Below are 72,089 nucleotides of genomic sequence, written 5' to 3' on the forward strand. Positions count from 1 at the left end.
ACCACAGGAGCGGGAGCTGTTCCAGCTCCATGGATGCTCAGGCCGTCCAGATTGACATCTCTTTGTGTGCATCTGTCTGTCTCAAGTGTTAATTCAAGAAAACACGTGCAGACTTAAGTACAGCCAACATCAAAATCTTAAATAAAAGTACTGAAAAGGAGAGTTTAGAGATGATCCATGAGAGAGGAAAGGTGCTGTGGGTATAAGTCCTTACATTAACTTCTTTCAGTGGTTTCTCAAAGGCAGTGCTTCATTTCTTTCCTATTTTTAGGTTGACATGCTCCATCCAATGCCTAGGACACCCCTGGGGCACCACTGACCTCCTGGAAAAATAACCATTTAAAACTGCACCAATATCTAAGTTTGGAGTTTCTCTGCATGGTGAGGAGGAATGAAGGAAAGAGAAGAGCGTGATTAAGCTTGTTCCTCTGGAGACTTTATCTTCCTGTAATTTGTTATCCCAACATTCTCCAGAAACAATGAGAAAGTGGAATGTAATGCTAAAATTTAATTGCCTTGACACTGGTCACCAGTCCCTGTAACAAGCAACAACTGACACTATATTGTACAAGACACACGTTCAGCTCCAAGAGCATCGTACTGTGGGAGCAGTGAAGGATAAAGGGAAAGTAAATCTCCAGAAACATTGAAATGTGTGTGCAAGAAAGCCACTAACTCACTGCTATAATTAGTGTCACAAATTGTGTCAAAATAACAAATTAGTGAAGGTTAAAATGTTCGGTAATGCTTGATATGACCTGCCTGTAGCTTCCAGTTAACCCTCAGCTCGTGGCATTGCTTCCTGCTGTAACAGCACCCTTTTTCTATGTCAGGATGCTGAACATGGAGTCATGTTTTTTTTCACTGATAGTAAGCAAGCAACAGAAGTGCTTGGCTTTTTAAAATTATCTTCATGGATAAGCTAGGCTGCATTTGTGTTCTTGGTTGCCTTTTTTTTGAAAGTTAAAATTTAAGAATTAAAAAAAAAAAAAGTAAAAGGAGTTCACAGAGAAAACCACAACAGAGGGAAAAGGTAAATAAATAAGATTCCTGCTTCATTTAAGGCCCTGACTTGGTAAAATTGTGACATAGCACACCCAGTATTCCACATCAGAGAACTTTCTTGTGTATCTTTTTGAGGTAGCTGTTCCAGTGGATATAGCATGGAGCAAAAGTAAGGTTTTAAACAGTAATTATTTCTTTTTTTTTTTTGGTAGTTTGATTTTGAAATTTTATTTGATTTTAATGTAGTTTTCCTGCTTAGATTTTTTTTCTGGTTTGTTTTTCCAGCAACTAGCATGAGACACCTTCATGTCGCAATAAAGACACTGAATGTATTTCCTTTTCTAAGCATAAAAAAAGAAAGAAGCATGTAGAATTGAATTATAATCAAACAACATCCTTTTATTTCACATGTTAGGTCATAATACAGATATTATTTTAAGTAATTAAAATTCCTGTCATTTCCAACGTCAGATTCAATTAAACTCAGAGGTACAGACAAAATACAAGTTTGTTATGCTATAGTACAGACATTTGCATTACAAATTTTGCTTTATAGTTAAACACACACGACAAAAATTATTACCCTTGTTTATATATGCTATGAAAAACAGTAATCCTCTTTTTCAAACACTTTTGAATTGTTTCTGCCCTTAAAGGAACACAATGAAGTCTTAGTGCTCTGTATTTAAGAAAGCCCAGGCAAAATAAGACCTTGTTCTTATAAACTCATGAATGTTTAACTTCATGTACATGATCATACCCATAGGGTCTGAATGAACTACTCATGAATGTAAAACTAACCATGGATAGATGAGTTTATAGGACAGGTCCTTGCCATTAAGACAAATTAAGTAATAAAAAAGATTGGTCAAAGAAGTTCTTGTTAAAATCTCCTCAATCTTAACCAAGGCAGCAGGAATGAAATTAAAAATAGATGATGTTTTTAAAGAAGAACAAAGAATTGACTGTTATACTCATCAAAATGTATGTGAGTACACGTATATATATATAGATATAATTCTACCCTACGTCAAGTAAATGACTCTATGGTAAAAAGCATAATCCTAAAAAAAAGCTCAGAATTATTATTGACTATATATCTGCTATCAAAACACTAAAACTAGAGTGGAATTAATTCTCTCTGCATAGTTAAGAAGGAAAAATATAGTTTGTCTTCCTAGGTGCTGAAGCAGCAGTCTGTTTTATATACCAATACAAAGCAAATTGATAGGAGGAGGGGGAAGCATTACTTTTATATCACAATAATTTTCAATAATTGCTGTAATTTTCTGGCTGCCTTGCAAATGCCGACTGAAATCTGTACAGCACATGAAACATAATGGAAGATAATTTAAAATGCACTGCATATCATAATCATTGTTCAAGTTACAGAATTACACGGACAAGTATATATTTCATTGTACCATGTAATCTATCAAATGGCAGACAAGCTGTATAATGCAGGTGACTGCGATTCTTTTCAAGGAATTGTTAAATAACTGAGTGTTTTTATAATAATGTCTCCAGGGTTTTATGCATTGCAAAAAATTTGCTGAGTAGTTTAAATTCCAGAGAGCTCAAGGTGGACCTGAATGACCCTGATGAACAGGTTAAAATGTGTCTTATATCCAACTCTTATATGGACACAAGCTCTTATTTGAGCAAATTCCCAGAATAAACTGGCATTTATTTTCTGAACCAGGCAATGAACTATATCTTACTCATCACTTTAGTGTAGCCATTGGTATTTCCCCTTTGCTTAAATGTCTTACTGGCCTCAATAAATAAAACTCTGCCATGTTCAGTTTCCCATAAAATATAGAATATATATAAAAATATAGAATGAATTCTACATTCTTTATTCTACATTGCCTATTCTATATTCTAATCCTTTATTGTTAAGTAACTGTGAAACTTGGTATATAGTAGATTCAAGCACCTCCACATGATGTGGAAAGCCAAGGTATGAATGTCCAACAGGAGACTGCTATTTTTGGCACTCACTGTTATTTTTGATGCTCATATCAAAATTAAGATGACAAATAAGACTAAATTCCCATAATCACATGCAAAAATATTCAGCTGTGTCACACGAAATGTCATTCTTTGAGCTGTTCCCAAACACAAGCTTGTAAAAAATTCTTGTCAGGTAGTTTAAAGTTACTGTGCAGAAGTGGTTTCTGAAAAAAAAAAAAGATTTTTAATGTTCCAAAGAGCAGAATTTGCCGAGTCATTTTCTCTAAAAGGGGTAGATTTTTCCAATTGTCATTTTTGGCAGCCTGTTTTTGCTACAGACATCATAATTGCCTGAAATGGAGTGCCTGAAAGAGACTGATGGGAGAGTCTCAAGACAGAGATAATTAGCTCAGAAAAAGACAAGAGTTCCCACACCAATAAAAATTGCTCATTCTGTTGGAATTACAGAAAACCGTATCAATTTTTTTGTTAGTGAATCAATGGCGCTATTAATTGTTGGGCTGTTAATTGAACAATTGTGATTATGCAGTTATTGCTGCAGTTTCTTCCATACAAAATAGTTTTAAAACAGTTTACTTTGAGGTGGACTCACTGGTACCACTTAAATTTTTCACTTGGACATGGGAACTATACTTTTGGTTCATACCTGGTGAAATTTGAAGCCTCTATGGTTTCATTAGTTTTTAAAAATATAAAACTAATGACAAGCATATCCCTGTCACTCCAAACTGGGTAAGAAATTAGCAGAGAACAAATATTATTGGGAGAGTTGCCTTTTCACATTTTAGAAGCTAAAAAATGCCCTTGACTGTAAAACCAAACAGGATTTGTTTCTGGATGAGCTTATGGATCTGGCTCTCCTAATTGCATCAAGCAGAAACGAAAAGCATCTAAAAGGGCAGGTTTGGATTGACTTGTCTGTAATTTCAGAACATCAGCCTGAAATGAAAGTCCTCACTGACGTGCTGGCTCTGTGTGGATGTGGCACTTAGGGACGTGCTTTAGTGGTAGACTTGGCAGTGCTGGGTTAACAGTTGGACTCAATCCTAGAGGTCTTTTCCAACCTAAATGATTTGGTGATGCTATATCAGGCATAGACAAGAGCATTTTTCTCCCAATTTCCCTGTTGCAGTTTCCCCACATGTACTGGATTGATGTCCAATGGTTGCTCTGCTGCCAGACACCCCAAAACATCTCCTGAAATGAAAGACAGCAAGACAATTCCAAAACTCCTGGGATGGAGAAATTAATTTGGACTCATTGAATCGTCTCTAGCCTGAACATTTGTCTCTCCAGGACTGTGAAGTGCTGAGTCTTACCTCTTCCACAGTCTCTAATGCCAAAACACAAGCTGTCTATGGATTTCAGCTAGGGACAAAAGACATGTTCATTTTAACAATCCCCCCTTAATACAAGGACTGCGGCTGGCATCAAATCAGAGGGAGTGCTGTTTATAGAGCAGCTTTCTCCCACTGACTGACAATGGATAGACCTGCCTAAAGTATGATCTTAGCCTGATGCTCTGAGGAATTCCTAATGCAGCAGCCAGCAATTAATTCCTCTCGAAAAAAAGCAGACATTGAGTAAAATATTTCATGGAAAGGCTTGTTTTATCATAAGCTACTTTAGAGACCCAGAGGCGAAGGTCTTTGATAGGAGAGCTAGTGCTCTTTCAGTATATTGGAACAGGATCTTTAAAATCCACTGGTGTAAATAGTCTTTGTGAAAGGTGCCAGGCTGATACAATTTAATCTATATGACTTTATAAAATTAGTACAGACTGAGAAATTCCTTCAGCACTGCACCTCAATCCTGAACCAAACAGGCATCTTCAGGGTGAGAAAACTGCTTAGTGTCTGCCCTTTATTTCTCCCCTGGAAAAGTTCATTACTAACATTTTTCCAATTTCTGGGTGGATTTTTTTATTTATTATGCTATTTTGGATATATAGAGACACCTTTTTTGGATGCATAACAACAGAAGACTAAGCCAAATGGAATATATGAGAGCAGAATGTCATTAGATGTGATAAAGCAGTGGCACACAACCATTTTGCAGACAACATTAAAATTTCAGTCATGTCCTGTGACTGAAGAAAAGAGAGAAGAATTTTAAACAGATGAGAAATGAGCATGATTAAAGACACAGGGGTCTTCTATGTTAGAAGCAATTTAAAATATTAATATTAATTACATTTGGAGAGGAGGAGAAATATAAACTAAAGGATGATATCAAAAAAATGAGTCATGAACTCCTATTTTGCTTAATGGAAAACTATTAAATTTAAGCAATTAATTTGAAAGAGATATGGGAAATATTTCTTTATATAGCATATCACACTATAATGTATCACTCTAATGTATGTAAACTGGGCAAATATCTTAGCAGAGTTAATTTAATTATAGTTGATTTGATGAAGAATGAATGTTGTTTTTACATTAGTTGGGTTAAAACAATATTACAGAAGTCACCAATCCCCACCTTTCACCTATAGAGAATGTTTTCCAAAGAAAAAAAAAACAACAGCCCACCAAAAACACCACCGAAAAGACCTAAAGCAAACATAAAATAGCCTAAGCAAACCTCTAACTCCCTCCTCACCGAGTTCTACTATTTTTATGGCTTGGGATAACACTGGGGAGTTAATATTCCACATACCTTCATACTGAGCTGGATGAGAAAAATTAGTGTATTGATATTAGTACCTTAACCTTGCAGTGAAACCTGTATTCTAGGGAACCAGTTGTGACCAGGAGGATATGAATGGGAGTTTTACCTTTCCATAATGAAGAGGGAGTAAGAAACTGCAGAACAATCCCCATATATTCCCTCTTGTTGCCAGCTCAGGTCAAGGGGAAAACAAGAGAAGGGGAATTGGTGATGCTGACAGGGAGTTCCTTTTTCAGTCAGTTGAAGTATTGAGTCAGAAAATACACTGGCATACCATTTGTAGGAATTTAGTTCAATAATATGTTCAATAATAAAATAAGATTTTTTTCTCACTTGGATTTAAAATCAGATGCAGAAACTGAATAAAATTTGTAGCAATGCCTCTAAGGAATGTCTTCCTAACTGCATGTAGGCCATGCAAAACTTAGTGTGGAACACTCCACATAGTGCAGCAGAATATATTTATGGCTAACAAACTGAATTTTGCCAAAATTGACTGTGCAGAATTAAGCATTTCCTATTAGGAAACTTTAACTGATCATAGGAAGACTTGCAAGAGAAGTACTGGAAGAGATTGTGCCTCAGGGTGACTTAAAATACACAAAAACTGAAAGAAATGCACTAAGAGAACAACAGTCCCAGCCCTCCACTACTGGGATATGGAGCTAACAGTTCTGCTCTGCCTCACATTGCCTTCAATTATTCTCTGCAATGGCTTTGTGTTGGCAATGATTGTGTTGAGCTTCATTCTCATCAGTCGCCTTCCCTGACAGGAATTTTTGACTATGAAGTACTGGAGTTGTTGTGGGATTTTCTCCCTTTTAGGGAGCTATTAGTGTCAAGTTCAGCTTCATGACATTTTGAAATTACCAACTTATTCATCACCCTGAACCCTCTCTTTAAGTTTCTTTTTTCAAATCTCATTCATTTCATCATCTCTTATGACCTCATTACTATTTATATTTCAAAGCATATTAAATCTAGATTCCACATAAGAGACAAGAATTAGTAAAGAGAAGCCACTCTCAAATCTCTCTGTATGAAGAAATTCACAGAAACTAATACTGAATAGAAACAGTTTATTGCTTAGAAATTAGTGCTCTGTTCTTATTGATTTCTTTGATGTTATTTATAGCCTTTTTAGGAATAGGTGTTTTAAAAAAACCCCATAGTTATGGTTTATTTTCACTTGGTGTTTCCTGTTTACAGGATTAATACTTCAGAACTTAGAATAATTACATAGGTATAATTACTCTCCACATGAGCAAAAAGGAAAAAGTGTCTGGTTTCCACCTCTTTGCTTTTCTCATATCAGGAGTGTCTGGAGTCGAGGATGGCCACTGTGATAATTATGGATTGCCTTGGAGCTATTGTAAATTGGGTTTACCTGCCTGATTCCTCAGGGACTGTGCACACAGCAAGAAGCCACGAAGAATAGTTAGAGGTTGAGCTATAATCCCTTTCTCTCTGTCTGGTACCCTCTACTAGAGCCAAGCTGAAATGATGTAGGAGAGCTCATCTGTCCAGGGAATTCCCCCATGTTGGGCATATCCTTAGAAAACTGGAGTGTGCCGGAGTTTCAGGGCAAAAAAGCTACAGAAGAAAAAAATACCAGCTATTGAAATCTGAGCATATTTTGGCTGAAAAAAACCCCCTCTCATCTGCAAGAACAGATTTAGGAAGCTTTGTTTTCTTTCAGAATCAAAATCAAAAACTTTCTTCCTTTCAAGTAGGTGGGAAGGCGCTTTTCAGGAGACTGAAGTGGAATGCCATTACCCTGGAGAAATGAAGATATTCCTTAAAATCCATTCCGAAAGTTTGTTTGTCTTGTCAGTGTTTTTAATCCAAATCAGTTTCCTAATCCAATTGAGTGGCCACCACAAATGATTATCCTAATAAATGCTAATTCATCTCCAAAATGAGAGCCTGGGGGAGGGACTACTTAATTTATTTGTTTTCTTATTATTTTAAAAGTGCTGTATTCATAATTTATTGCAGTTTTCATGCTGCACAAGGCACACCATCCGTTGATAATTTTTGTGGAGGAGTGGACTGAAATTAAAAAGTTTTCTGTAAAACTGTTTTGTTTGACAGTAAGAATAGGAATTACTAGAGATAAGTAAGTCATCCAAGAGATAAGCATCTTTAATTAGTCTTGTCTGTGTGTTCACAGATAGCCTATAAATTAATATTCACAGTTGACTATCATGAGCTTTTAATCAATAGATCATTCATGAACAAATGTACTGTGAATATTTGCCTCTTTACAGCCAAACTAATGCTTGAGTTATGTAATTGTGATTATCTGACAGGATACTGCATTTTTCCTGTAGTCTAGAGATATTAATTAAATTTATTATCACAAGTGTTTGGAAAAAAAAAGCACATTGGGAATTAATCTCTCAGGAAAGGTAGCAGGAAAGAAAGGGATAGCAGATGCTTCTGTTATCAAAAGCTGTTTTATGATAGATGGAAAGGTAGATGACTAAGTTAATTGATCGATTTTGATTGATCTTCGAGAAATACACAGCTTCTAGTGGAGGTCCAGCTCTTTTTAGGAAATACTTACACCGCCAGTAAAGCCCATTGCCTTGTGAATTTTGCTTTGTTTTAACCATTTCAACAAGAAGTTGTTAAATTGCATAATAAAAAGTACACAAAGCAGGGAAGGCAACACCATTTTCATGTTAACTTTTCTGGGGAAAATGTTTACCAGGCTCCACTTGGTAACATTTGCGGGGACATCTGGGGCTTTTGAATTCTGTTCGGATGACATGATCCTAGTTACGGTTTTCGTCTCTCCACGCTCACAGAAAGCAAACATTTGCAGGTGGTTTTGATGCCATTTATTCAAATTAGCATCTGATTTTTTGAACACCCTCTTTATCAGAGCTCAGAGATGATGGGAAATCATGTTCTCTTTTTATTCTTTGCAGTCAAACATTTCATAAAGCGTCTTTGATACTGCAAGTTATCATCCCAATCAGCAACATGAAGTAAATGAGTCTGTTTTGGGGATCCAAGCTGAGAAATAAATGCTCAGCATCTTGTCGTGCTTAGTAAAACACCTCTACTTCTTGGAAACCTTTATGCTCTTGTACAACTAAAGGACTGAAATGTGAAGTAAAAGAATATCTGTTATTCATATTAAATCAAGATTTTATTCAGAATCTCAAAATAATATTTTTTTTATATAATTGGTGCTGCGGTTTCCTTAAAAAGATATCTGGTTTTGCCTTCATTTTGTGTTATTCTTGATATGACATATCTCATTAGATACTATTTTACTGCCATTAAAGAGAACACTACTCTGAATTCTGAAGCTGTTCCCTTTTTCTCAGTTCCTCTTGTAATATTAATAGCAGTAAAAAATAACTAGTTCTGTTTTCTCTGTTTCTTCTGCATCACCTCCTGTGTGTGCTGGCTGCATTTTTATTTGTGTCTGTGACAGACTGTATAGGTCTCCTACAGTGATGGGTTCACCGACTGAATATTCTCTTTCAGATAAAAACAGTTCACTGCTGAGTGGAGATTTTCCTTTCATTATTTATGAAAACAATCACATTGCTGTTTTCCACTCTCTTATCTCTGGTAATGGGGTAATTTTGTTCTTACAAGTCCAGAATAAGCTTTAGTAAATTGAGGTTGGCTTAAGCAGAACTGAGTCTTCTTTGCTTTGTTAGGAAATCTGGGCTGCAGAGATTTTCCAGCACTAAGGTGGCCAGAGAATGATGTCACAGACTATCTACACAAACATTTCTAGACCTCAAACTGGACATGGGATGTGTCAGAAATGCTTGTGCTCCTGTCCATATTGGGATCAGGGTCAGAATCTGCTGTCATCCTCTGTCATGGGTCGGGAACCATATAAAATTTCATAGCCAGGGGCATCTTCTGAGCAGTCAGAGTCCAGCAGAGATTGCTGGAGACAAGCATTTTTCTCTGTTATCTCCAGAAACACTTCCATAACTGTCAGGGTGCTGTTTGGTGACAGATAAATAAACTGACAACAAGACTCTCTTCGCCACCCAGATCTTACAGTTCACAGAATCCTATCAGTCATCACAAGGGGTGTATGAAATACACGTAGATGAGTGATGTGAGGGTGGTGAGGCACTGGCACAAATTGCCCAGAGATGGGGGATGCCCCATCCCTGGCAGTGTTCAAGGCCAGGTTGGATGGGGCTGTGAGCAACCTGGTTTAGTGGAAGGTGTCCCTGCCTATGGCAGGAGGGTTGGAATGAGATGGTCTTTCAGGTCCCTCCTAACCCAACCCATTCTCTGATTCTGTAATAACCTATTTATGCATGCAGAATTGAAATGTTAAAATAGATGTTGCAAGCCTAGCTATAATATACCACTCTCTAGGAATTTTTGGGAAGCAGGACTTATATCAGCTATGAAGAGAGGTGTGTTGTGACAAGACTGATGTAGTTTATCAGCTTTCTTCATTTTAGGCCTGCTTTAGTGCCAGAGCAGCTCAAATAATAGCCAGAGAATTCACCGTTCTAAATTGCACAATGCACTTCAAGTCTTTCTGTAGTTCTTATTTCAAAACCCTCCTGATTTTTATTTTTTGTGGGTATGCATTACTGTTGAAAGATAATATATTTAGTAACCATGCCTACTTTATTTTGCTGCTTCAGCCAGAAGCACACCGGATGGCCTCGGCACACATCCCTAATCGACAGCTGTAGATGTCTGCAAAATGACTTGAATATTTCATTTTGCTCTTCCAGACCAAAGCCTGAAGTCATATAATCCCCTCATACATTTCCTTTCCTCACTTAAAAACCCCTTCCTATAATTTTTCTGCAACAGGAATGTTTTAATTGATCTACTGGAGTCTTTGCTTCCTGCCGCGGCACAGGAAGCCCTCAGTGGCACGGGCAGTTCATTAAGCCCTTTAATTCTGTCTGCTATCATGCTGCACACAGCTTCACATTGCCATTTGTAATGGCAACAATCAGCACTGGAGCAAACTAAAAGGGGAGGGGCAAGGGCAGGCTAAAGTCTGACACTGGTGACAGAAGACAAGTCTGAATATAAATAGATGTGAATCACCATTGTGGCAGCACTACTGGAGAGACATGTCATTATTTTGTTGCAGAAGAAGCTGCAGCTGCACACAGGGATACTCATGGAGTGAATTCATCGCAGGTACAAATCCCTTTCTGGACAAAGAAAAAAGAAGAAAAAAAAAAAGGATTGTTTCTCTATTGTCTAGGTGTGGTCTTCATAATAGCTATAAAGAATATTTTTATTTATATTACATACATACATATGTGTGTGTGTATGTAGCTATAAATGCAAATATATATATAAACTCATATAATACATACACACATATATTGTGTAAATTCATTAATATATATAAACTCCTTAATATATATAAGCTCCCTAATCCCATGCACTACAGAAAATATTTATCAGTTGAAGGTGGAAATACCCAAACCATTTTAGTGACACAGACTAAAGCTGATAAAGAACATGATACAATTAAAATGGGGGTGGTCTCCAAAAAGAAAACTGTATTCACCTTCCACAGAGACCAAATGTATAAACATTAGACACAGAGAGGAAAAATGCTCTGCATGCTGAAGGAGCTCAAGTTTATATGAGAAATTTTAATTAGAGAGCAAATTCAATGTTTCAGTAGACTGCAATTGCAATTTTAGATTTTTCTTGCTTCAGCAATTCCAAATTTAGCCCTCAAGACATCCAGTTTCTCTATAATAAGCTGATGTTGACAGTTAACAATGAATACATATAGTAAAGCCACAGAGTATCTAGGAATAGAGCTAATAGCATTTCACCAAGGCACTCCAAATCCCTCTTGTATTCTCCTTAACTTTCTCCATCTCCATGGGATAGCATCAGAGCCATCATTTGGGCAATTCCCAGATAAATGATGCTGTACAAGGGGGAAGGAATCTGGTGGGGGAGGATGGGGTGGTATTTGAGGGGTGGCTGGACAGTGCTGCCTGCACAGCAAGGCAAGGCAAGGGAGCACCTGGACCTGGTTTTATTCCAGTGAGGAAGTGGACAGCAAGTACCTTGATGGTGATGTTACTGAGCCGCTGAAAGCTTCCCTGGAACGGCGTATTACAGAGTTGAGAGTCCTTCAGTAAGGGCATTCTCCTCTGAGTGTTTTAACATATAGGTTTTAATGCACTGCTATAAATTCTTGTGCCTTGAACTCAGAAGAGTCCTTGTTACCATGCACTTAAAATAAGCCCAAGTGTCCGCATAGTCACAAAATGACATTTTTTCTGTTAAAAGCAAAAGTTCAGGTCTGTGTGAGCACATATCCAGCCTGATTTGCAGTTCCATGAAGCCTGCTCTGCACACCTTGGCAGCACCAAGACCCTGCAGGAGCTCTGCTAGGGCCAGCTGAGTCTCTCTTTGACAAGGGGATGAATCCACAGGATGCTTTGGGCAGCCTCTGCATCCATCCTCCCTTCTTCATGGAAAGGTGCAGACAGCAAGAGACATAGGTGAAACTTCTGTGCAGCCCTGTAAGACTCTGTCATATTTTTTGTCTCTGGGAACTGGTGTTTTTTGACATTATTTAAGGCAGCCCATCTATATTTGGAAGGGCTATAAAGTGCTAAGCCAGCTCACAGCCTGCTCCTGTCTCTGCATCCCGAGATATTGATGCTGGGGGGACCAGGCAGTAGTACGGGGGGAAATGTTCTCATTCCTGGCTTTCCCAAAAGATCTGTTCAAAAAAGGACCATATTTTCCAAAAGGTGGGTTATGCAAAATTGACAATTTATTTTTGGTTTTACAGAGTGAAGTTGCTGTTAGGAAAGCAAATGTGATTAATAGCTTATTTTTGTAAGAGTTGATTTGCAGCAAAGACATGATGTTATATCAAAAATCTTTGAAGGCTTCACTTTTTTGCATTTCTAAAAATGTGCACTTGTGTCTGATGAAACCACTTTTCAAAACCTGGTGACAAGAGAGCACTTTAGCAGCAAAGCTTATGTTTAAATGTTGTTTTTTTTTGGTCTGGTCATAATAAGCGTTAATCCTTCATGTCCCTCACTTCAGCCAGGGTCATGCCCAGTTGTCTGTGTTAGAGGGAATAACTGCTACACATCTGCACCTACCAGGAGCTGGAGAAGAAAAACAGTGTACCAAGGAGCCGATATCTGTCATGCAGCTATCATACTGTCATGCTATTGCACCTTTCTGCCTCATTTCAGGACAATAAATGTTGCTACAAAAGTATTCTGCCTTTTTCCGTATCCGCAACCAGCACACCAACACCGTATTTGATTTACATTGCTCTGAATGTAGCGTTTTATCTTAACGAGTTCTTTTCCCTCCTAGTGTCTCTCTTTATACTTTGGGGGAGAAATGATTTTGAACCATTCCCATTTTCTCTCTGTGACTGCAGGCTGTCAGTGTCTGTTGTAGCATAAATGGTGTGGGACAAGGTAAATTTAAATCCAGCCCAGCAAATGGCTGTCATCAACACATTACAGCCTCAAAGTCATTTGGAGGATTCAGAGCAGCGGAACGACATGTGCTGTTTAGAAGAGGAATCAAGGAGAAACCAAGTCAAAAATAGCACGTGTTTTGTAGAACCATTAATTGTGATCACACCTAGGTCACTGTATTTTCATGTGCACCGGCTTTGCTGACAGAGGAGAGGGATGTAAAATCGACCGGGATGCTGTGTACCTATTGCAACACACTGGCTGTCCCTATATAAACTGTATATTGCATATCGATTGCATTTGACATTTTTTTGGTGAGCTCTGTGGGGTTATTTCTAATTTAAACCTGCAGAAGATCGGGATAACCCATCACTGGCACATTTTTTTGGAAGAGGATCACTACATGTGCAATTCATCTCCTCATCCCAGACACAACATCAGGTGCTGCTGCAGGACTAGGAAAGGCTAACTCAGTGTAAACATATGGCAAGGAAATAATTTTAATACTTTAGTTATGTAGATTGAGAAAGATGGGAGAGTTCTGCTTAAACAAAACTGCCTTTTCATCTGGAATGGCACATGTAGTGTTCAACATAGTTTGAAACAATTTAATTGTGGCTTTTCCCCTCCTGACTCAAAACACATCCAAAATAAAATAATACTTAAAAAAAAAAGCTGAATGAGGTTTAAAAGCTTATTTAATGAGACAATTTCTGTCAGAGGCTTCCTGAGTCTTCATCTTCTCCCCTGTGTATGAGTCGGAGTGCTAATATTTCTGTAACCTTGCCCCTGGTAACTGAGCCTTCAGTGCAGCTTTTCACCACTTTGAATTCACTACAGTGAGATGAATGCTCTTACCTGGAATGTAAAAAGCCATTAATACCCAGCCAGGTCAGTAGAGTATTGGTACATTACGTTTGGTTTTATTTTGGAGACCCTCCAGGAGAGGTTTTGGATGGAAGCAATATATATCTGAGTAAGGAAGTGCAGAGGAACAGGGCATGGCTCTGCCTCTGGATAGTGCTACAGTTCAGCTCTGCAGAGCTCTCTGTGAGCTGCTATTTGGCCATGCACTTCTTATCCCATCACAGTGCACATATGCGAGATGTACAGGCATGGACACGCTCTGAGACTCTCCTAAATTTAGAGTTTGGCAGATATTTAGGTTCTCTTCTGCACGCTGAACTATATTTAGAAGGTGTGCCTCCAATAACAACTCCTTTTCCCTCTGTTCCCTGTTTTTATACCTTTTGAGACATATTTATACTTTGGTCTATACTACCTATTGACTGAACACATGGAGATATACTGCTTTTATGGCATTTTTTTATAGCAAATTAAATCTTCGGGTATGAAACTACAACTGCTGTTGTAGCATAAATATATCACCCAGATTTTCTCCTGGTGTTTGGACCATTAATCCATTACAAAGACCAAGAAGCCTTTGAAACAACAACATTTGAGTTTGAATTTCCAATTAATGGAGCTTAGGTATAGCTTGCTGTTCTTAATACTGCTCCTCATGAACTAATGGCACAAAAGGTTTCACAGCCAAAGTCTGTTCCTGATTCATGCTTTCCATGAGTGCCACAGCTATATATTTGACCCATTTAGAGCAGGAAGTGTTTAGGTCACTGAGAAGAGATGGGGGGAACATCCTTAAGTCATTCCCAGATTCTGATGCCTCTGGTTGCAAGTTCAGTCCTCTCAGAGAATCACAGAATTATTTAGGTTGGAAAAGACCTCTAAGATCATTGACTCCCACAGTGAACCCAGCACTGCCAAGTCCACATCACAGCATTCTCTTCCCAATGGCCTGAGTTGTTTCCTGTGCTTAAATGTGAAAGTACTGATGCTTCAAGAGGTTTTGACTAAAAATATTACCATTTACAGATATATTTCATGGGTGTGTTAAAATTGTGGGTTTTTTAGTTTCATTGTTTGGACTGAGTTGGGGGCCCCCTTTACATCTTTAACTTCACTTAAAGACCATCAGGGAAACTTGACTCACATGCTCTTAGAGCACCCTGGTGTTCCTTACAGGATCTGTTTTTCTTAGGAAGACAGGTTACAACCAGTGGGAAAGTCTGTGCATGCCAGAGGAGAGCACTGGCCATGATTCTGAGGAGCCCCTATCCCGCATGCTGGAAATGACATTGCCAGTTCCCTTCCAAAAAGCAGTGTGCCAGAGGAGCCTGTACAGCCAAGCTTTGATTCTTCTTCTAAAACTGTTCTGGGGTGGTTCTGTTTGATGTGGACAAGAAATGCTCCTTTCCCTCTCTCGTTTCTCTGGGATTATCTCATTAGGAATAACAAAGAGGAGGGTGCCAGCAGGCTGTTGTTACATGGTTTGGGCACGTTGTGTAGCCTTGAGCTTCAGGTACCTGCAAAGGGTGCCAAGCCCTTACTAATGTTCATCTCAGATTGAGTGCTGTTAGTGTAACATGGCTGATTAAAGTTATTCCTCATTCCATTCTCCCCCAACACTTCTTTCCCTGAGGAAAGCAGTCATATTGATATACGACTCAATGGGAAAAGTGACTATTCTTTTCCATAGATACCCAGGAGTATTTAGTTCATTTTTCTTTCATTTTTCTTCTTCTCCAAACTCCCAGGCTGTAAGGAGCCATACAACACCTGTAACTCTTATCTGCTTCCACGGTGATCCAGATACCCTTTAAACAGTTGAGGTATCAACAACTCACAGCAGAGCAGAGGAGGGCAATTTAATACAGCAAACTGATCAGGCTGGAAATCTGTGAAAAACTGACTTGTCTTTTTTTTTTCTTCTGCTGTCACTAGTCCATCTTTCTCCCTTCCTTTCTGTCACTCACAGAAAGATGGCCATATGGGAGGTGCCCGTTTTGGAGGATGTAATGGAAAAGTTCTAGAGGATAAATAGCAGGTAGAGATGTAATCTTAAAGCAATCTTTTTTGAACTCTTAGCAAAGCCTTAGTCATTTGCACAGGAGAAACAGTATCTGTAGCCTCTGTCAGAGCATTTTCTTGTACCTAGGAGTGCCCAGAGGTCCCAGGTTGTTCTGATACCAGTCACTCATGCACTGCCCAGGAACCACGAATAAACCCATGTGTTGTCAGACTGGGTCACAGTAAGAGATTCCCTTGCTTATACCTGATGTGGGGAATGGATTGTCTGCTTTTCCCAAGGAATACATGCCCTTGTACAAGGAGGAAAGGCTTGCAAGGAGGAATGATAGCAGAAATGGCATCTGAACTTGCTTTGAGAGAGCAGTGAGAGCATCTCCCACCCTGTGCCAGAGTTCTCACGTCAGCACCACCGGGAGGAGTGAGGTAGGACACTCAGTGTCTAGTAGCCTTCTCAGCTCTCCCCAGTCTCACCAGCACCGGAAAATCACTTCAGCTGCCACCCTCCTTGCTTTTGAGGAGATGGTGAGACCTTGATGCAGCTGAGGGTGGTCCACAGGGCAGCTGCACATGTTCCAGGGAGAGAATGATTTATTTTCTTCTGTCTCTAGCTCAGAATTTTCATAACCAATAAATTAAATTAATACTTCCAAAAATGAAAAAAATATTTAAAAATCTCTGGCTCACAGAGCTCTGAAAAAGAATCACATAATCTTTCAAAACTTTTTTTCATAGTCAGTTATTCAGATAGCACCCAATAAAAATGCAAAGCTGGATTGGTTTGGGTGGTGGGAAAAGCTTTAGCTTAGAATAACATTAAACAATCGAAACACAGTAAAAGATAAATACCTGGAGTGCAATCACATTTTGCCAAATGCAGACATGGTCATATATATCTGACATCTATAGCAGTTTGGAATTGTATGATCCTGTAATATTTCCCAGGTAATTAAATGCAGCTAAGATTTGTGCACTACACAGCAACCTGAGCCCAATTGCTGCCCATGTACTCTGGGTGCTGGGTGTGTGTGTATTTTCACAACAAATGTGTAACTGGATAGTCATAGTGGTCAATGGAAATCTGAAGCTGAAGATACAAAAAGCCAACAGAATGCCAGTTCAAGTTGTTACTAAAGTTGTCATCTTTAAAGTCTTTTCTCCTTAAAATAAGGGAGATAGGGAAAATAAAAATAGGTAGGATAGTTTATACATTTCAGATTTACTTTTTCAGGGTGTCTTCAAATTCAGAGGGGCAAAAAAACCCCCAAACCCTGCATGGGTATTTCAGATCTCCAAAGACCAAGTCCTGTTTCCACAAAACAATAGATCTTGCACATGAAATTAAATTAGAGTCTCTGCATTCTGCTTAGGTTCAGAAACTGAAATTCAGAAAGTCTGTCATCACTAAAAAAGTTGTGTCAAAGAAATGGTCTGTGTAAAGTTTGTTGTGTGCCTTTTCAGTTTTGTTTGCAGAGTTTTTATTGTGCAGTCTCTGCTTTACTAGGGTAGAAGAAAATTGCCTGAAGCAATGGATTGTACTTTCAGATTCTGTTATAAAATTGTTCCTCCCATCTTAGATGTTGTCTCAATATGCTTATATTTCTGTGTTGTATATTGAGAGATTGTACCTCTAAATTTACTCCCCAAAACCACATTTATTTCCCCGAAAAGTGGTTGTCATCAAATGTGCAATTTTTGACAATTGAAAGTGGCTGTTTTCCATGCAAAAGATTTATGCAGGCTGATAACTTGGTTGACACAGGCTGTCAAATTACTACCAAATGTTTAGTTACTACTGAGCTGTGCTGAGCTAGATGCTCTGAGCTAGAGGTAAAAGCTCTCTTTCCAATCATCCCTCTGTCTTCCAGAAGACAGGCAGAAAGCACAGAGTGCTCCAGAGTGGGCCAGGAGATTTTTCTGTTAAAAATATTTCTCAGGAAATGTGGAGATGACACCATGGTTTTTGTAAGAACGCCTCTTATCCTGTGAGAACACATCTTATCCTGACATTTCCTAAAACTTTGCCATAAAGCTCCTATTAGGAAAGTGGAGATGAATGAAAGTGAGGAGTAAGTAAAGGAGCCTGTTGACAGATGAAAGCAGTAACTATCCAGCAGAGCTACCCAGGCTTTGCTGTGTTGGCCCATGGAAACAGAAGTGTTGTGTCTCTTTCTGCTTTTCAGCCTGTAGACTTTTATCACCCTTCGGTCGGATTTCAATACTCCACCTTACAAGGGTGGAACTTTATTGGCTTCACTTAAATTATTACTGGTTTAGATATTGTTATGCTTTTGGTGACCCTCCAAATTCAGTCTAAACCACTGAGTTTTACATGGCTTCTGCTCAAAACCATTAATTGGCATCTATTCAGCTGAAACTTGGTCAAAGTTTGACATCACTTTGGCATACATTTGTGAATTTTCAAAATGACGAGTGTTGGGTGATACATGTCCTCATCGTTTCTATTACTTCCTGATGGTGGGTGCATAACAAGCCAAATCTTACGTATCTAAGTCACAATAAATTCATTAAATCAATTTATATTTACATTTTGTCAGACTATGATATTGATCTGCATGCATTTCAAGACACAGGAGCATTGTGCCTATGTCCTGAGAGAGTTTATTGACCAAATACAGGTCAACAGATGCTTGGCAAGCAGCTTTTGCCTTTTGTAATTTTTTCCAATGAAAAGTGTTCCATTATCTAGAGTTTTAGAGAAATAATGACACTAAACCGTATATATTTGAGGCTTCAGAGCTCTATAGGAGGAGGACATTTGACAAAAAGAAAGAAAAGTGTTGTTCTTTTAAGTGTATCCATTTAAAAAATGGAAGTGAAGCAGCTGGAATGTACCTGAGGAGCTTGCTTTCTTGATTCCTCTTCGGCTATTTATGTCAACATTAAATATCGTACCCATCATGAAATATATAATATAAAAAAATGTAATAGCAGAACAACAACCTGAATATTTTGAGGATTACACCCCATAGGTATGTTGCAAATCTACAAAGAAAAAAAACCTATTTTCCCTTTTCCTTTTTTCCCAAATCTAGCTTTAAAGATAGGTCAAGAATTCTGCAGGTGGGGTTATAAACTTAATGTGAAGCTTTAATCTAGAATACAAGGTACGGAAATATGCTTTTGATGTATGTGTGTGGAGATTGTTTTTATCAGTGGAAGTATTCTTCTGCCCTGGGGTTTTTGTTTGTTTCTTCAACTGAAGAAAGTGAGGCTGTTAATTTTGAAGGCTTTAAATGACAGTCTAAGCCAAGCCTAACTTGATGAGGAAAAACTTTATGCTGCTGCTAACTATTCTCCCACAAAATTTAATATTACAAATAATTACAGGAATAATACAAAATGCAAGCAGGCAACAGCATCTTTGTCAGCTGTTTTTATAAAGAAGCCAGAAAGCTTTGAAAGGAGAACAGCAGAGGCAGGCACACTGGGAAATGGTCCTGCTCTGTATGAGCAAGGGATGTAAGCATTGCTTTTCATCAGTTCGTGCCAGCAGCTGGTTTCATCTCCAGCAGCCAAAAATATGGTGTCATGCACCTAATTTCTAGCTAGTTGGAGCCTTTAATAGAAGCCTTTTCCCCTTCATGAAAGCTATGGTCCTTTGAAAAGTGTAACTCAGCCATGCCTAATGCTGCTCTGCTTGTATGCTAAACTAAATAAACATGGTCTGTTTTAACACTTTACTTCTGCTGAGTGGTTTGCACCCAATATTAATAAATGTTTGTTTTGTACGACTGTGTTTCCCTGGGCTCGTGAAGAATCATGTGGCTTTTGCATGCTCTGTTTTACTGACAAGAGATGCGGCTGTAGATAATCTAGACATTTTACTCAGCATATACTAAATTCAAATACACTGCTTTTTTCCCGCGCTTAGCCAAATTTTTGTCTGTGTCAAAGCTTGGCTTGTGGGTTGTGGAGTATGTGCCTGGCATGCTGGGGAGTGCTGGGGAAGGGGGGACAGCTGAGAAACATATGACTTCAAACCACCTCTTTTGCTTTCCTTATCCCCCAGAATTGCAAGAGCTGTAAGTTTAGAGCACCCCCTCAGGGCTCCTTCAAATTGTATCCAGCTGGAGTGGCCACTAATGGGAATAGTCCATCACAGTGGTCAGCAACATCAACACCGCTCCCAGCCGCAGCTCCAGAACCCGTGGGGTGTTGGGTTATGGCCATCCCCAGTGGCTGGAGGGATTATTGTTCCTCCAAACATATTGCTGAACTTTGTGCTATCATAATAAAAATGTAGAGAAAGTACTGTGAGCACTCTATATTAGGGAAGCCTGCAAGGTGACACAAAATGACAAGCTAATCATAATCACAGCACTATAAAGGGACCTGACTTCATAAAGGGGCTTTAACAGTGTTTACAGCACACTTCAGAATATGTTCTTAATGGGATTAAGGTCACCCAAGTGACATGTGTGTGACAGAAAGCAACAAGCAAATCTATGACATACTGTGTCAATGGCAATGAAATAACATGGGGATTATGCAATTATTTTCAAGAGCAAGTTACCAATCAGGGACCATCCATGCATTAAACCACTTATAGACTGGAAATAACAGCTTCTTAACCTACTGTAAACATTGATTTTTTTTTTTTTTTTGCTAAACTGTTGTGAAACATGAACAGTAGCAGGCACATTATATGATAACCCAGGAAAATCATAATAAATGCTAACTTGAACTGAAAAGGAGCAAATTGAACAGGCTTAGGTTGTTGAAGCACCATCAGCTAAATCTAGCATAGGATTTGCATTAAAGATGTTACAGTGTGAAAGGTCAAAATTATCCAACAGCTTCTCAAACTACTTGTTCTTTATAGAATATGAATTCTCTTATGGAACTTTTTCCCTCAGTCCCCTCCTCCCCCAAATCCTGGGGATATTAAGAAATGCACAAACCAGATGACCTATGCAGAAAGATGAATGAAGCTATTATAAAGAGATGAGTGTCTGCAGATAGGGAACAGTCATCCTTATTGTTGCTTCCCCCTCACTGTAAAGTCCAGGAATGAAATCATGATCCCATTAATGTCAGAGTGAATGTAGCCAAAGAAATGATGGGTCAGGATGTTCACCATGGACTTCTATATACCAAAATTTGAGATGTCTCTTGACAAACCCAAATAGATCCTTATATTTTCTTTATTCATGAGCTTGTAGAGGTTCCCATAGCTCATGCATTTCTCTGCACTGCCCACATCTTTGAAGGAATCTGCTCACAATATACCTTGGGTATGCCCTGTAATCCCATTCCTTGCCTAAGTGAAGAGTCAAGTCCCTTGCAAGTATCATAGGGTTTTTATAGTAGTGAAAGAAAAGACAGAAAAATGATCAGCACATAGGGAAGAAAATCTGATAAGCAACTTCTGGGAGTCACCCTTGCCCTGACCCCCCTCCCCTGGTAGCTTCCCATCCATGCTCTGCCTGATTTGGAAGGTGGACTTCAAATTCGGCTTCCTGTGTCTTAAGGTAAATCCCTGTATTAATCACCAGGGGACTTGCTTACTGGCTTTCAAGCTCTCCTTCTGCCACTCTCTCATTTTTTTTACAGGATGCTTTTGGAAGTAAGGTAAAACAATATCTGAAATTATGAAAATTATAAAAACAAACCCACCATGTTTCCTGCCCAATACCCACAGATGACAGCATGCAGCTGATGGGAAATAAATGAATACATGTGTTTTATTTTCTTTGATCTTCATGTTTCTATGCCCTTTCTGTGTTTGTGTTTTTTCAGCAAATGGAGTTGGAAACTTTCTGATTTTTTTTTTTAAATATTTACACTGCAAACACAACATGAAAGCATTTAGTTAGAGAACTACAGTCATTCCAGGAATACCAAATTCAGCTTGGTTCACCTAAATTGTAGCCTGTAAGTCCAATGGGCAAGACCAGCTCGGATTTGAACCTCCAGCGTATTCTTCAATGATAAATTGAGGTGAGAGCAAACTTCAACCCTGTTTTTCAAATTAATTATAATTTCAAATACTCCTCAAGAAGTAGTACTGAGTTCTGCTTTTGCTGATGAGCCTCATTTTGTGGAGTTTTCCATAAAATGAAATGAAATCAAGCAATAGCATCACAAGAGTCAGACATAGGCTGATTAAAGGTCTCTTATGTTGTTTTCTTTCCTTACCTTGGTTTTTAACTTACCTTGTTTTAAACTTGGTTCTAGATTATGCCCAGCTTTGTGGTCCATTGATTCCCGCATCCCTCCCCACCATGTGCCTGGGCTCAGGAGGTCTGACCAGTCCTTCCACTTCTCCTCTGAGTTGCTCTGTGCCATCACACCCTCAGCTCCTGCCTGCATCTGCCAAATCTTCCCACTTCTGAAACATCTCTTCGCGAAGAAGCAAGGGCCTGCCAAATTCAGAGAGAATCCAGACTTCCAGCTAAAGAGCTGAAGAGGAGTCTCCCAACACTTGGATTGCTGTCAGAGCTCAGGCCGGGACTTGCAGATGTTTGTATGTTTTCACCCAGCTGGGTGATTTCATGGTTGGAGTAGAGAAGAGTGGGAAGTCACAGTGATACTGCGGACGAAAGAACTGAGTCAGGCTGGGGAGTGTGGTTACCGAAGAGAGCTGAGGGAGATGTACAGTCTGTCCACACTGACACAGTATTCCTGTTTAAAACCCTGAGTGAAGCTACTTTTGAGGATAAAGCAACAAAGGTGAAGACCAAGAATGAGACTCTGAGGACCTTTGTCGTGGGTGTGGAGAGCACAGCAGGTGACTTTTTACGTGGGCGTGTAGTGCTAGGACAAGAGCTAATGGCTTCAAACTGAAAGAGGGTAGAGTTAGATTAGATATGAGGAGGAAAATCTTTCCTGTGAGGATGGTGAGGCACTGGCACAGGTTGCCAAGAAAAACTGTGGATACTCCATCCCTGGAAGCGTTCAAAACCAAATAGGAGCAACCTAGTCTGGTGCAAGGTGTCCCTACCCATGGCAGGGGGGTTGGAACAAGATGATCTTTAAGGTCCCTTCCAACCCAAACCATTCTGTGATTCCATGAGTCTATGAATTGCAGAAGTGAAAAATCACAGAAGGACCAAAGTTTGGATTCAGTCCAGAGAAGATCTACTACCCTCAGAAAAGATGTTCCAAAAATGAAAGTTATTATTAAACACATTCAGAGATTGGAGTAAGGAAAAAGGAAAATCATATGTTCCCTGAAATGAAGCAAGTCACTGGCTGCCTTGAAGAGGCTTCACAGGGAGCAGAAGGTAGAGGAAATGAAAGAGGAAATGCTATTTTAATGCCCCCAATTCATTTCTATATACAGTACAAGAATCAATCACTTGTGTTGTTAAATGCACTAAAAGTTAAAGTTTCACTTCTTTTTCTTCAAAAAGATGACTCATGGAGTTCCACGCTGCCAAGACAAACTCGTTTATTCTCCTTCATTGAGCATTTCATTTTTCCTGCAGTGTACCCTGCAGGAAACCAAAGAGTTATTGGCACTGTCAGGATTTCTCTGTTAGAATAAATCCATTTCTCTTACTTCTTTCTGTAAATTTTAATTGTTATTTCCTTTTCTGTGTTACTTAAATAGCACGAGCAATAGAAAAACCAGCACAGCACTATGATCAGGAAGGAAATGCACATGCAGTGAAACAAGAGTAATAGTACCTAGTGACAAAATACAAAATGCTGTAAAATGAGTTTTCAAATCAATGAAATGTTTGTACAGGATGTTGAATTTCATTTCAGAGTGTCAGCTAAGTTTTTCTCAATCAATAGAAATTTTTTCTTCGTTGGGTTAAAGATATAGAAAAGAATAAATGAAGAGGTATAAGGTATAAATGATAACCAGGCTATTTCACATGTGGCGTGCCAGGATCATCATCCATAAATGCCTAACTAGCCATTTCCTGAGGATTATAAACCCAGTCTACTGTTTAACTAATGTCCTGGTTTCTGTGAAAAAATCAACAGAACCAATAAAATCTATCTGTCCTGGTTAAGTAAGACAAATGTTCTCTAAAGACTGAGCTTTGTGAAGCCCTGCATGCTCGTGGGTGTATGTATATCTCTGTATTTTTATATGAAGCCATGACTGGCTGGTAAATTGTCTCCTACAGAACCAGTCATGCAAGAGGATAAAAAGACTTATATGAAATAAAGCTGAGGTTGTACATTGCTCCAGTTTTAGATATAAGAAGATTTGATCTAATGGATTATGAATTCTCACATCTGGATCATTGACTCTCACAGTCTAAGCCAGGATCAATGCTCTGCTTTGTAAACAATTAGATATTCCCTGGATTGGAAACAATGATCTCCTTTCTGCCATACTGGACCAGTGCTTTAATTGCCGGCCTTTGGGACCAGGCACTTGCTTTCCATCTCTGAGTCTTGTTGGAGCTTTGTGGAAGTGGTTAAACGTTCAATAGGTGTAAAAGAGACAGCCCACAGCCTGACCAGCAAGGTAATCATCAGAGAGCTGGGGAAGAGATCAGGTCAGGAAGGGTAAGAGAGTGAGTATAGGTTTTCCACTGGCTTCTTGTAAAAACACGAATTTTGGCAGCTGGCTGGGTTCCAGCCCTTGTTGGAATTCTCTAAGGAAGAGAGTCACCCCAGAAAATCCCCCTGTTTCACTACTAATCAAGTGAGTGCCGAAGGCACTTCTCTGCCTGACTTAGGGCAGGTCTTAGTAGATACCTGGTTTGGTTTGCTGTTTTCTTTGTACAGATATTCCCTGCTGGACCTGAGAAATCTGTTATACAATGTCTGTTTCTGCAAAATTAATTGAAATTACTGTTGGCCAATTAACCTTTATAAATTCTCTACTAATATTTTGTTATAATATAAATATAAGGGGGGAGGGAAAACAACCTGACTGGATTTCTGTTTTTTTATGAAGAGTACACAATTTTAATACACCTATGTATAGGATGATGCATAGAGCTGCATTTTTTCAGGCTTATAAATATCTATAAATTGGCATGCAGCTACTTGCAGCATCTTTGAATGTCCTTTTCCACATTATGTTTTGTTCCAGATTACAGACTTCTATCTAATGTCTCTAAGGACATCATTTGTAGCAATAAACACCCTGCTATCTATTTATAATAGATGCTAGGAAGAAGCTGGCTTGCTAATCCTGCACTAAAACCCTTAGTTATTTTGCTCAGGATTTCACCTTCAGCAATGGCCCTCACAATTTCTGCTCGTATCTCAGCTTCTGACTGCTAGATAATATTTTGTTTGTCCTGATAAGGCTAATATGCATTTAAATTTTTTCTACAGAAATTTCTATGTTTAAGTTTTGTGCAAATACAGTTTTCAGGTTTCTGTTACATTGAAAACTAGAAGAGTTTATACCTGAAAGCAGCCCCAAATATGTATTTTTCTGTATATATCAGTGTAGTTAGCACAAAGCCAGTTTACAAAATTACTCTCAAGTTTTATCATGTTCTTCTATTTGTGGTGGTACCTTTTCCTCACAAACCAAAGATTTACTTATGGCAGCTGTGATCATAGACTATGAAACACGCCTATCTTTTCCAGAGACATATTTTAGGTACGAAACTCAACCCACATGCCAGCCTCATCTCTTTAGGGAAGCTGATGGTACACAAGTGGCTGCTCTCTTCCTTAGGGCTCCAGGTAAAACCTTGAGGCATCTGAAGAATACCTGACAAGGAACACCTACCTGTTCATAAGTATAAAATCATGGAACAATTTAGGTTGGAAGGGAGTTCTGGAGGTCATCTAGACCAGCTGCACATTCAAAGCAAGATGAACTTCATGGTTACTACTGATAGAAAAGATTCCATTTTTAAATGTGCATCAAATCAGGCAGAAATGGAAGGGTGCAGCCTTTAATTGAATGTATTCTGTTTCATCTTCCAGAAGAGGATTATCCATCCACATCCTCTCCTTGCTTCCTGCTGGAGGGCAACAGAGTTTTCCTCCCGGCATGAACCAGCTGTTTTCTGCACCCTGCTTTCTCTCAGGGCTGTTATTACGTCCTGTGGCACCATGCTGGCATTGGCACCTGTGCTCACTTTAACAGTAATAAATGTTCCATTTGCTTTCAGGTTAACAGTCAATTCATCATCTGCAGCAGCACTGTTCTGTGCACCTGTAAGAAATTCCCATGATGGGGCTCTTATATCCTCCTTGGCTGTAGGGTCCTTGATGGTGTTTGGAAACTCTTCAAAAATGCTGTTACTCTGAGTTCTCACATCTTACCTTCAACTAATTTTTGCATTAGTTGGAAATCGTTGTCCTGCTTCTGGAGACTCCATGTGACCTAGACCTCCTGATCTGAGACAGATCTCTGGATTTTCTCTGTGGGTTCAGAAATCTGCAGCTGTAAAATTAATTTTTAAGTAATTTATTTCAAGTCAAATTATCGGTAAAGACATTTTTGCCTCCATAGAAAACTACTGGAGATGCTGGCATATAAATCTGGTTTGTACAGAAGTTTGAGGTCCACCAAGGAACTGTCACAATGTTTCAAGCTCTTTCCTGACCAGAAAAGAAGTACTGCTGATGCCACTAATGCCTAAGAGATTATACCTCTGAAAGCTATCTTGAGAGCTGCCTGCAGAAGCAGTAGTGGAGGAAAACCAGGATATTATCATTCCTGAGTCTGGATTTGAGTTTTGAGATTAGCAAGTATTTAAACTAGCAGTGTTCCACAGATAATGAGGAGTGGCATTTATAATTAGCATCTCACTCCACAGGAAGTGATGAGCTACACGCCTCATATTCCCAGAGTTCAGAGGAACTTCACATTTCATCCTAGCAAGTCGATATCTACAACAGATTAAGGAAAACATGCCAGCTGGCAATTAGGGCTCTGAGCCCTGGTCACAGCAACATCTGCTCTGCTTACTGTGTGCTTCAGTTCTTATGTAACCACACGTGGCTTCTCTTGATTCAGAAACCACTCGAGCATATAATAAATAAAAATCAGTGTATTGAAACCTCCTGCACGGTCTGGTGCCTTCTCAAGAATTTATTGAGTCACTTCAAGTCACTGAAAATTGCTGTAAGATTTAGGAGAAAACAGTACTTGTGATGCTGTAGGTGTGAATAAAATTACAGCCAATCAAAGCACTAATCCTCTTTCTCTCTTTCATTTAAAATGTTATTATCCAAACAGGCAGAGTTGATAAGGGGAAAAAAAGATGCATTTTTTCCAGTGAAAGATAGAAAATAATTAATGCCAAATTCTAGAGAAAAACTGCAGCGTGTCACTTCTGACTCCATCCAGATTCACCACCCAGCTCTGTTTTCCTCCCATTGAGCACATTTGTTTTCTATGGAAAAGACCCTCAGGAATACAAGGTGAAAAGGGGAATAGGGTATTTAGCAAGTGTCTTATCAGGGTTTTTGAACCCCAGACCATGGAAGTGCCTGACATAACTCCTGACTTATCCCTTGTAGCCTATACGTACATGGGTGATAATATAATCTAACATATATCTCATACATGTCCTTATTCATACCCTTATAAAAATAAAAATCTTTTTTTTAAAGCATAGTTTGGCTGAACTAAAAAATATTTTTCAGGTTTCCTTTGGGCCCGAAAAAAGTAATTTGTTTTACTCAAGTTCTAAAAATTAAAGATTAAATTATTAAGTTTCTACTGATACAATTAGTAAGAAATGTATCAATATCAAAAATTATTGATGTAATATACGGGTGAATATAAAATAACATTTACTTCAAATATGTCAAAGTTAAATCCCTTGATTTTGCTGCTTAAATAATATCAGCTGACTTGTCATGAAAGCAAAGAATCTTCGTTTCCTTCCTCGAGGTAGCTCAGCACTGCAGAAAACAGCATCCCTTTTGTAGCAGCTTTCCAGACAAATCGTAAAGAACTGGTTCTACCTTGCTTTTGACCACGTCAATCTGCCGCTGGTTGTCCTGTCTCTTCCGCCACAGATATTTCATAATTGTTTTGCTTCTTTCAGATGTTTTTTTTCCAGGCAGTTTCATTATTAATGTAGGAATAACCTGATATTAGTAAGACTGTGGAAACAGGCTGCTCTTATCATTTTGACACAGCCCTCCCTCTTCTAGAGAGGAGTGAGCAGCCTTATCGTGAGAAACTTGTTAAATGGAGGCTTGACTTGGCAAATTTGACCTAAAGCACTTAAAGAAAAATTCTGATTTATTGTTATCATTCACGCAAGCAGGAATTACAATTGTTCATCATTTACACAGCGCTTGTGAAATCACTCCTAATGGTTTTAGGGTAGCACTTAGACCAAGTGTAAGCTGCGGGATAAGGATACGGATAACAGTGGAATTTCAGAGAAGATTTAAACAAATCCTTCAAGTGATCTTACAGTTCTATGGCCTTTGAGGACTTTACCTTCTGCTGACCTTAAACTCATCATCCCTGAAGGGACTACTGCAGAGATATCAGGACACTGGCATTTCTGACAACATCAGGCTTTTATAGATGCTGTCATTACTAGTCACTGAGAAATTAAGCAATTCAGTCAACTCACTCAGCCTTGGCCTTGATTTCCATTTGTGATGGATTGGGGCTTTATGGAAATACATCTCTGTCAAAATCAAAAAAGTCCAAGTTTCTATTAGGGTTTTAGGCAGAGAAACAGGCAGAGAAAACAGGAAGAAAAAAAACCCCTTGAAACCGCAATGGTTTTATTTCACATATTCATATTGTATGAAGTTGTAACTTCATCACCAGAGGTAGGGAAAAGTGATCTGTGTGTGTGTTCCATCTGTGTGTCCCCCAATTAACTTAATAAATGAAATAGAAATAGCATCAAACAAGTAGAAAAATGTTAAGAATGTCTTTAGTGCTGTGCTGCACTCTTTACAATGGGAGAATTCTCATTAATTCTCATTATGTGAGATGGTTAATGTAATTAACAGGAATGTTGTTGTGTCATGATACCCTAAGGATATATTGAGGGAGTTTGAAAGGAGAGGTGAGAGAGTATTTTGAGTGAAGTGATACAGCTGCTAAAACCAGCCAAAATTTTTGGCACACAAACCCTTCCTTGGGCCTAAAGAGAAACATCAACAAAATTGAGCCATTTTTTCTAACCTCCCAAAAGGCTCTTGTGCCCAGGAGTTCTTCTGTTTTTTTCAACTGTTTTAGCTGGCCTAATGAAAGTTGTTACCTCTCCCTACAAGCTGTACCTGACTACACCTGGGCACTGAATGCAGATATTGCTGATATCAAAAACAAGAATGATAAAATAAATATTTCGTGTTCTGAAATCCCCGTTCTGTCCAGTATGATCTGCACTATAACTCCCACCTTATTAATGAGAAGGAATTGTAGCAAAGAGATAACAGAATCAGGTTTCTATCCACAAAGGTCCACTCATTCAGATGGTACTGTAGCAGACATAGCAAATACTTCACAGTAAAAATATTTCCAAACAGTAGATTGTCTTTCCTGGCTGTCCATCCTTATGGATATGCATTGCTTATCGCCTGCTCAGCTGAGAGAGCCTGCTGTGAAAAGCAGTTTATACATTATTCAGGCTTAGTCGACTGATAGAGGAGATTGACCTTGTCTCCTGTGACAAGAAGCAACTTTTTCTTTCTGGTGACTCGCAGAAGAATAATGGCTGTGATGATAATGAATAGCTTATTCATATTTCAGATGTGAAATACCAACAGCATGCTAACTAGAGAAGGTCAGAACACGTGGGAATACAACGCGAACCTTTTAACCTTGAAGGATGATTAAGGAACTTCTAGCTTTTGTTAAGACATTCTAATCAGTCCTGTAATGGAGCTCTTGATGCTCTCCTCTTCACGCCATCCCCCAAATCCTTTCGTAGGTCACAGCTACTTCCATGCCTTGCTGGAGAACAGCCAGCCCCAAAGGCCACATGTGCTCTCTGTTGGCCCAAGAGCCCCTCAGACAGCTTAAATATTTGTGAAAATGAACCAGATCAAAGAAGGAATTACTTGGTAGCCTTAGGAAGAGAAAGAATAGGAAGCCCAATGAAAGATGTTACAGTCTTGATGTGCTGGGCACCAGCTCTGGAGTTCCCAGCACCTCCTTCACCCCTAGATGAGTGGGGAAGCCCAGCCCAGAACTGCAGACCCTTCCCAACCCATAAAGGAAAAGTTAATGTGTTATCCCTGGCAACAAACTCTCCCTTTCTGAGGGTGATGGAGCAGGGTTGAACTGTCTCCCTCCAGGATAAAACTTTGATTTGAAACCATCAGAGCAGAAATTTTGAGATCCGTTCAGAGGGAAGCCCAAAAGACATTCAGATCATGACAGATAAGAGCAATGATAATTTTTAATTACCGGTGTTACCTACTTTGGCTTGTTTATTAGCTAGAACCACTCCCCCCCCAAAAAAAAGATATTTTCACTGAAAGGTGTGCAAAAATTCAAAGGTGACTTTTATTCCACTCTTAGAGTCCCATATTTGAATATCTACATAATAATTTCATATTTTTCAGTTTATGTCTGTGTCGTTTTCAAAAGCTGAAGCAAATCCTCTATTTTGGAACCATCAGAACATGAAGACTGTAATTTTTACACCCTAGGAGGTCTGATCCAACCTCCATTAAAACTGACTGAAAATTCCAATATATTTTAGAGGGAGCTGGACTGGGTGCCCACAAAAAGTCTCTGACATCCTTTTGTATTTCAGTGGCTCAGGAGTGGCATGGATTTAAGTTTAAGAGATGGGAAAGGGTACAGAGCACTCAGTATTCACTCAGTAATGGAAAGGGACCAGTCTGGAAATTGTTAGAATGTAAAATCAGGAGCTACAAGCTTGTCAGGGGGGAGTGACTATGGGATTTTTTCACTTTTTCTAGTCTGTTACAGAGGCTGAAGGAGGAAACTGAGGTGGCGTGTTAAATGAGAGATGGCAGTAGGATAAGGAGGCATCCCATCCCTGAAGGAGTGGGTGGAAGGAGGGAGATACCCATTCCCTACCCTCTTCATGTCTTCTGCCTCTAAATCATGTGGTGAGAGGATGGAAGTGAGAACTGGTTAATTCTGTCAATAAGTGAAATAAGTTACCTGTTGGTTGCAGAAAGTGCAGAGGTTAATTAAAACTGTAATTACTGTAGCCTTAGCAAAGAGGTCACAGCTTTCAATCAAGCATGTGGCTGTTCTGGTGTGAAGAGAGTACAGAAATGCCTGGCTGGTAAATCCCATCAGGGATTCTCCTGCACAGAGACAAGCTCACTGTTTAAAGCAAGAACTCGAGAAAATTGTTTTCTGACCCACTGTAAAAGGATCATCATAGAGGGAATAGAGGGGAACCAGGTCAGCTGGCAAATGTTGTCTTTGCAGCCCGATGTTTGCTCTGTTCTGTGTAAAAATTATTTTTACTTTCTTTGAAGATTGGTGTGTATGTGTCACACCAATGCTGGTCAAATGGAAGAAGAGTAGAGCCAGAGCCAAAAGTGGGGATGCCACAAGTGGCACTGCCTAAATATTAACGCATTAACCTGTGGGATGAGTATAAGCTGGAGCATGGTTTTGATTAGATTTGTTAAAAAAGAAATTACTCTGCTAGTGCTAAAATCAAAAGATATCCAGTAACACAGTACTTATTATTTATTGCACTTCTGTGAAACTCTGTAAAAAAAAAAGACTATTCTTAAGTGGTGAAATGCAGTAACGGCTTCAACCTTTGTTACTGGTATACTATAATTATATTTTATAATGCACTTACTGACCAGCTGGCAGTGAAATCTGTTATTTCTAGCAGAATGAAAAGCTTCTTGATTGAACAGAATGGTTTGGAATAAAACATTCCTCCCATAATAGGTCGTGAACCTTCCCGAGGCTCAAGGTGTAATCACAGCAAAGAAATTCAAGGGGATAAAGTATAACTGTGGGATGCAGTTTCCCCTTGTGAAAGATCCTTGCTCTCTACAGCATCCTAAGGAGAGGGAAAAAAATCCCAAAAGGTATACACAGCCCATGTTTGCCATACAGATGTTAAGGCATTAACAGGTCACTTACAGCCCCCAAGTGAATGTCAAAGCTTTTGTTTGCATGCAGGGAGCACTCCACATCAGTGGAGCTGCCAAAAGCAATCTGTAAGGAGCTGGGAATGTCACTGACACCCAACGCAGTGCGGGCACTGGGATCGATATCCACACAGAGGCTCTTGTGGCTCCGTGCTCACATTGGAGCCTCCTTCCCTGACTTTCCTTGGCTGCAAACAGGAACAGGGAAAAGTGCATTGTTTTTGCCAGTCATATCACAAAATCTTTTGCCTTGGAGCAACAAAATGAGTCAATCAATATGTTGCTTTTCCCCTGCCTGCTGAATGCTGGCTCTTCAATATTTAATAGGCTCCTGGCAGTCGTGCATCTGGCATCCTCGACCAGGAGACCGTGACCGATGGGCTCCCTTCCCCTCCCGGCGTCGGGACAGCATCCACCAGCAATTCCCTACAGATATTTGCTGCCTGCTTTGGGTTCACCCATGCCTCTCGTTTCTCTGGCTGCTGCCAGAGGAAGGGTACCAGGCTGCTCAGATGAGACCTTTGTTGTGCAGACATGCACAGGTTTGAGGAACCATTCCACAAGGCTGAAATCCAGCCATGCTCCCCCTGTGCCAGCTCCAGCAGCCAAGCCCTTGTCAGAGGGAATTGCTCCCAAGCCACAGGTATTTACCCATAAGTGATGGGGCTGTGAGTGGAAGTGTGAAGATGGGAATAAATAGAAAGAAAAAAGAGATTCAGAGGAAGAGGAGGATCATGAGCCAGTTTTACTGCTGAGGTCAGTGTCTTGTGCAGCCCCTGTACTTCTGTCCATGGAAAAAAATCCTACTGACATAACTGGCTACAGATCACGTCTTACATGTTTGGAGGAAACAAAATACATTTTATGTGATCTTAGTAAATTCCTCAGGTACCTAGGCTGAGTGTTCCGGTAATACTTTACTAATAAAACCTCTGTACATATTTCTCAGGAAAATTTAGCGTCGACATTGGCACATATATCAATTAGCTGTGGAGTTAGTTTGCCATATATACGTGTTTATGAGAAAGATTTATGACATGCTTAGGAATTCTCTGAAATAAATTATGTGCAAAATCCCCACATTACTCTGCAGTGAAAAGTATAAAAGCTACAGAATATGAATACGTGCTCCAGACGTGTTTAATTTTACCAAAATCAATGGACTAACTGTGGATTTGTGTCAGTGTAACTTAACAAAATTCAATGCATGGAGTTTATAAAATCTGTGGAATTTTCTGTAATACTTCAGAACAAAAGATGTCAAATTATCTCTGCTATATGGAATATGTGTGCTTGAAAACTGTTTTTTTTCTAGTGAGCCACAGATCTAATACAGAAAACAAACTACCTGTCCACTTGGAGCTAGATGCTAACCTGAGACTCATCAGTTATCATAATCCTCTACTCAGTGACAAGACTGGATGTGCATGAGGATGGATTTATTGCCGCTGATGAGCTCTCAGCCAGATCATCATCAAAGTTCAGGCAACAGATGGTTCTCAAAGGAGCTTTCCCTAAGAAAGCAGTGTATATAAGTAAACAGTGCCTTTGTGTGTTTATGTGTTTATTCACACACACATGTTTATACAGATATTTAATGTTGCTCTTTTTATTTTTTCAGTTGTGAGTCTCTGGATTTTAAACAAATTGAGAACTGATGGTTTGATGGATAAAACATACCTATGCAATCTCAATAAAATTTTGCCTTTTTTTTGTGCTCAAGGTGGTCTGGTACAGCAACATTTTTCATCAGGTTTCCCCTCATTTGCCTAACTTTCTGACAGAAAAGAGAAACTACTTTTGACCTCTATAACTTTGTATCCTGTCTTCTTGGTGCATCTCTTTTCTGGCCCCTTGATCACATGTGGATCCTCCAATTTGTTCCCTAACTGGTGCCTACACCATACTCCCTTAGGTTTCTCCATGCCTGTTTTTCTCTAACCTCAGTGACAACAGCGTCTCTTGGTCTCTGCTGCTTCCATTGGGAATAATTTTCCCACAGCTTCTCTGAATTTAAAGCTCTGACACCAGAGTGCTTTAAGAACATCAACTCCTGCCTCTGTCCTCTGTAACATCACCTGTAACCTTGTTCATCCTGAATTATTGCTGCCTTAAGTCTCACACAACTACTTAGGATATTTCCTCCATTAGAAAGGCATTAAAATGGCATTGATGACATGTGCTGACTCTTCAGCTCTTCGAACTTTGCTGTGTCTGGTGTGGAATTGCTCTGATCAGCCTTTGCTTCTTTCATGGAGCAAGTGCTTTTGCTCCTAACGCCATGGACTTTTCTTGTTTTAACTTTGGTAGTGACCAGAGGGTGAAATCATAGAATCATGGAATATTTGAGGTGGGAAAAGACCTCTAAGATCATTGATTCCAACTGTTAACCCAGCACTGCCAAGCCCACCACTAAACCATGTCCCCAAGTGCCACATCTGCACATCTTTTAAATAACTCCAGGGATGATGCCTCAATCCCTTCCCTGGGCAGACTGTTCCAGTGTTTGAGCACCCTTTCATTCAGTCATGTGCAATATTCAGTGGAAGTCAAGGACAAGCAGGCTGAAAGAGCCAGACAAGTTCACAAATACCTGACCAGTGGCTCCTGTGCAGGATGGTGTAGAGCCCCAGACTGTGTTCCCAGATGCAGTTCAGTCACAGCAGTGGTCACAGCTCTTTATGTTGCTCATGAGCAGCATCCAAGAGCTGAGATTAAATTACTGCTCCATTATTTGGTTCTGGACCATTGTTTCAGTAATATGGGAACAGGCTGTAAGGATTTATATGATTACTGAGTTTTAGAGGTAAATAAAACTGATGGGTGGGTGGTTTAGCAGCAGAAAAAAAAGGCTTTTATGAACTTTTCTTCCTACTGGAGAGCAGAGGAGCCATTTTGGTCCCTGTAATGTTGCTCATTCAAATGGAAGCGGTGGGTCTGGTGATGTCTGCCTGATGAATATTCAAGTTATAATGCACCTAATCTTACATTAAAAAAAGGAAGATATTTCCACATTTTACTGAATTTTTTCTTTATTAAATATTAATTCTCATACCCAACTAGCCCTTAAAGACCCATAAAAGATAATTTCTTCAGCAAAAGAGCTGCCTAAGACCAATATGAGCTGCCCTGACCCTGTCTGACTGGTCAATGTACATTCTGATACCAAGAGCAAATGAGTTAAGAGTAGTAGATGTCCTGTCTGGGTGCTCAGTGCTGCAAGGATTGAGGGTGGATGGGCAGCCTGGGTGAGACATTTCCAGCTTAGGACAAGTGAAGGAATCTGTCTCACACTGTGTGGGTGGCTGGTATGGCATTCCAAGGAAGCATTTTTATTCTCCAGCAAATCTGCTTGTAATTGCAAGCTCCCTCAATTGTGTCTTCTTTGTAAGTTTTGGACCTCATATTTGTTTTGGATATGTTCTACTTAAATGAAATCTCAATATAGAGGAGATTAGAACACTTTGTACTTGTTTGTGCTTTGTTCATGGTGGAAGAAGGAGAGAGAGATGTGATGAGGTGTCAATGATACTTGAGTTTGTTTTCTCAACAGGTTTGCAGACAGCTCACAGAAAAAAAATCTTTCTGGTTAATTGCTAAATGATAATAAAGCAGACAGATGAGACTTTTAATGGGTAAAAAAATATTATCATTATTTGACAGAAAATTACAAAAGAGGTCATCTGTACCCCATGACTATTACAGAAGCAGTTCTGCCTTTTCTCTTCCCATCTAACCAGCCCTATGGTAGATCAAAGTCAAAACACGATCCTATGGAAAAACAATAGAGTGGATATGAGGCAATTGGGGAAGGGAGGAAAGGGGGGCAGAAGGCTTTCCTTCCTTTCCAAAGGATTGTGCATTGGCAAAGCATGGCTCATTGCTTGGTATGGACCTACTGACATCCAGACAGCCCTTGTCCTGACATTGCAGAGTTGTCCATGGATGGTCAAGGGAGCATATCAACCTGAGACCTTCAGAAATATCCTCTGCTTCCTCTGTTCTCACTGGCTCTGACTCACCTGGGATCAGGCCAGACTGGTTCTCAGGTGTGGACATTTCTCCCTGTGGGACCAGACAAGCAACATCATATTCATTTCATTTTGGCCATAGGTCAGACCTCTGGGCTATTTCTATTATCTCTCCATGCTGTCAAAACTCGGTGAATCTTTTCCCAGAAGTCTCGAGGCTATATTTTTCAATCTCTTTCCAAGCCTACTTGTACTGTCTGGTGCATATGTTAAAAGAGGAATTGAGCAACCATTCTCACGCACAGCAATTACCTCTTGTTTTTTTGAAGCCACCAGCTAGGACTGGTCTTACTTCTGGGGCCTCAGCAGAGGTGGGAATAAAACTACAAAGCTACAGGTGTTCCTCTGCTCAGTGTATTGCACATGTGACTCCATCTCACATGTGCAAGGTTGTTTGTGCATGGTGAGTGCCACATCACAGCTCAGATTCCTGCATTTCCCTCATCCCTCGTATTAGGACATCAGTATTCGCTTGATGGAGCAATAGAAATGGAAAATGCATCCCCTCTCAGCACAGGTGATAAGATGGACCTTCTTTAAAATGCAGAATTTCACAAAACACTAATTTTATAATGGCCATGGAGTTGTGACTTGGGAGATTTGGTTGCCAATTTGCAACTCTCTTTATTATATTAATATTTATGGAGCCCTATTAGTTTTGGCTCTTTGGCACTTTCTTGACAGTTTGGAAAGAATTCCCACTGTGCAAGGAGAGACTTTGCATAGGTGCTGACACACAGTGAATACCTTTTTTGAATCTTGGAACCTACAACTCATTAAGGGCTTTGGCGCTGCAGCTGTGACAACTGGGAATGTAGAACTGGGTTTATAATGAAAGATCCCTTTTCATTTTCAGCCAGCATCACATCAAATAATCACTATAGTACAATGATTTCTGGCGGTATTGTTTCTATTATAAAGGAAATGTCTCCTGGGTAATCAACACTCTGCTGTCACCTCCTCCTTCTATGATACTGCAAACTCGTTTGTGGTACTGATGCCACTCCAGGAGGAAATGGGTGCTGTCCATCTGCTGTGTCGTGATCTTCTTTCACTGCAAGAGAATGCTCCCTGCAGCATTTTATCTGCTGCTTTAAATAATTTTCCCCTTAGATAGACATATAATAAATTCTACTCCAAACACATGGACAACAATGTGACTGACATTCCTGCAAGTCCATCCAAGAGCTTCTCTCAGCCTGGCAAAATATCCTAAAAATCTCTGACTGCTTATTGACTTAGAGGGAAAGGATTTGCCCCTGAGATGATCCTTGAGTGGGTGTTTTCTGTCCACGTGGCAAAGCATCTTGGTGCTCCTTATAGGATAGAAGAGAGATTTCCCACAGTGTGGATATTCCAAGATCTGCCACCCTTGGCAAACAAGATATTTATTAACAAAACATTGTTTTTAAGGATGACATCCAGCGCTTTGACCTTGCCCCCTCTCTCTTACACAGTCATTTTTCACATCCTTCTTGCCAAGCTGAAGATACTTTCATGGATTTTTCTAACGCTGTGTAACAACTAACAGAAATTGCAGTCAATGCAGTTCAGGCCTTTGGGAATGTAAAGGCATCTTTGGGTAAATAAATTGAAAATAAGAGACAACTCACAAGAAGGCTCTAGAGGCAGCTGGAATATAAAACTGCAGAGAAATGCTGAGGGGAAGAGCTGGGGGGACACAATATGAAAATAGCTCATCACTTTTTTGATTCATACCCCACCCGTGTTCTGATGTGAACTTCCCACAGATGGAGGTAAGTGATAAGCTGGCACCAAGGACAATTTTATCTGTAAAGAAGGAATCCAATGGTTTTCCACATACAATCAACAAAATTATGCCTGTGGAGTGATGTTCCAGACAAGACTTTTTTGTTGTTGTTTTATTTGTTCGTTTTTCCCCTCCAACCTGTCTCTCCCACACACACTCTGACAGTCCAGTCCCCGGCTCGGTGACCAGCCAGTCCCAGCTGCTCTTGGACACAGGCACATCTCACAGCTTGGGATCCAGGCTTTGCTCCTGCCAAGAATTCCCTGGGGCTGACCATAAGCGTTGCTGACTAAAGTGGCACGGAACACCCAGAAATGCCTGGGAGCACATAAATCTTTTGCCAGGAGGGACAAGGAGACCCTGCCAAGTGCCTATTGAATTACAGGCATGTGCCATCTTCTGTTGTCATCCCGCTGCTGTTGAGCAGGCAGGATGAAGCTGGATCCAAAGAGGCAGTTGTTGTGCAGTCAGGCTGTGGATGTTCTGTTGGAGAAGGCTGTGATGACAAATGGAAGGAGGAAAGCTTGTTTTCTAGATATATTCCCATCTTTCTACGTATTTGCCATTTCTAGATACTGAAGCAAAATTTCAGTCATGAAAACACTCTTCTGTTGAGTTTACATCTGGGTTATATGTCACTAGATACACGAAATCACACCCTCCCTACTTCGTATTCATCAGCTCTTTTGGGTGCTCTTTTCCCCTTTTCTCCCCCTTTTTACACTTTCAATAAACCAACCAAGAAATGAACTCACCAGGTAAGGAAGGTCACTCTCTAAGAACATCGTTATATTCCATTTATAACTCCACTAACATTTATGATCTCCGTGAGCTAGAAACTAAAAAAAATAAGTTTAATAACTAGGTTATAACTATAAATATAGTTTATAATAATTCCATAACTACAAGTGACTGCTAAAAAGCATATTTTTTCTTGGTTTAAGATTAAAGAATTTTTGAAAAATCACATATATAATGAGAAGAATCCTGTAAGATGTTAACTCTTCAAGACTGTAATGCTAAAATGTGATGGGAAAATTGCAAATAAAGTTAGGTGAAAGAAAGTACAAAATAATAGTTTAAAATCCTCCTATTGCTCTGGTAGTTTTTAACATTGGTTTTGGTTTTTTTATTTTATTTTATTTTTAAATCATACCTCATATGTGACCATTTTGAAGAGAAAAGCAGTTTTCAAACAGAAGAAAGCCTAGGACAGGCAGCTCTGGCATTTGAGTCAACTTTATCATGTAGGGACCAAACTCTATTTCCTTTCTCTTGTGAAGAAACATTTCCGATAACAGAAAGACAGATTTATATGGAAAAAGCCATAGAAGAGACACAAACCTACTTTTCCCACACACTCATTTTGATATAACAAGAGTAATTGCTACATTTTGATGTCAGTGTAAGTAGCAATTTGAATCTTGTGCCTATAATTTGAGAATGTTATTATAAGGTGGAGAACAGAATTCGGAAAATGTAACTGCTGGCAAAATTAATGCTGATCAATGCTAATATTATTTTACGTGTTTTGGCTCTTCAGCATGCTGAGAAAACAAAAAAAGAACATTATTTAGTTATATACCAAAGTCACTTCTTCATGAGTACAACTCTGGGATGAATAACATGCACAGGAACTCAGGAGAGTTCTGGAGAAAATGAAAATAGAACCTACTATACCAACATGTCTATGCCAGTATCTAGACCAGTAATACCAGCATGATTTCACTTAAAATAATGATTTGAAACAAGTACTTAAAAAGGAGGAAGAAGTCATGTGACAACAAATTAATGGCTCAGAAGGGGAGAAGAACAGTATAATTGATCACTTAAGGTAAACTGTATTATATACAATTATTTATGTATAATTTAAATATAAATAATACATAATTGTAATATTATATACAAGGTGTTATATGTAAAAAACCCTCTAATGTTTGCCTAAATATAAGAAAATATAATTTAGAACCAAAAAGCTGCTGTTCCTCTGCTGAACTGTACAAGCATCTGATGCATTCCTGAGAATCCAACACCATCCCAGTGGGCCCGGCCAGTGGATATGCATTGACACCCTTCTTTGGCAAACTGCTCTGCCTCATTTCTCCTGGCAAAGCAGTGCTTGATGTGGCCTTAGGAAAGACTTCTCGGGTATTCTGTTTTATCCTTTCTAAGGGTCCTTCACATTGCCTGGGCTCCCAGAGGACTCGGCAAAGTGAGGCTTTGTGTTGGCCTTAAAAAGATATTTCTAAAATGCTGCCCAGACGAAGAGTGAGACTCTTCTACACGTGTGCAATGGCTTAGCAGTGTCATCACGAGCAGGCACGTTCCAGCAGCCGAATTGCAGGGCATTAATAAGGTGCTGAGGAGCCAGCTGTGATAGGACAGCATGTGGGAAGCTGATCCTGGAGACTTATGATGCATCTTTTGGTCTCTCTTTGGTCCATTTCCTTAATCATGATGCTTATTACTGGGGCAATTGCTTTCAGTTCTTATTTTGTTTCATTTTACTCTCCTTGGAAACCATAATGGACCTCTGTTGGTGTTTTTTTACTCCCCTCTAACCTTTAAATCAGCTGCTCTTCTCCCAGGCATCCATTGGCACAGAGAGCACCTTGCAGGCACTGCTGTGTTAAAGGCACCCAAATGTGAAGCAAAATAATTAAATGGGACTGACATGGCTTTCAAAGGGGTTTGCTGGTCTATCCATGACAATTAAATGGCCTCCAAGCATTGCCCAGGCACTTGCAAGCAGGGTAAGTGTGTTCTTAAGGAAGAGTTCTGGAGCATTACCCAGCATAAGACTCATTTTCCTCTCAAGTATTGTTTTAGGTGGGTTTTTTGAGGAGGAAGGAGTTGACAGAAGTCCAGCCTTTGATGCTGGCCAGAGAAGGGGAGAGAAAGGTCTGACTGAGGAGTGTATTCTCAGTTATTTACTTTTGGTTTTTCACTCCACCTTGATATTTTTTTATTTTTTTATTTTTTTTAGCTACTGTGTATTTTTCAGGTTGCATAAACAGTTGGGACATATCCACCATGCCATGGGGACACTTGGGCAGCTACAGCAGAGCAGGTCAGGGCTGGCATGCAATAACCCACTTGCCCCCCAAAATAAGGAAATTCTTGTACGTAGTCAATGAAAGACAGTGGAAGAAAGAGTTCCTAATAGGGCTAAATAACAAATGAGGCTGAAAAAGAATGTTATGTGCTATAAATCAAATGAAATACAACCTTCAAGCAATGACCATTAATTACATGCTTGAATTGAACTGTTTATGTTACTCATCGGTGGGGCAAGTACAATTGCCCATCAGACTCTTACTGAATCCAAACACAAGTTAAATTTGTCCTTGGGAAATAAAAATAGGTGGTTTTGGTGAAATTCCTGATACAAAGAATCAAGTGTCAGCATTCAAAAAGGTGGCTACAATGTCCATTCGGTGGAATTTAATCTCTAAAACCGAGGGATGGGGATGGGTTAGATGCACAGGGAGAATGCATTTATATAGTTCTATATATTTAGACAGATAATTCTGTCTACATGGATAGTATATTTGTAATAAATGCATATATATATATATATATGCATGTAATAATTTCCATTAGATTATGACCAAAACAGCAGTGGTAGCACAATTAAGGGTGAAATACTGCCATGGCACAGAGCTGAGAGAGGTTTAAAATAAAGCACTCTCTTATTTGTAGCCCTTGATTACATGATTTACTTTACACTTGCCAACAGCTGAGGAAAAAGAAATGCCACAGGCCTTCTTAGGCCTTCTTCCCTTCTCCCTATACTTGGTAGTTGATCAGCCATCTGTAGGGCCATAATGGAAAACTTTGTACAGCTGGATCAGAATAAAAAAAATATGGAAAACCATGTGGGATTGCACATCTCCTTAGCTGTACCCCAACTTTTGTTGTCAAACTCCTTGCCAGACATGCCGTGGTGCATTGTTTCTCTTCATAAGACTTTCTGAATAGTGTGGAAGGACCAAAAATGTTTGAGAAAAAAAGTGACTAATTCTAACAACCTAGGAAAATAAAAACTAACCCAACTTTTGAAATATTGCATTTTGTTTGAAAGGATTCCTTCTCTATTTAAGTCAGGTAAGCACTCCAAACTCCACAAATTCTGAAGTGATTTAATCAAAGTTAAAGTACTACCTGTTTCTGACAGGTAATCTTCAAACAGTAACATAGGGTTGGAAGAGGTATCTGGTATATTTGGCAGGAATTAAGCAGTTAATGTTTTATCAGCTTGGAGTTAATTATATACACACTATTAGTGCTTCTGCCTGGGTTCTCATAAGATTTTCAATATATCACCCTGGAAATGTTGTCTGATTTGGTGTCGTGAAGGTACTATTCACTCTGTTAATTCAAGTGCCAACTAAACGTTCTTCCATTATATATGCATGTTTTAATCATAAGCTGATGGGGGAAGGTAGAGAAAGGCTGAGAAGAGAGACTGCAGGAGTTGATGGGAAGTGTTCCCTCTTCTCCCTCTGTTCTGTGGCACCTTCCCTTGTAAGGGAGAGAATGGAGTTTCAGCAGAGCCTAAACTCTTTCTTTCCAAGATTCTTCAGATAGGCTGTGGTCATCCCCCTGAGGGGGGTGTCCATGCTCCTGTGAAATTCCACCAGTGTCAGATCACATTCAGAAATGCTTCTACAAGCAGTGCCTGGGAATGAAGACCAAGCCTGTGAGGTCTATTACCGCTTTCTTTATTGCAAATGCAAAACTTCCTTTATCTCTGGTGGGGCAGCTGTAAAATGCACACACAACCCTATAGATAATCCAGCAAAGTTAATCACAAACAGAGGGCAAGAGGAAAAGTGGATCATAGCCAAGTTTCTTTGTTTTTGTTGGGGTTTTTTTACATGAAGTTAATTATCTTGTAAGTTTTATTTTTGGGCTTGAAGTGTAGGTTCATCCAGAAGTCTGGATTCTGGTTTGAACCATTTTGGACAGCCTTAGTAGAATACATGAATGCATTTTTCTCAAATGTTTTCTTTCCCTATAGGATGGATGAAAATTCAAATTTTAATTTGTGTGCTGAATCCAACTGCAGAACAGAATGAATGATTGATGAGATTCTGTCCTTATTTACTGAGCTATTTATTCAGCTTTAAGAAGTAAAGTATCCAAAATTAACTGTGCCAGTATAATCTCAAGATCACTTGATAAGACAGTAGTAGTCCTGGGAGTTATTTCTCTTGCTGAATCACACACACAGCTCCCACCTTCTGCAAACTGATGTTTCTTACGTGCTGTGGTTCTAATTTGACTGTAGTTAAACAGACACAGTGAACCTCACTTGTACTAGAACCCCGACACGACAGAAGACTAGTGAGCAAGTTCAAAATGAACATTTGCTCATATGTTATGCCTACACCTGCCCAGTGATAGGAAAAACTAGCAGATATGATGAGGAATGTAAGCCCTTTCCTGGAACCTTTGCAATGGTAAAGGCTTTTTGCAGTCAGATGGTTTCAGGACACACCTGAAACCCAGGGAATGCAAGTCATAATCTGCTTGACTCCAGGTTCCTACTAAGTCCTGGGAGAGGGAATTGCAGCCTTTAGCAGATATTAGAGATACATATGGGATTTTTTTCTGGCCTCAAGTCGTGCATATGCAGCTTCATATGGATGCTTCTGATTTTCTGTGCTCTCAAGCTGGCTGTGCTCCCAGGGATAGGCAGGCCAAGGACAGAAGGACTGCAGTGTTCCCATCCTTCATGCACTTTTCATTTAGGTTCCCTGTCACAGACTCATGCTGCATTTAGTGCAGAAGCAAGCATGAACTGCAGAGATTATTATACACTGTTATTATTTTATAAAACATGGTGGCTAATGACTTACTGTGAGCAAGTGTGACAGATTCCTAATCTTCTGGGTGGCATCATAGCAAACTTTTCTGCTCTCAGTGCTTTTCAGTGCTCCATTCACTGCTTGGCAATTAATACCTGCTCCTCTGAGGTGCTGGGCAACCACAGATCCCATTAAATTCCATGGAAATTCAGGGCAGAGCTGTGTAGTTCCTCTGTATGCCTGTTACAACACTGGTGCAGCGTGCCATTTTCAGGGCAAAATAAACAAATGGTGATATAATAAATCATAGAGCCATAAAATTATTAAGGTTGGAAAAGACCTCTAAGAGCATTGATGAAAACTGTTAACCATTAATCGTTAATATAAATTAATAACTCAATAGTCAACCACATGTCAGTGGAAGCGCAGAGGCAGACACGGATCTCTCTGGTGACCGGTGACAGAACCCAAGGAAATGGTATGAAGTTGTGTGAGGGAAGGTTTAGGTTGAGTTTTAGGAAAAGGTACTTCACCCAGGGGGTGGTTGGGCACTGGAACAGAGTACCCAAGGAAGTGGTCACAGCACCAAGCCTGGTAGAGTTCAAGAAGCATTTGGACAACACTCTCAGGTGCATTTTGTGACTCTTGGGGATGGTCCTGTGCAGGGCCAGGAGTTGGACTCAATGATCCTTGTTGGTCCCTCGAAGCTCAGAATATTCTGTGAGCTGTTCTTGTGAGAAAATCGTATTTGTGCTGTCAAACCCATTTGGAGGGGCTTGAAGTGGGGTTGTCAGCCAGAACCCCCTGAGCAGCGTTTTGCAGCCAGGATGCTGAACATCCCAGCTGGCAGGTCACACTGAGCTGTTAATGTCACCAATGTCAATATGCATTGCAGAGCCAAGATCAGAGGTGCTGCTGCCATTTCCTAACTCAGAGAGGGGCTTCACTGATGGGCTTGTGGCACTGTCCTTCCTGAGCCCACCAAGCCAGGCCAGCTCTTGAAATCAGCCAGCAAAGAGGGGGGAAACCTCGTGGCAGCTGCACAAAGCTGCTTTCCAGCATGTTAACAAGCCAGAACATGTCTCCATGCATACATTTCTCCTTGGTTTGCAGACAGCGGAGTAATTGTCTCACACTTAATTGTGCGTTACACATGGCTGACAACCAACACTCTATTTAAAGGAACAGGCAATCCTCCTTCCCAGAAGCCATTGTAACGCTGTGAACAAATATCCACAGGGAGACATTTTTTTTCCTTTCTTTTTCCTTTTTCTTTTTGTTCTAGTCTAATCAGAAGCACTGCAGATTCAGCCATTTATAAAAGCTTGTCCCCGAAAGGAATTCTATTTATTTTTGTGAAATGAATGTGTGGCTTTTATTATGCATGGCAGGTATGGTTGGAATCCAAGTAGGAAAATTGTATTTTACACCACAGACCCTTGGGTAATGAATTAAATGGTAACACCAACATATCTAACATTGAAAAATGCCACACTATGGAGACCCTTTCAAGAAAGCTGAGTACACAAACTGTGGGAGAAAGCAGATATGCTTTTTTTTCTGTTGATACCTCTATTATTTAGTGATATTTACACTATATTTTTCTATCAATAAAGGAGATGACTGTATTAGAATAAAAGCTAAATTCTTGTCCACCTTGTCTATCCTCAGATTCTGCTCCTTTGTTTGTCCAGCTCTAGCATCCCTTGGCTGCATCCCAGACACCACAATGTGGAAAGGGAAAAAATGCAGTCTTGAGACTCCTCCTGGAACAGACTCAGAATGAAAGATGGGTATCTAGACCATGAAGTCAATATATAGGAAGGTTTTTTCTAGGTGGTTCTACGCCTGCCTTATCCCAAAACTTTAACAAAGGTTTGGTTTGTTGGTTTGATTTTTTTATTTATTTCTTGGAAAAGTATCAGTGACAAGCCTGGGTGAGCATCCATGCCTTCCCATTTCCAAAAGTCTGTAAGCTTGCAACAGCAATTTGCGTTTTTGAGGGCGACTTTTTCATGAAAGAATTTAATTTCAACAAATGTAGCCTGGAGCCAACCAGGCTTATCTCTGGTCTGATTCTGCTGGTGGTTCAGAGCCCTATCCCAAAATGCCACTGACCCTGCAACCTTTGGTGTCTGGTCACTGGAGTAGTAATCATCACAGTAAGCATCATCACAGCAGTTAAGGGATGATTGACAACGTGTGGCTATCTTCATTATATCCATCTACCAGAGGAATATTGTCCTCTCCCCTCTCTTATTCTTGTCATCCTTTAGGATGACTGCTGGTTATTATAACTGCTTTATTATAGTAGTATATATGCATATGTCCCTCAATTTGTGTGTTGGCTTTGGCAACCTGAGTGCTGTCCTTCAAAGTGCCACTTTGTTATTAATCATTAATATCCTACAGTAGAAAAGCAAAATTTTAGCACTAAGGTCATGCAATAACTTATTTAATACAGAATCAACAGTGCATTCAGGTAAATCTCCAGCACTTGAGACTGTGAAGAGGGAAAGATGCAAATTAAATTACACTTTCTAAATTGTATCTTTCACATTATTAAGAAAAGTAACTTTAGGAATTGAATAAAAAAAAGGCAGGTAAAGGATGAGTAAGAGCTGAGACCACACTGTGGGATATTGGACTTGAGACTCACTATGTAAATAAGAGAATTACCAGCAGAATCCTCCACTTTTCCTCTCATTGCCGTAATCTCCAGATTCAGGCTGTTACCAAGGAGAGGGGAATGAACCAGGATTTCCCATCATAACTACTTGCCCCTTTCTATCAACCTATTTTACAGGGAGCTCTGAAATAAATCATAGGTTGAATTTAATATGATAGTGCCAGTTATAAAAAAAATTGTGGGCAATCTGGTTTTCAGCAGAAAGCAGAGTGTATTCTTAGCTTTGGCCTCATTGGGAGCTATTGGATTCTCTTCAGATAAAAGCAGCAACGGACTTTCCAAACACGTCTACTCTTAAGGAATATTAAGAATGCATCACAGACCTAATACTTATTAACCATGCAGTGGCTTTCATCCAGGAAGCTCAAAGAGTGAAAATCCTAGCCCACATTCAAGTTTAATATCTCTCAAATATATTTATTTTATCTATGTTGTTAGTGGAACAGCAGTACCTGACTTGATATGTGTATGTTTGGTACTCTCCATACCATAGCAATAATAACATTAAAGCTATAGTATGTATAAAACATTATATTATTTCTATTAATTGCATAGATATAATGGCTTACAACTTACACAGGTCTTTTTTATGATCAAGGGAAATTGGGTTAAATTGGCCAGCACAGGGCTTCACTCTGTAATGACAGGATCATTTCCAATACCCATCCCAAAAAAGCAGAGTTGAGTCCCACATTTTCATCCAGCCATTGGCTACCCTGGTTTCAAAATCCAGCTCATGTTTTGTGTCTGAGGACAAACCTTGAACAGTGTGATTGTCTGTAAACACCAAACAGCCAGAGCATGGACTGATCAAATCAAGGGGCTCTTGGCATGCCCTGGTGCTTGAGTTCTCTCACTGACTGGGGGAGTTGTGAAGCAAGTCATCCAAAAGATATATTAACCTAAAATGGGACATTACTGATGTGTGATGAAAAGACTGATTTCATTACGCAGACAGAATAGCTCCCTGGTTTTAGCTGTTTATTTTTTGTTTTGATTTTGAAACAATAAGCACAAGTTTTTGTGTGACTGCCTTATTTTCTGCCAGATATACTTTGACTCCAAAGTAGACATGAGTCTGACTTTCAGACGTCTTGTTTTTGTTTTTTACTGTTAGCATTGATCTCATTGTTATTTTCATACAAATACAAAGGATTATTTCAATTATATATTGCAGAAATAATAATAAGGGATTTAAAAAAAAAAGTGTTCAACATTAGTTGAAGGGTCATTGTCACATGTTAGCCTTGATTTTAAATTCAGTATTTTTAATTTTTACTCTGTTTTCAGTTTTCTCTGTAGGAGATCAGAGAACTTGGCACTATTTTAAAGCAATTTTGTATTTCTACTTTCCAGGGCAATAGCTATGCTTCAGTAAGTTCTTTTTCATCTGATTTACCAATTACAACAAAATATTGCACAATATCTAATCACAAACAGAGGGACATTTTAAAAAGAAGTATGCAACATCTCAGAAACCCAAATGCTTTTGGTTGTCATGAAAATGGACTCAGAAAGCTGTATCAGTATTTTATGGAAAATGAAGAAGAGGAGTCCGATAATTCTGAATTTATTTATCTTTCAGTCCCTGGATTTCTGCCTGGATGCTGTCTCCTGTGAAGCATCCTCATCTGCCCTCTCATTTGGTAGGTCAGTTCAACACAGAAGACATGATGCGCCACAGGGACCTCAATGCAAATATCACTAGAAATGTCTGATGGCATCTCTGCCTCCAACTTATGTGTGTGTGTGTGCATGTCCAAATTTGTAGGAGGAGAAAGGAAAGGGGTGCATTTCTCTTACACAAAGAAGTTGACTTTCTCTCTGGAAAGCATTCTCATGAAAATATTAATTTTGTCGAATAGCCAATGTTCTGTCAAAACAGTTTGGATCCAATGCCTTTGATTAGGCGTGGTGCTAATGGAAGTCCAGCTCTGTAATTGGTGTAATGCGAGACAGGGCACAGTCCCAGTCCCAGCTTGAGTTTGTGATGCTGAGGGGACGTGGTTTCATTTTCTAAGCTCAGAACATAAATTCAATAAAGCCATTGACACAAGGAAAGCTGCTACTTATAAATACTTGCAGATTGAAGCTTTAATTTGAAAACTGAACATTTTTGATCTAGAAATCATTTATAAACAATAAGGTGATATTTTTACAACCATTTCCTAGAAATGTTCAAGTCTCAACATTTTGAAATTTCCAAAATAATTTCTTTTGGCCATGTCAAAATGATTACTTGGATTATGGTGATCTGGGAGTGATTTCTCCGGAGCTTGAATGAGGAGTGTTGGAAATGGAGGACTTAGCAGAGCCGTACTCTAGGTGAAGATTTCTTAGGGTAGGATTTGCTAAGGTCTAATGTAAACCCTACCTAGATAACACCAACAGACATTCCTACCATATCTCTGCAAAAACCTTTTTCTCTCACATTTCAGCATGAGATGGAGAACCCAAGAGGAACTTGGGAACCAAAGACCATCCTGGCTGCACCTCGATACAGGGGCAGGGTAGTGCAAGAAGCAATTTGATGTTATTTCTGACCTACTTGTGGGCCAATTAAACCTTTTTTTTTCTTCTAAATTTGGAGGAAAATTGTGCTTCCATAGTGATTTGTTCAGGTTTGGTGTTTCAGTTTGTTTTTTTCACCCATCTCTTCTAATTGCTGTTGGTTTTCCAAACGAATCTTTGTTCTCCAGTTGTCTCTTCCACTGCTCTCACCACATATGCTCATGACAAATACATAAAGGATCATATAGAAATAGATTTCCTAAAAAATAGTAGCTAATCCATTTTAGTCAGCTGCTTTAGATCAGCTGACTTGAAGTGACCTCTGTGAATAAAAGAACACCAGTGTCCTGTAAGCCAACTCTTTGCTTCTTCCTACCTCTCCATATTAAGCCCTGATATATTATTGCTCATTAAAGGAGCTATCCCCTCATCTATGAAGTAAGAAAGTAGGTAATTTCCTTCATTAATAACACTGGTCAAGATGTAACACATTTAAAGTCATTTTGGTTGAATTCATGCCCTGTTTTAAATCCACACTTTCGGAACTTGCAGCTGACTTGGCCTTTAACCTCTGCTAATATTTGCTCTTTGCACTGTGTGAAGGAGGAGGGATTGAGGACACTGAGAGGAGTACAGGGCAATCTATCTATTTTCAGTTGCCACCAAAGCTTGAAAAAAGGTTTTGCAGACAAATTAAATGCAAAATGAAGCTTTTTTTTTTTCCTCCACTTTTGTCCAAAAAAAGACACACATCATTTCTGACAATCCTTATGCTTTACGTCCCCAGTTCAGTTTATAAAAGGGCTGGGATACCTTTTGTTTCTTTCTTACTTCCTTTCCTGTATGTTCCTGTATGTGGGCTTTGCAGGGCAGGTGTGTGACCAGCCCAGCTTCCTGACCCAGGAATTATGAGTTTGTGCTGGAGTCAGTGTTCACTGAGGGAGGGAATGGGAGAGTGTGACATTCAAAATCCATGCATCTGGAGCTATTTTACCTCACTCTTGTAATATGTGGCAAGTTATGTCAGTGACTCTGGGGAGGAGTGAGGGTGGGGAAGGAGCAGCACAGGTTGCCCAGAGAATCTGTGAATGTCCCATCCATGGAAGTGTCCAAGGCCAGGTTGGACAGGGCTCTGAGTAACCTGGTCAAGTGGAAGGTGACCCTGCCTATGGCAGTGGGGTTGGAGCTGGATGGTCTTTAGGGTGCCTTCCATCCCAAACAATCTGTGATTTTATGATCTGATCAGAAATACATGTGAAATGATGTCCTTGCTTATGGTTGTTTCTTCTTTATGAAATCCAGGTTTTATCAGAAGTAAGACTCTGGCTTTGTAAACAAGGGATGTTATTTCAGGATGTGTTGGTAAGTCTGCATCACGTTCGAACAGCTACCTAATGATTTGGCTTGTAGTCACACACTGAACAAACTCTAACACTGAGCAAATTGTTGTTATCTGATTACCTTCATCACTTACTTGCATGATAATTTGGGAATAATTTAAATATGATAACCATTTAATCAACAATCATACATAACATTAATATGATGTTTTATAATTTTGTTTTTGTGTACAGCTCAGATGCAATGTCTCTGATGAATGTGAAGATAAATTATACAATAATTAATGGCTATTTATAACAAAGGTCAGCAAATTAGTTTCTGTGACCTCATTACCACGTTGCATGGAATCTAATTAACCAATACAGAGGTGGTTTCAAATGCCTATTATAATTTTAAGGCGACTGATTCTATATATAGGTACATCTGACATCTTCTAGACTGTTGCTACACTAGGAAATGGAGGTAGATTAGGAGAATTTACTTCAAAAAACCCCCGTACTATTCTCCTTAGGGTGATAACAGCAACTCTGATCAAGACAGGGAGTCTCCAAGCATGTTTCCCTGAAAAAAAGTAAAATAAAACAATAAAATAAACTCCACTTTTTTTTCCTTTAGAAATTTAGAATTGTGTGTATTTCTCCTCGAATTTTCTTAGGTAATAAAGTTTATAACTAAGAAGGCATGAAAAAAATAAATTAATGCAGGAAAAAAACACCAGCATGTAACTCACAGAAGAGTAACAGTGATGTGGCACTGTTAAAAATGGAGTTTCAAAGGAGAAAGAGCTCCTTAAATGCAGACAGCACCCAGTAGAGTAATAACACCTGGTCTCAATCCAGCTTCAGAAAGGAAGTCTGTGATCATACAGATGATACTGGTGCCAGTAGGGGTACAGGTGGGAGTTTTCTTCCTCATTTTATGTTTTTTTTGGCTTTTCTTCAGGGGTCATTTTTTATCATTTTTGGAAAGTTGAAATCTTAAACTGCTTGAAAAAGAGACAGCAAAAAATCAGAGCATGGATGAAAATCTGCATGTGTAGAGGACATCTTTTCATTCCAGCTCCTTACTTCTCTGCATTTATCCCCAACATATTATCATATTTATGCAAGGAAATTCATATTAATAGCGCTCAGCTTATCTGCCAGAAGCAAAAAGCAAATGAATGCAGCATATAAAGGAGCAACACTAGGTGCAAAATTCAAACCCATGTGCCTAAGAAGGGAACATCACAGCCTATTCTTACATCTGTTAGGGCTGGCATATCAATGAAAAGAGAATTTAGCCCTTGCAGTTTAATTTTATAGCAAGCAATAGACCTATCTTGGAAGTAGCCTGTGTTAAATATTAAAAGGTAGCCAAAAGGTTGTACAAAACTAGATTATTTGGCATTCACGTGCTCGTAAGTTTTAGGTTTTTTTTTAAATGAGGTATTTGGGCTTTATTGCCTGATTATGGTTTTTTGTTAGAAGAATCTTTTTCCCTGATAAATAAAAATTAATGCATCTCTGAGATATTTATTATTTCTAAAAAAACCCCTCCTTTTTGATAAAATCTCACTAATCTGTCAATATTCTTAATAATTTGCATGAAAAAGATAGAGGAGATACTCTCATAGGAAGATAAACTCTCCAAGCCTTCACCCTGAAGATAAAAGAAACACTCACATATGCTGATGTTGTGCTGTTTCACTGCAGATCAATATAGTGATCACAGCAGTGAAGGTAATTACAGAGCCTGTCTTCTGGGAGCTAAGGATCCTCTGCTTCCATGGAATCAGTAGAAGTCAAAAGCATTTGACATCTTCCATCAGGAGGCTTTAAAACAGTGAAAAGCAAGCAAACAGACAAAATCCAACCATTTTATTATAGAAGATCTCTTGTTTTCTCCCGTTTTCTTTTACACACCTTTGCTAGAGCTGGAGTGCAGCATCATGGACACAGCCTCCTCTGAAGCTAATCAGTGCAGAGACCATTTAAAAAATAACCTGGTTTGTTTTTAATTTTTATTTTTTGATCTGAAATCAGTTTAGGTTCCTATATTGTGCTTCTTGAGAGCAGGAAAAATACCTTCCCTGAATTATCTTTTTGTCTCCCTTTGAAGTATTTTGAGAAGGTAGATTTTTGTGAAAAATCTGAAGGATTCATGTTTAGGAGACCTTTGGCCTTAAAGGAACACTTAAGTGGCATTTTCATTTTAATTTCTGTATCTAGACACATAAATTTTTGCACTATAAAGAAAACATTGGATGTCCATGGGGACCACAATATTGATAATATGGAAGATTTTATGTTTCCAGGTTGGGCTTTTGTATCATGATTCAAAATATTTTGAGTTGTTTTGGTTTTTCATTTTTTATTTTTTTTTTTTTTAAGAAAGTGAAGTCAGAAAAATTGTGATCAACTCTGTCACAAAAGAAATTCTTCCACGTGGCAAATATCCCTACCACACTCTGAGGGGTCACTTACAGGTCTGCAGGACTTCTCATCCACCATGGTAACCTGTTTTTTTTCCATCTTCCATGGTTTACATTCCAGGCTCTCCAAAGCTGGGGCTCTAATGCTGAGTTTGTTCTGAGAAGTTGCCATGATCACTTCTAGAGCTATAAAAATAAATCTGATACAAAACTTTTACAACCTGTAAGTCCAAATATTTAGTTGAGGTTGGCAAGACTTTCTCCCAAAGGGAAAAAAAGAGTTTGTTAAACTGGTAGCTGCTGGAAGCAGAGAACTAGTCTGATATGCAATGCCAGTAGTTAAATGAAAGCTATTGCAGATGATTTTTTTGTCATGCTTTTTGATCAGAAGAAGAAGAAGGTGTAGCAGAACTAATTTTCAAACATTTTCAAAAACATTATTAGTTGGTTTTGATGTAAAGGCAAAAAATATGCATTAAAGATACAGGATCTAAGTTTGTGTAAAGAGTGTTTTCCAAAATCAGCGGGAGACAAATCTGAAATATTTGAGAGGTTTCATTTTCCATAAGCTCCCAGAATTATCTGATGCTAATCACATCTCTCTTAAACCCGCTTACTTAGGAATGGGACTGCATGTTCCAGAGAGTTTGTCCTCCTCCTGAGTCTGAGCAGAAATAAACACCCTAAGGACAGATCGTACAGAAGTATTTGAAGTCTTTTTTCTCTAAAAATAAGGAAGGAGTCACAGAATTGTGTAACAAAATTGGGAAAACATCTTGAGCTGCCTCTTGACTGGAAAGTGGCTGCCTCCTCTCTCTGTCCTCAGCTATCCAGATCCCACACATGGACACACAGTTCTCTGACCTATGGAAACCAGGATTTTGGAAGCAGAGACTGGTGTACTGGTGTACTGGTGTACTGGTGTACTCTGGTGTACCAGAGACTGCTGCTCTGGTTTTGCACAGCCCCAGACTGTGGGTGAGGACTCAGCTGGGGAGGGGGGTTGTTCCCAGACTCACACACTTAGTGCAATCTAATGTATTTTACAGCCCTTAGAAGTTGTTACACTCAAAAAACTCATTATGGATTTGGTAGTGGTGCATCTCAGCCCCTTGTGCCACCCTGCACACATTCACACAATCCGTGCAGCACTTTGGGTTCTGTTCCCTTCCCTCTACCTCCCTGCATCACTGCAGGTCCCTGCACCCCAGACGTTCCTCTCTTGCTGCTCTACCATGGGTTGAATGCCAAGGAAAATCAACATTAGCCTCTTACTAATGCTGCCACGGAGCTCAACACTCAGTATGCACTTATGGAGTGACAAAAAGCCAAGGACATCTTGTCTGGGGCAACTTCCCTGCTCCTAGAAGCCAAGTGAGCTTTCATCTGGCTGGCCTGGGTGCCTCTGCACAGCTATGAGGGGGTGCCAACACCATAAGAAACAGTCCTTAGCCTTTAGCTGAGCAAGCACAGAAGCTTCCTCTGGAACAACATCAATCTAGGTTTGACAAAGATCTTTCAAATTGAAGGTAAAGGAGCTTTTAAAAATTCACGAGGTATGGGAATTTTTAGTTCCCAGTTCTATTTTAAGGAAGAAAATATTTAGCTTTTTTTTTTTTTTTTTTTTAGAAAATACTAAAGATGTGATCTTTTTTTCTATCATCCTTATGAAAAAAGCAAAGGAGAGGGGTAAGAGAGATTGGCACATATTTACATCCTCCTCTGTTGGTGCGGAGACACGGGGCTACAGGGCCATCATGTTGCTTCAGCTGCTCCTCAATGCTGATGGAATCCCCATGTTGCAACACCATGGATGTGACCTCTGGCATAAAAGCTGCACCTACAGGTTTTGAGGAAGAATGATTTGGGGTATCATTCACTATTTAATGTCTTTCTGAGAGCTTAGACCCCTCATTATTTACTTTTTTTTTTTTTGCCATGAGCTATGCTTAGGAGCACCAAACCTTATGGAAGTCAGTATGGGCTGTGTTTCATGGGGAGCATTTAGAAGTCAGTCATTCATGCTTTTTAAGACGAGCCTGAAAAGTATTTTCGTCCCTTAAGTGACCAAGGAACCTAAGTGGAAGCCTATTTCCATTAACATTTATGTTATTAGTAGGGAAACAGCTTGGAACATTTTCCACAGCGTTCATCTATTGAATCACTGGCTTTTCTCTTCCCCTTTAGGGTACAAGGCCATTTTGGGCAAAATGAATAGTGAAGCTTAATAAGTATAGCTCTCCACTGACTCTGCTTCATGCAAGCAAACTGGCAAGAATTAAAGTCCTTAATGGATATTTAATAGTGGATGAAATGAGTTTTCTCCTTATTAGCGCAGTGGCTTATTAGAGCTGGTTGCCCTCTGTAAAGTGCTCACCTGCCTCACCTCTCAGGCTGCTGCTGGAAAACCCAGTTCCCATGGCTAACCTCAGATTCCCTTGCTCTTACAGTAACACTTCTTTCAGAAGAACCACAGACATTGTCTTCCTGAGATTTGTGGTGTAATTTGCTGTTTCACTGAGGTCATTGTGTTCTTCCCTTTGATGTCTCTTTATAGGGTGTCTTTAACACCTCTCCCTCTGTTGCCAAGAGTCAAAGGTTAAAAAAAAAGTGTTCTCAGTGTTCTTTGCATTTTTGTGATCTGTCATTATGCCATACATTTGATGCTGAATTTTTAGGATAGTTTTTCCTGACCATTTCTCCTTCACCTGACCAGAATGCAACTATCACATTTTTGGGTCCCTCTTGGCTTGAGGCTGTGGTGAAGGAGATCAGGATGGGACATGAGGTTCTTCTAAATTTCTATGTCAATTGGGATTTTAGTGTCACTGCTTTTTGCAAGAAACTGAAGCAATGACTGATGTTCCCTCAGCCATGGTTTCAGGAAAACCCTTGTAAAGAGAAAGGTGTTAATCATAGAGTGGTTTGGGTTAGACCCAACTTATCGATCCTCAAGTTCCAATCCCTCTGTCCTGGGCAGGGATACTTTCCACTAAACCAGGTTGCTCAAAGCCCCATCAAACCCAGCCTTGAACACTTTCAGGGAATCTATGAGACTATTGTGATACAGGGTGGGAATGGGCTACTGCTGTGGATCCAGGAAATTCATACTCACGTGTGCACGTTTCCAAAGCAGTAGACTCAAGTAGGTAGAGAAGAGGTGTCTGGGCTGTGAGATCAGCAGGACTCCATGGATCTGGATCCTGTTTCCAGCTCTGCTCCACATTTTCTCTGCATGTGCTCATTGCTGGACTAGGCACTCATCTTTCCATGGCTCACAGCTGTTCTGGCCAAGTTCATTTATCAGTTTCTACAAAGCTGCATCTAATCTGCACTTAATTACTCACAGATTTCCTCTGTTGTTTGACAGAGGTAAAATATTATGAACTGAGAGGGATTTGGCAACTGCAGTGAAGACTGACATAAAATATCGGAGTAGCAATTCACATAAGATAGCTAGGGATTAATATATATGTTGTATGAATATAGTTGCAGGTCCTTCTTTGAGCTTTTAAATACAAGATGTGAAAAATCATATATTTGCCAGCATGGAAAATACCCCCTTAGGCATGTGGCTTGTGGAAATCTGGGAGGAGATTTTAGCTCCACCTGCAGTAATTATAATTCTAGCTATGGGTTTCAGTCAATCTGAGTTTTTCCTCAGCTTTTTCACTGGAGACAAAAAATTGCAGACATGTACCTAATACTGGCCAGTGGCCTGCATTGCATACTCAACAGAAGTGGTTGTAGCTGTGTGGAACCCTCAGTTACAGCTTGTAGTCAATGGGAGGCACTGAGTAAGTCTTGTCAAATGAGCCAACAATTTTCTTCCTCTCAAACTGAAATTCAGAATTCAAATCTACAGCAGCCTTGACATAGGAATCATTAAATGATGCAAAAAGTAAAATCCTTGTCTAACAAATTACCTAATATTGGAATATTGGAAACTTTCTGTCTCTCTTATTTTTAAGTGACAATCGGGATAGAGATACACAACAGCTTCTCTCATTTTAGAGAGGTAGCCTGGTTTATAAAGAATTGATTTGTCTTAACATGTCCAAGTTTGGGAGGAACTCAAGAAGGTCTGTGTTTGTCATCATTACCTGTAGCCCTGTGTATAAAGACTTTTTTCTGCAGTGAGACCCAAAGTATGTCATTTTCATTGTCTCTCTCCCTCTGTCCCTACACTTACAGTACCCAGGCTGGAGCAGGCAGGGGCAAGGTCTGGTCACCCCACAGAGAAGGTATAACTTTTGCTTAAAATATCCAGAATTTAATTATTTTTCTGAAGATCAAGTATTTGATTTTTTTTTTTAAACTCATCCCAGCACTGAAATTTATTAGGGAGATAGTGCTCTACTGCAAACACAAAATGACTGTAAAAGCAGCAAGAGTATAGCAGTAAAAGAGGATAGCAGAAATGGAGGTGGTGAGGAGCATGGGGAGTCCTTTGATGAATTGGAGGAGTCATTGGCTGGGGGGGGGTGAAGTGACCACATCAGCTCATGTGGGGCAGGGCACGTGAGGGTCTCCCCTGAGTCCAAGCATGACAAGAGTGAGACACTTCAAAGTGGATGGCAGTGTTAGCCTGAGGCTCTGGAAGAGCCAAGCACCTGTGTGCTCCTGGGTCTGGAAGGGGTGGGGAGGAGAGAGCTCTGCTGGGTGCTGGTGGAAGGGACCTGAGTTGGAAGTGGGAATTTCTGCCAAGCTGTGTGAGGGAAGTTACAGCAGCTGAGGTGGGAGGTAAGGACTGCAGGGAGTTTCTGTTGTCTGACCAGAAAGAAAAGGCCAGGTATCGGAGAAATGCTGTGGGGGAAGAAGCCACAGGTTTTGAGTACAACATGGGCCCGCAAAACAAAGGTAGCTGTGGTTTATTTACCTTGGGAAGGCTTGCAGCACTTTTCCCTACTGAGAAAATGAAACACCGGGAGTGTTAAGTACAGAACTGTGTACACTACAATCACTTCTCAGGAAGCAGCAGGAGTGGCTGAGTTAAACCTTGGCTCTGCCCTGTCCCGAGGCTGATGCAGTCCTTCCCTCCCCACCACATGCACATCTGTGGCTGCCCTGGCAGTCCCTTTGCCAGAGGCGACGGAGGGTTAAATGTTGCAGCTGTGTGTGTAAGGTTGTGGTTGGAGCTGGTCTATTCACCATGCTGGGCACCCATCCGTCCTCCAGCCTGCCCTGTGTCCCTCAATGGAGCTGCCAAGGGATCACCTGCTCCTGGAGGATCCCCCCTGCTCCCCTGCCCTGCCACATCAAAGTCTGTTTGCTCATTTCAAAAGGCTTCGGCGTCAATACGGAGCTATACAACACTTAGGTGTTGTTTGGCAACTTCTTCCTGCTGTGGCAGGGGGGTGATAGTGGGTTTGGACTTTCATCTCAGGGCCTTCCTTTGTCTCCTGGATGAATTGGGAGCTAACCTGAGACAACAGGGGAGTCTCCTGTAGCAGTGGTGTGCCAAGCTGCTGCATTTCCATTCTCTCCACACTTCCTGTGATGTGGTACTGCATGCATAATCTCCTGGGCTGCGTAGTAGAGATGCTCAGTCCTTTCCTGTGTTCCTGACATAAATTTCCATTTCTCATATTCTGTTAAGCTACACTCTTGTGAATTACTTTAAAAAAAAAATTGTTGCTCAGCATGATGTGAAGCTCTAAAAACAAGTGAAAAAAACCCCCAGTATTGACCTCTCAATAAGCACACATTAAAGGGCATCCATCATGATTATTGAAATCCATAAATGACCTTATGAGACTACTGGAGACAATTTGCTGAAATGATATTAATTTCTTCTTTAACACTGTTATTTTCTTCTGTGTTGTGTGAAAGATGATTAAAGAAAGGTCACCTAAGGTCAAAATATCTATTCAGCAGATTTTAGCCCATTTCCACACACATGCTCTGTGAGCAGGGGTTATAAACATGACACCGATTTCAATTATATATACTGATGCCTAAGAGATAATGAGCTGATTTATGAGGACTGTACATTGGGCTGGAACACATTTATTTAGTGGTGGACTCTGCAGGAAGATTAGTATCTCTAGTGCACTCTATACTTTAAAAATTTGCGACATTTCAGGATATAAGCAGTAATACAGTATTATAATGTTAATATAATGTAGTTCCACTTTTGTGGTGCCCTGTTAATCAATCCTTGCAGTGATGTAGCTTTGAATTGGCATAAAATGTGAGGAATATTTAGAGACCCTCATTATTTATGAACAGGAGGTGCACAGTTTAGGAAGAGCTCTCCTTTTCATGAAGGTTATTTGCCATTCTCATTCATCTGAAAACAGCAGAAGGAAAGAAGAACCAGCTTTTGTTTGGAATAAAACAGGATTTTTCTTTATTATGATTCAGATTATTATTTTGATATATATCCTTTGAAGAACAAACAGTAGTGCTATTCAAATAGCTTTCTAGTTTATGGAGAACATATTTTCTCCTTATATTAATTGTCTTAGCTGCAGAGTTTTAATTTACCATAGCAGAGGATTTGCCCAGATATTTCCAAATTCACAAAACAAAAACAGGCCCTGCAAAACTAAGTTGAAGTTTGATAATGTGATTCCTTCTAAACCCTCTAGTATTCTTAATCTGGACAGAATATACAAAATACATCTCTTATAGATTTAAAATGCTGTGGTTTAAAAGAAGTTAAAAGGCATCAGGAAAGAAACAAGGAGGGGTGAAGAAGGAACTAACATAACATTTTATAAATTTATCCCACTGAGATGTCATGTGTCATTTTGCCTGAGCATTTCATAATTAGCCTCAGTAATCATGTATTGCATTTACTCTTTAAATCTCTTATTTTTTAAATACAAAAGAAATCCAGCAAATAATTGCCTGATAACTAGAGCAATATGTAATTAGTCCCTTCCCTCAGCAACTGCTACCAACTACTGTCAGAGACAGGGGAGAGAAGGTGTTTCAAAAGCTTCTTCTTATGCTTCATGTATTTTCTAATAGATTAAAAAAATAGAAAATGATGATATTATTAATACCATCATATCCCTGGAGAAAGTACTGAAGAGCTCTGCCACCGCTCTTCTTGTGCTGACAGCTCGCTTGAATCAATCCTCGTAAGTATAAATCATAATTAATAAAAATTGCAAGAAAACACCACGACTCAACCTTTCCATTTAAAACGGAAAGGAATTGTGTCCCAGCAGCCCTGTTTAGTGCTGTGTAGGTGTTGGTACATGAGGAAAGCCATGGAAAGGACCTTCCAGCACCAGCAAGTGTACCTCACATATCGCCCCCGATTCCCAGTGATATTCCCGCTGCGTATGCCAGCAGTGGATTTGGCTCACTGGTTTTCACATAGTGAAAGTCAGGAGCAATTATCACCCGTGAAGAAAAAGGGATGTTGATTAATAGACAAGAAAACTGTAAGTAACTGTAATTTACTTGCAGAAGGGTTGGAATGTGAGGAGACCCTGCAGGAACAGGAAGAGCTGACGCTCCCCGCTCGGAGATCTGTTGCGATGTTTGACACCTCTCCCTCTTTCTGCTGCTTTCATTAGTTTTTCCAAGTTCATCTACATTCAAAGCAGTAGTCTGGGTGAACAACTGTAATAAGAGAGAGAGCTAAGCTAGGAGAGATCATGCTGAGGCTCACATTACTTGTTTCTCTTCCAGCAAGGATTTAATGCACACTTACAGCCCAAAATTGGGCTGTCCAAGCAAAAACTAACTCTGTTCCCATGGATTTAGCATAGATTTTGGCAGAACACGTACTAAACTGGTGTTTAATACTATTGTAAACTCTACACCAACTTGTTCATTACTCAGTTGTGATGTACTTTCCCTTTTGAAATGTTACCAGTTGCACACATGCTTCCCATTGCTGGCACCAGTGCTGGATTCCTGCTGGACAACAGGCACCCCTCTGCAGAGACAGTGATGCTGCAGCCTGGGTGTCTAATTGCTGTTGATCAACATCTATCCCATCTATATTTAAGCAACCATCAATTCCATATGGTAACATGGAATTCAGATAGGCTTCAAAATAGTTGGGCATTTTGCTGAATTTGAAATCTGTGCTGTGCTACTCTGACTGTACCCAAAGGAGGGAACGTAAGTTCTAGATACAACAATTAAGTGTGAGGAAAGAAAAATGTTAAAAATATGAAAATTGGTTTTTTAGTGTTCAGGTTTGGGCAGGTATCATTCAGAAAATTAAAACAAGATACCCAAAGACAAATGACAAATTCCCCTCCTGAAAAAAAAACAAAGAAAAAAATCTCCCAAAAAAACCCTCTATCCCCAAAAGCCAAGAGAAAAGCAGAAAACCAAGAAAATAACCCTCATCAAAAATCATCCCAAGAGAGAATTTATATTCAGCCATGTGTCCTTGCTCCAATCAAGCAGTGCAATACAATACAATATTTATACAATAAAATATTTAATGTCCAGCATGCTTAAGGTTTTTTTATGCTTCTTGTTTCAAAACAGCACTGCTTCATCAAGAAGGAGATCCAGTGGGCTGTCATGGGAGTTGACTGAGGGGAAGAGTTTTCCAGTCAAAACACCATGTATAGGTAACCCAGAATTGTCCTTTTTATGACTGTCTGACATTTCACAATTTTAAATCTTGCCTCAAACCAGCTGAATAGAGAGATGACCCAGAGAGTGTGATCGCAAATGTTTTTCCCTCTGTTTTCTACCAGGCATGTCTCAAGATTAAAATGTTGGTTTATTATTAGTAATCACGGATGTGTTCTTGCCAAGACGGAATGGTGGGATAAGTGCTTGGCATGTTCAGGGCTGTTGGTCCTGCTTAAGGAGGAGGATTTGGAGATTCTCTCTCACCTCCTGACCTCACACTGGTCATTCCCTGATTTGAGGGAAGGGACAAGAAGATGGTAAGTTGGATTCTGCCAGCTCCTTGCCCAGAAGAAAGCCTCTCAGAGGCTTTCTGGTGCTGTTAGGAGTTGGGCAAGGATGTGATTTGGAGTCCAGTGGCTCCCCAACCCTTGCTGAGGGAAGGAGGTGTCTGAGCCCAACCCTGAACGCTCCCCACTCCAGATGTCCCAGGAACTGCTTTTGCTCAGTGTTTCTATTTAAAAGACATTTGAAACAAGCTTGACGTTGCCAAAATAAAACTAGTTACAGGATTTTTCTCCACTTACACCCACACAAAATCTTTTCATTTGGAGGTCATTGCAGTGATTTAATGGTGTTCGACGGGTTTCCTTTCACCGAATGTGGAACCAATCTGATCTCAGTTCTTACTTAAGTGTCACTGGGACATATTCATGTGGCACTGAGATAAGTTTGGCATTAGCAGAACCAGAGGATTTCTATTCTGTCAGAGAACCCATTTTCCCTTCTTCTTTTGTTTCCCATAAAATCCTGTTAGGGGAGAGCCGAGTTCTTTAAGCAGGCTGCAAATTCGTTGAATCAACACTATTTGTGCCCGGCTTTACTTCCTCACACTCTATTAGGAGGTGAAGCAGTTGCAGCGGAAAAGCTGGCGTATGTCAAGACAGCAGAACATTGAAATTTTATAACCAAAACTAATCCGTAGACCTAACTCCTGATGATCTTCGAAATTTATTCAATGGGAGGGTTTATTGAAGCCAACATAGAGCTGATGCCAAAGCAAAAGTATTGTTCTGCAAATATGTCTTACTTATGCTAAATAATTTCCTTATATATAAAGAAATTTTAATATGTATACATCAGCTAAATGTTTTATCCTGCAGTTTAATAGCAAATTAGCTGTTAGCTATGAGATCCACAAGATCCACTTTGAAGACCAAACTGCATCACTGAACTGATGATGTGTGATCTCCAATGATATTTTATTGTTTCTACATGCAGAATTGATCAAATACTCCATCCTCAAGAAGAGATGCTGTTGTGGATTCAGCCAATTTTCTCAAAGAGTTTTTATCACAGAAAGCACCGTTTCAGCAGATGCACCCTATAAATAGCATGGCCTTGTTCCTCCATAATACTTTTTCCATGCAGCCATGTTTATAAGTAGCTTGGAAAAATCTCCCATTAGCTACCAATAAAAACAACCATCTGTGGCAGCTTTAACTGCACAAGTAATGTCTGACTGCTACATCTGTATAAAAGATGTTGTCCAGACCTCCTGATGATGCATACAGTTTGTCTTGATTGTAATGGCAAATCAGTGGCTGTGCCAGGGAGAGGAAATAAAATAAAATAAAACTTAAAAAAAATCCAGTTCTATGAGAAAAAGAAACTTAGAAAAGGAATTTGCCTCTTGCTCTTTGCTGTCTGGTCTCTGAGCGTGTCATCTGGCTTTCTCCTGACAGTGCCTTGTGGGGGTGCCCCATGGTGCTGTGAGTGACAATGGGCACATTGAGAATGCATTCAGTATTTTCTTTTTTCCATTAAATCTACTGGCACTGTTTCACAGGACAAATCAGAGAATTTTCACTATATTTATCACAGTCCCCAGGGTTTTTAAGAGCTGAAATGTAGTTTATTGGTTCAATTATAGAAGTTACTTGTCACTGTTCTCCAACTGTATCAATCACCTCCTTTCAAAGACTCTCAAGAGAAAAATTGAAGTTATCATCATCATTAATAAGGTAAATTCTCTTGAGACAACTGATAGTTGAAATATGGTGTTATTTGTCCTGCCTCCTATGGACATTAAGATGTGTTTCACTGAGCTGATGTGAATTGTAAATACAAATAAACACAATCAAAAACAACCTCATGCTAGAATTTTTTCTTTTCAAAACTCTCAAAAAACAAAACCCCTCCATTTCAGAAACAGTTCCAGGATCCATCTAATACAAAGAGAGCTTACTCCATCCATGACCCCTGAGTTGTCAACCATTTTGAATTGCCTTGTTTATATGCCCTGGGACTTTATAAGAGATAAAACTACAAGTCTGTGATCATTACGTAAGAGTTTGACTCCATTATATGCCTGTTTTTCTTTCTCTGTGTTTTTAACCTTTACCTAGGAGCTGCCTCAGGTCCATACTTACACACATTTTCTTTCCCAAATAACTTTTCTTTCTGGCTCAATTCTAGGCACACTTGATATGGTTTCACTGCTCACTTATTTCTTTCTGATAAAATAATCACTTATCCACAAAGACCAAACTTTAACAAGTTCAGCTGACCAACAGGCCGTCCCTGCCTCCTTTCTGCCCATCTTCACAGGTGTCAGGTCAGTGCTGCTCCTCTAAACACTCAGATCTGGGATACTTGGCCAAAGCTACTGAGGTCTTGTATAAGTCAAATAATGGCAAACTTGATTTCTCATAAGAATATTTGGATATGGTTTCATAAGGCTTAAGACACTTGTACAGGAATAATAACTTCATGTGTCAGGTACAAATACCTAAGTTTAATAAGTTCAACCTCTCTAATATAATGTAAAGGAGAAAAAAAGGAGAGAAAGGAAAACAGAAAGCCCAACCTGAGCATTTTCCCTGTGAGAGGTATCCACCACTAGCACTCAGGTGAAAAGGTAATTATCTCCAGCTAACACTCTGGTAGAATCTGGCCATCATATCAACGTTTAAAAACTAGCCGTGAGTAAATCTTTCTGCTTAATGACTCATATGCAATTTGAAATGGAAATAGAATAATATGTTTGAAGTCTATATTATGCATTTAAATAGATTAAAGAGAGACTAAACAATTAGTGATAATATGTGTGTGCATTAATGCAGGAGAGAATCAAGTCTTTCAAGTCTTTCAGATTGCCAAGAGGCCTCCCTGGTTTAGAAATGGGAGGAGAGCTGGCTCACTAAAGGATTAAAATACATTATCCTACAGGGTAAATTCATTATTCCTGATGCACCAGGATATTTTTGATCCTCAGATGAAAGTTTTGCAGGCTTAGATAAGTATATTGTTTTGGATATCTGAAGAATTAAAAGCAGATTTGTCCAGCAAGAGAACAGAAAATGAAGCAGGGGGATGTCCTGGTCAACACCAGTTGCCAGGGCTTTAAGATCAGAGATTGGTGGTGGTATCAGGGGTGGGGCAGGTGTCTTCAGGATGCTGTACCTGCAGTGATTTTGGAGCACATAAATGGGATGTTTTTTTCCCAGCCACTAGCAGGAGTGGGCTGTGCCTGGCTTGCATCAGAGAAGTCCTGACTGAAGCAGTATGGTAATTATTTACTGTATGGAGCTTTTTAGCAAGTGTTCTGCTATAAATATTTAGTCGTAACACTGCAATTCTTTCCCTGACTACAGTGCTGCAAACTGTAGTTAAATCTTTTGTTATTGTTATTTTTTCCCCTTCTTGAGAGCTGCCCAGAATAACTCAAACCAAGTCTTTGTGAAGAAAAGACTTGTTTCACTCTCTAAGAGGAATACCATAATGTTTATGCTGAGTGGATGAGGAAGCCAGGTTCTGATAATCAAGTTGTAGTTTGTAGGCAGGGGAAAACACTTTTCAGCTTTGGGAAAGCAGTAAATTAAATTTGCAAAGGCCTGATCTTTCTCAAACGGCAAACAATATACTGAAAAGACCCTCATTTCAAGAACTTCAGCTTGGTATTTTAAAAATGTCTGCACCCAGACTTCAATGAAATGACTGCAGTGTGTGCCAGTGGCAGACCCCTGAAGTGCAGTAAGAATTTAGCTGAGGAGATGCTGATGCTGGAAAACTTGGAAAAGTTGGATTGCTTTGTAGGGTGGCTAAGCAACGGCTTGGTTGCTTGAGTTGTCATGTCGTATGACAAGTCTGTCTTCCCTCTGGATCCTGGGATCAGGCCATTTCAGGCTAACTGGTTATGAACCCTGCTCAACAGCATTGAAACCCAGAGGAATATTTTCAAAAATAGAATGGGTTTCACAGGCTGAGGAAGGACAGCTGCTGTAGAGGAGTGCAAACACCCAAGGAAGGAGCCTCTCCCATGTGTTAATTTAAAACCCCTCTGTAAATGGATGATAATTTCTACATTAAATATACATGTACATACTGTTTATCTGTTTGATAAATAATTCAGTGCTATAATGCCACTGAAAAAAAACCAGAGCACTAAGCACGGATTTGGTAGAGCATTCTATATTGTATTAGGCTTCATCCCTCTGTATACACCAAACCATCTTTCTTTTCTATTTTTCACCTTCTTTTTTCTTTTTCTAAATAAAGAAAACTGAAGCCAAGGCTACACTGGATAAGGCTTTGACCAATCTGGTCTAGTAGAAGGTGTCCTTGACCATTTCAGGGGTGTTGGAGTGAGATGATCTTTTAAGATCCTTTCCAACCCAAAACGTTCTATGATTCTATGGAGCAAATTGCTCTTGCTTTTTATTTATCCCATTATCAAATACAAAGTAGTCCACGAGAATTGCTTGTTCATCCCTCTGTTATGAATGGTAGAGGACTGTTTATCAGATTAAACTTTAATGGATTTAAAGTCTTTTAAACTGACAAGGATCATATGGGACCTTGTTTGTAGTGCTGTGGTGAGCATGTCCCTCCTCTTTCTCCCTCTCCCCACAGTGATGATCAGGGACTCCCCTTTGAAGGCAGGATGCACAGCCCACGTGAGGCTGTGGGAGCACATCCCTTCCTTGGGGCAACAACACATGTCTGCAACCACAGCAAGAGAAACTACTCATGGCAAAATTGAGTTGTTCTGCCATTGGTTTGGGGCAGGAGCCACTGCGGTAGAAATCAGACTTTATGTCCTGTATCAAATCTCCTTTCTTATGGGAGAGCTCATCCCACTGGGGAAAGCTGAAATAAATCATCAGATGAGAGGATGAGGGCAGTGTCAATATTAATTTGGGGTTTTAAGACTTATTGAGCTACAATCCTCATTCAGTAGAGAGGTTTATTGGAAATTACGTTTCTGAGGATGGCAATCACTGTTTATCGAGGTGTCCTGCTCTGAAGGAGGATTACATAAACCAGAAGACTTTTAAGGACATATAGTAGCTTTGCTTTCCCCTGGAACCCAGAGATTTACCTCTTTTCCTAGACATGACAAAGTTAGAGTGGCAGCAGCCAGAGATGCTGTGTCAGCATTTGGTCAGGGCTGTAAACCCCCAGCTTCAAAGAACTGGAAGAAATGGATGCTGTTGGATTAGGCATGTTTTGGCATCAGAGACCTGACCTTGGATACTGTTTGCAGATGGAGGATGTTGACCTTCTGATGAACAGCTTCGATATTGAGCCTGTGAAGGCCAACATCCCTTGCTTTCTACAGGTAGGTCTCTCCCCAAACCAATGCTTGGCCTCACCTCTCACTGAACAAAATTGCACCAAACAAGCAGAAAAGGGGCAAGGCCTTCCAGTGAAGAGAACTTTGATTTATGATTATGTTCACAAATTAAAATTATAAGTGATTCAGGCATGTTGCCATTTCTCTGTGAGGACTCTAATCATGAGGGGTTTGTGAAATCTGAATGTTTCATGGATTGCACGATGAGTTATTATCAGTCCAGCAGTTTTGATCAGAAAGTGTAATTTATAATCAGAGCTCCCTGTTCCTTCTTCAGATGCTTCAATCACCCAGGTGGGACAGAAACCACACATGAGGTCAATGGCTAATCACACAGCTACCTATGAGGCAATCCTTTATCACTCGAGCATTATTCATCCAAACTGCTCTGAGCGTATTTATTAAAAAATACATGCTATCGTGATCAGCTCAGTAATGACTCCTTTCCAAGCTGGAATTTTCAGAAGGGGAAAAGATAGTGGAAGAATCATAATTGGAACATGATGAGAGTACCTCCTGCCTTCCCCTCCCTCATCACTACAGGAGCTCAAAGGGGTAATTGGATATTCATACAGGAATGGGCTGAGAAGCTAAATCAGTCTGCATATCAGCCAAATGCTCTATCTTTTGTTCACAGCAAACTTGAAATGAGTGTTGCAAAGGCAATCATTTCCAAAATTGCTTTTTTGAAAAGGCATCACAGTTACTGAGATGCTTCAGAAATACTGGGAATCTTTGGGGAAAAAAAAGGATTTATCTGCACAGGATGTGTCAGTGCAAGGGATATTTGTCCATGCATAGCATTAGGAAAGCAAAATTATGTAGCAGAAACAGGAGACAAGGGACTCATGGAACTGAAAGCTCCCTCCATGAGTGATAATATTTGGCGTTACCATCAATATGAACAATGCAGTCATAATAAGATTGCCATAATAAGATAATGTGGAGTTTAGCAGCCCCTATCAAACATACAAGTTACTCAAAAGACTGAGCAATTGCCTCAAAAATTTAGTGGCTTTTCTGTTATCCCTTTATTAATGACTACATTTTTGATTCAGAAAGCTAACTGTTTTCTTTGTAGTGTCAAATTTTTAAGTGAGCCCCATTGTACATGGTATGTAGAGAGTACTGCAAATATTTCAATGGTAAAATACGATTTCCTGTTTTTCCATTGTGAGTAAGAGAAAATATACTAGGATTTTAAAAAATTGTGGTCATGGTATGGGGATGATTTTTGTTGTCTGTGTCTGCATTTCCTTGTTTTGCATCACAGATTTTGTGCAGTCATTCCCAGAATTTCCTAATGTGGCTGTTTTTCTTCCTGGAAGATAACTCTACCTCAGTGGGTAGAGTGGGTTGGGTTGTATGACAATATCCTGAATTTGGGATCTGATCAGTAACAGAAACAAGTATTTTCCATGACCAGTAAGAGATAAAAATCATTGGTTGCATTAGAGTGCAACACAGAAAATTAACTGAAGCAACAAAGCTATAGAGAAGAAAAGGGTATATTGGGCAAGATGCTTTTCGCTATGTATCCCTCCTTTCCTTTTTATGTCTGATAACCTTGAAAAAATTGTTTCTTTGTTTCTCCATTTAAGCACCAGCCAGGTAACAGCATAAGCAGAAATAAGATGAAGCACCTGGCAACATTTCTGGATCTTGAGCTGAAATGACAACTGCAAAAGGGGCAGAAGGGAAGTGCAGTTTCTGCAGGAGAATCCTTGTCACTCCTGTTAATGAATGCCTCTGGCATGCAGACCCCAGTCCTTATCACACAGGGCAGGAGCTGAAGCTCTCAGGTCATTTGGACAAGTAATGCCAAAGGTTGTGAGGCTGTAATAGGTCTGTGCACTTTTGTCATGTCATTTGCAACCCAGGACGGTTTCCTCAGTGCTAGGAAACATTCAAAGAGGGTGGACAAAAAAAAAAATAAAAGAAAAAAAAGACATTGCAAAGCAAGAGCACAGAAAAGCCAAATCACATAGCTGCAAGAGGTAACAAGAAACATGTGAAAATGAAAACTACCTCCATGTATGTCAATATTTGCCATCTCCAGCAGCATGACCTCCAGAACAAAGGCGAAGGGTTCCCCGCTGCCTAGTGACAGAAACAAAAACAAACACTTCCTACAACCCAGGCCTGGCTGCAGCGCTGGCAAGTAATCTCTTATTTATGTATTCCGCTCCGAGGATAACCTTAGCTCCAGAAACGCCTGGCATTTCGGCAGGACAAGCCCCTCTTTGGGAGGCTCACAATAGGCGAGCGGCAGGCGCGGGGCTCCCCGCTGTGTGCTGCAGGAAGGGCTGTCGTTTCCCTCCTTGGTTTCTGTGCCTTTGCAGGGGTATAACGCCTTATTCATGGAAACAAAGGAAGGAATACAGCGCATATGTTCCCACCTTTTTCTCCCCTGCCTCAGCATATTTAGCAATTACCGTGAGATCCAATGCTGGGGCATGACTTCTTGCCTTCATCCTCTTATAAAAAATGCATTTGCAGGATCATTCCCAGCAAATTAGTCAAATCAATGAGTCGGTTGTCATTCAATGAGAATGCAACACAAAGTCTCATTACTTTTCACATTGTCTCCTCCCCAGAAACCACAACTACCTGATTCAAATAGTACACGAGAGTGAGGTCTGGTGATACTTCAAGCAAACCCTTATCCCTCACCACACAGTCCCTCTCTTCCCTGCCCACACCAGTCTGCTCCTCATGAGCAGTTGTGCCATGGGCAGCTCAGACATCAAAACCTGTATCTTTCCTTGGAAAAGATTAGGTTTGAGCTTGCTTGGCTCCCTAACCTACCCCAAACCCAGCCAGTGAGCTGTAGGGATGGATGGTCAAGGGAAAGAGGAGAGGAGCGGTGTCCATGCCTTACAGCCCCTGCAGTGTGGTCTCAATGTGATGGTACTGTGGAAGAGAGAGATGTTGGAAGAAAACCAGTCTCCACCAACATTGTGCACTTTCCCTGGGGCTTGAGAGGGGGTTAGGCTAAGTTCTCGTTTGGAATCAGTTCAGTCAGACCACACACCCATTGGTCTTCTTGTCACCCTGTCATTTATTCCTCCAGATCTCTAGGTGAGGAACACCTCGTCAAGGGGCAGATGATGCCCTGGGAGAACAGTGTTGTTGGTCCTATCTCCTTCTGCTCTCTTCCAAGCGGTGGTGTGGGAAGATGGATTCATTTACAAATGTAAATACTGGCTGTCAGAGAGGGCAAGGGATTAGCTTTACATAAGAAGAGAGAGGTGGCAGTGCATGCTGTCAGGTTCATTAGGAAAGCAGGAACCGTATAGCTGGGCTATTTGGTAATGATCTACCCACTCCATCCTTCCTTTGTTTCTTTAACAACCCCTCTGGCTCAGGCCAGACTCCCTAGGCTTCCACATTTTCACTTTAAAATATTATAGCCCTACAACATTTTAATACAGGTCAAGGAATCCAATGCACATGCAAGAAGGATCTGCACAATATGAGATGTACTATTTTTACAGTAAACCTGGATGGCTGTCAAGCTACTTAAACACAGAAAAGAAAATACAACTGTTGTTTACTGCGCACACAGCACAGCCATCCTCCAAAAAGGGTCAGCCAGTGGTGGTTGCACTGACACATGGATCAGATTTAGACTGGATATTAGGAAACATTTCTTCACAGAAAGGGTTGTCAGGCATTGGGAGAGGCTGCCCAGGGAAGTGATGGAGTCACCATCGCTGGAGGGATATAAAAGACACTGAGGGGCATGGTTCAGTGGTGGACTTGGCAGTGCTGGGTTAACAGCTGGACTTGATGATCTTGGAGGTCTTTTCTAATCTAAGTGATTCCATGATTCTATAATCCCTCATCTTGGACCTAGGTCCAAGCTCTCTTGGAAAATAATCCAGATAGTAGATAGGGGCGTCCTAAAGGCACAGTTTTGTAGTTCAAGCTTTTGTTGAAAGAGGCCCTCCCACTCTCCTCTCTAATCCTGGCCATACCTTTCCATCACCAGCCCTGTCTCAGCAGTTCCACTTGCATGATTATGTGACAAATGGGATCAGCTCACAAACCCAGCCAAAAATCAGACCTATAGGAAAACAGTAGATTTCAGCAGGATCAGAGTACTGACTGCATTCTCTGCACAGCCACCTGAAAGAACACAAAATTTTCAGTGTGAAGGTACAGCTGGAGGTGAGAGGGTGCAGGTGGGAAAAGATGGAGAGTCTGAGATCAGCAAAAGCTAAATTACCTTGACAGGAACTCAGATTTTGCTACCCATTTTGGGCCCAACAGGTGCTTCAGGCCACAATAGATGTGATACAGAAATATACCTGGGAATTTCACCCTCTAATTCCTGAATCAGGCCCATAACTTTAGCTAAAACTCAATATTTTTTTAAAAAATCATATTCATTACCACTACAGCTGTGGATCACTGGCCTGTGGAAGGATTCTCCTACCCTGTAGTTCCTTTCTCATTGAACCCCTTTACTTCTCTGCAGGTATCTATACAGAAATATAAACAATATTCTCTTTAAGACTTCTGTAAAAATTACCTGAAAATTGGTCCATATTCCATACTTTTGAAGCTTTTAAAAGGGGTCTCTCCAGCAGTGAAGTCAGTGCTGGGTGGGTTTCTGCTCTCCCTTCCCTACTTAATGGGAGAAAAGTGCATTCCACACTTATTTTTTTCACGGGGACAAGGCTCTTTGTGGTGTGAAGGTGAGGAGGAGAGTTAAAATATTTTTTCTAATCCTTCAATAAATGCATGTGGAAGGTTTTCTATTAAAAGTCCCTTTTCACTTTCACACAAAGGAATTTGCATTTACATGCTTCCACGCTCAGGAAGCCTGTGGCTTCATCACCTTCTCTTCCCGACAGTGAGAGCTGAGGTCATGATGCCCAGGTTTAACTAAGGGTAGTTTCTCATCCTCTAAGAGAGAAAACTTTGTTATTTTTGCTAACAACTGCACATTTGCTTGCAAATGCCACATTCAGGTGCACACAATAGTACATAGCAGAATACAAATTTTCTATAACAAGTCATGCAAACAGGACGTCATTCACATTACGGCTTGGACAAGAATGCTTTAAAACACATGCAAAGCAGCCAAATGACTTGTAGATTGCTATATTGATGGGTTTATTTTATTTATTATTCCTTCAGCTCTTGACTTTGAGCTAATAAAGCTTTATTATGCGCCTCTTAGCACTGAGAAAGAAAATTATGTTTACTTGGAGAAAAAAGGTACTATAATATACCCCAGACCATCTAAGACATTTTCTTATTTCTATAAGAAAAATATAAAGGCACTTTATATCACCTTGAAAATATGCTAATACATAAATGCATAAAAATCATTCTCTTGCCT

The sequence above is a fragment of the Pseudopipra pipra genome, chromosome 4 (genome assembly GCF_036250125.1).
Source record: "Pseudopipra pipra isolate bDixPip1 chromosome 4, bDixPip1.hap1, whole genome shotgun sequence".
Classification (NCBI taxonomy): domain Eukaryota; kingdom Metazoa; phylum Chordata; class Aves; order Passeriformes; family Pipridae; genus Pseudopipra; species Pseudopipra pipra.